The 72,089-nt window shown below is 37.0% G+C and overlaps 1 protein-coding gene across 3 annotated transcripts; it reads left to right on the top strand.

The window, feature by feature from the left end:
* Positions 1-1,040: 1,040 nt before the first annotated feature.
* IL33 (interleukin 33) lies at positions 1,041-60,215 on the top strand. 3 transcript variants are annotated; one of them, XM_070480459.1, is made up of 9 exons: positions 1,045-1,247; positions 41,826-41,981; positions 44,723-44,830; positions 51,550-51,672; positions 52,225-52,365; positions 53,518-53,625; positions 54,209-54,259; positions 55,119-55,216; positions 58,276-60,215. In XM_070480459.1, the coding sequence occupies exons 3-9, from the start codon at positions 44,734-44,736 to the stop codon at positions 58,480-58,482; spliced, it is 825 nt and encodes a 274-aa protein (XP_070336560.1). In that variant the 5' UTR covers positions 1,045-1,247; positions 41,826-41,981; positions 44,723-44,733; the 3' UTR covers positions 58,483-60,215. The 3 variants fall into 3 exon arrangements, with proteins under 3 accessions (XP_070336561.1, XP_070336560.1, XP_020760236.1); XM_020904577.2 differs by lacking the exon at positions 41,826-41,981 and having other exon boundaries at positions 1,046-1,247; XM_070480460.1 differs by lacking the exons at positions 41,826-41,981; positions 53,518-53,625 and having other exon boundaries at positions 1,041-1,247.
* Positions 60,216-72,089: the final 11,874 nt, after the last annotated feature.

Genomic DNA, 72,089 nt, shown 5'->3' on the forward strand with positions numbered 1-72,089 from the left:
AGCAAAATTTCAGAAATAAATGCAGATATGCCAGCAATTGGGAGAAGGCAATGGCAACCCACTCCAGTACTCTTGCCTGGAAAAATCCCATGGATGGAGGAACCTGGTAGGCTGCAGTCCATGGGGTCGTGAAGAGTTGGATATGACTGAGTGACTTCCCTTTCACTTTTTACTTTCATGCATTGGAAAAGGAATTGGCAACCCACTTCATTGTTCTTGTTTGGAGAATCCCAGGGATGGAGGAGCCTGGTGGGCTGCCGTCTATGGTGTCGCACAGAGTCGGACACGACTGAAGCAACTTTGCAGCAGCAGCAGCATACCAGCAATTACAGTCTAGTACAAAGACAAACTGGTTAAAACCAGAACAAAACAAAAATCAACTACACCCTGCTTATGAGACACTTCTTAAATAAACATCAATAGATAATAGATAAAGAGAGACTTCCCTTGTGGCTCAGCTGGTAAAGAGTCAACCTGCAATGCAGGAGACCTGGGTTTGATCCCTGAGTTGGGAAGATCTAGAGAAGGGAATGGCTACCCACTCCAGTATTCTGGCCTGGAGAATTCCATAAACTGTATAGTCGCTGGGGTCGCAAAGAGTTGGACATGACTGAGCGAGTTTCACTTTCAATAGATAAAGAGGGGCATTTTGTAGTAACAAAGTCTAAGAATCGCACTGTTCATTCTTTGTATTCTTAGTATTTGCAAGAATTTCCAAGGTAGAACATAATGACAGTCCCTTGGTTGCTATTAATACCTGTCATCTCTCCCTCCCATTTACTGTACACAGCTCAATTCCTAATCAGCACAGATTGTCCAGCTTCCTGCCTGTTTGTGTTCTTCCTTCACTGCTTTATCTCGAGTGGATACAGCCGTCTTCTTTCATTCCTCACAAATGCAATAACTTGGCTTGCTCAAGATCATTGCTCAAGTTTGGTGATGATGCAAGGGTTGCATATGAGTTGATTTTGATGGGAATTGGAAGCATAAAAACACAGAACATCAAATCCATAATTGCAGGATTAATTTAAGATGGAAATGGGGAGAAGACAGTGAATTTTAGTTGACAGGATTGTAACTACTGGTTGTTTATATGCTATTAAAAACCTGCTAAAATGTCACCCAATCAGCTCTTCCTTCCACATCAATTTGGTTCTCTGCCAAACTTTCGGTAACAAATAGAGCCTGCAAGCGTTTTAACACAGAGCTGCAGCTTTTCAGGGGAGAAATCAAAACAAGATCACAAGGTAAGAATGAAACCAATATTCTGGTACATTTTAATAAGGTCTCACAAAGTAAAATCTTGAAAACCACAGAGAAAAGCTTTTTATTTCTATAAAATAATTAGGTTGATTTATTATTATTGCCACTAGAATTAAAAGTTGATGATAACAGTTGTTGCTAATTTAGAATTCCACTTTGTTCTCTTTTGAGTGATTTATAAAGTTATTAATAAATTGCTAAAATAAGTTGTCTTTATAGTGCATGTTCCCCTTTTGCACCACAAAACTTCATAAAGCAAGTTAATATTCTACTTCTTACTCCTGAAATGTTTATCCAAGGCAAATCTACTCACAATTGTTTACAACTGGTTTTTAAGAAAGAAGGACAAATATAAGAACTAAAGATGTCATCCTCTCAAAAACAATTTGTGGAAAAAATAAGGAATTGACGTTCTAAATAAGTAAATTCAAAAGCTTATTAGTTTTGCTACTATACTTCATTTAGAGTGAAAATTGCTTTTTTTTTCTCTTTAATTCTTGCTGTCTTGCACTCTTCTCTGCCTTATATTTCCTTGCATAAATATTTGCCTCCAGGCTATTTTAATTAAAATAAAAAATGGCACAGAGTCCTGAAAGGTTGTTTCTGAATCACTCAAAGATGCCGGGATTCTTGGCCTCCGGAGGAGAAGAATTCCATCTGGGGCCAGAGATGACGCTGGATCGCTCAGAGCTTTTGTGTAATGAAGTTTTATTAAAGTATAAAGGAGACAGAGAAAGCTTCTGACATAGACATCAGAAGGGGGTAGAAATAGTACCACCTTGCTAGTCTTAGCACTGGAATTATATACTCTCAAATTAGTTATTACAGTGAATCAAAAGAATGTCTAGAGGTTGTAAAGACCTCACCAGACCTACTCCCATGATTTACATTTTGAGATAACAGAATTAGCCAGAAGGTTTTTTCAGAGACTGTCCTCAAGCAGGATACATTATTGTTATGTAATCCTAAGGAATGTAGAGGGGGGGAAAAAGCTTGTCCTTTCTTCCTCCTTGAAAATTCCAAACCCCTCTCTCCATGGGGACCCCTAGACTTCTTATCAACCTGCCTAGGAATTGACTCTCTCAGTCCTAAGTACCGTGGCTGCACACAAGTTGGTTCTAGAGGGTTTTTGGAGACTTGAGAGTGAAGTAACCAGGACTAAGGGTGGTTGGACTTGACTGCCACTCCCTCCTCAGCACTGTGCTTATTCTGAGTCATCCCTGTATGTCATCCTATGCTGTTCTCTGTATTCCTACCTACTGCTTCTCATATTTGTCTTTTGAATACTTAATGCTCTTCTTTTAATTTTGACCCTGAAAAGGCATAGCTCTGTGTTCAGAAAACCTCAGAATTCTCTATTTCTTAGAGTCGGGTGATTGAGCTGAATCACACAACTGGGTAGTATCCATAAATTGTAAAGAACTCTCTCAGGCATCTGCAACTCAAATTTCACATTTTCTTCCACATGCTTCTCTGGAAGGATCCTAGATTTCCTACTAATCTTTAACTGGTGGTTGCCTAATTCATTTTCTCAGCAATGTATTGACCTAGATGTTTTACTCTTTCCCATCACTGTTTAACTTACAATATCTAAAGCCAAAAGATTCCTCTTTTCCTTTCCCATTTATAGAGAGGGAAGAATTCTGAGGGGAATTTTCACTGAAACATTGAAACAGTGCCAAAAAGTAAAGGAAGAGATTGAGAAATGGGAGCCACCTCTCTTGGACACAGTCTGTAAAGGATTAAAGAAACAGCTTTCAACCAACTTCAGGGAATGTACTGAGTCACTGTAAAAAGTTCTGCTCCATGAAGGAATTAAATCATTTCAGCAAATACTGTGGGAAGTGAGAAGTGGGATAGCAGTGCAGCAATGAGGGAAGAAAAAGAAAAAGCACCAAGAGTTGTTCATGCCAATAAACCTGATAGCATGAGGTCTTTTCGGAGAATATGAGTGCAAAGTTAAATCATTACATGGAAGAACTGCAGGGTGGGTAGCACTTGGGGAAGAAAAATATTACAGCAGAGAAATTTATGCCAGTAAATCTGACAGCAGGAAGTCTGTTTTTTGAGTTGAGTGTGACTGTGCCAAAATCATCATTCAACAAGTTAAAATTGTGGAAAACACGGTGGGAATCAAGTGATAGAATTCTTCTTTTATATCTCAATTTGCAGCAGGGACATTTAGAAACATTAAGACCAAAAATAATCTTGAACAGTAGAAAGAAATTTTAATTCCATTAAAAACAAACAAAAAACCCAGTATTTGGTTCAAGGACTTTGGGACATAGTAGAACCTCTAATCTCTTTTCATTTTCTGTCTGGTTTCCCTGGTGTTGATATCTGTACACACAAGGAATCTTTAAGGGTACACAGTCTTACAGGACAGGCAAAGTTCATTGTTGGGGGTGTTAAAGGTGGTATAAGGAGTTTGGGGCACTTCCTCACTGTAGCAGACTCCTGGCATGACATGCTCACATGCTGTACTTTCTATTAGTGGTAAATCATCCTATAACTGTGAAGATTTTTGTTTCTGTTCGATTTTTGCTTTAAGTGTAGACTGCAGTGTAGCATAATAGTAAAGAACCACAAAATTTTAGAGGAAGATAGGCCTCAACTCCATCATCTGTCATTGACTAGCTGTGTGATTTTGTATCTTAACATTCCTAAGCCTGAATTATTTTCTCTTGTGTAAAATGTAAAACAAAAACAAAAGAATAATAACCTTAGAGAGGTGTTGAGATGCTTTTGAAGGTAAAGCAAGTAAGAAGCAGTCATGAAAGGTAACTGCTAATAATCACTTAAATTTCATTAAAAGTGAGACATTAATTCCACATTCTCTCATTTAATCTTCACAGAATCTCTATGAAATAAACATTATCTTCTCCATTTATAAAATTAAACAGGTGAGATTTAGAAAGACTGTAATAACCTAAAATGACACAACCAGCAAATTTCAAACCAGCAATTAAAACCCAGAGTCAAGTTCCAGGAAGGAGAAAGAACTAACAGGGAAGGTGGATTCCAAATGACTTTATTTAATGCATCTCTAATCATCTTTGTGAAGCCATTTTCTATTTAAGGTTTCAGTCATTTTCAAACAAAAATTTTAATGAAATGACATTAAAATCTTTCAGCTATTTTCTTTAGGACTACATTTATTGCCACCTGAAGGAAAGGGTTCCTGTCAGCCACTATTCTCTTAAGTAATTTTCTATTGCCACTGCCACTGGTAATGCCAGAACAGCATCTACCCATAAACTTGGCTTCACTTTTAACCAGCACACCAGTCTACATCTAGTTCCCCCTCACTTTGCACAGATCATGAATTGGGTCATCATTAGAATTTTCCCCAGCAGTGCTAATAATACACCTGAGACCTTTTGCAAGTGTAAGAATGTTTTGCTCATTACTTCTCTTGGATTTCCTAGCAAAGATTAGATATTTTCTTAAAGAACTTCATAGTTTTGCATATCTGCTCTGTTCAAATCTCAGCCACTCTAACTCCTTAGCCTGCTGGCTCTATCATTGGCTGCTGTTTAAGAAATTCTATTAAGTAGTTTATGTGTGTGTGTGTTGTGTGTTTGGTCACTCAGTTGTGTCTGACTCTTTGCGGCCCCATGGACTGTAGCCCACCAGGCTCCTCTGTCCATGTAATTCTCCAGGCAAGAATACTGGAATGGGTTGCCATGTCCTCCTCTAGGAGATCTTCCTGACCCAGGAATTGATCCTGCGTCTCTTGAGTCTCTTGCATTATCGGACAGATTCTTTACCACTGGAACCACCTGGGAAGACTTTAAGTAGTTTATATTTTCTTTTTAAAAGGGAAATTATATGCCTTTCTCTCATGTTCTTTCATTTAGGAGCTTATTAAACCCAATCACGAACTTACCTCTAATCTGAATTTACTAGTTCCAAAATTTTTCCTTCCTGAAGTTTTATTTATCCATTATCTTTTATACATATATTATATGGCAATTGTCCACATTCCTTAGCAAAGGTGTTTAAACAGTTTATCAGTAGTCAGCATGGCTACTTCATACTAATCAATGAATAGTAGTAGGATTGTTTTCTTGAGTAAATATTTCTTTTCTTCTAGGTTTTTTAAAAAGTTTGAGCCACAGACCTAGGTGCCAACATTCATTCTAATATAATTTTGGTGGTTATTTTTAGCTTCTTTTTTTCTTCAATGTGACTTTTAGAAGATTCATATTACATCAATGTATATGTAGCATTATTTATCAAAGAGCAGGCACAGTTTTTTCTTCACTTACTCAAGTGCCATATGGCTTGTGAAATCATAATCATAATCATAATTGTCACTATGGGGTATAAAACAGTATAAGCTGTTTTAATAAACAAGTTTGGATAGTGCTGTGCCTAGGATGTGACATATAATGCTTATGTCTGGCTGTCTGATTACTATTACCTTTTAAATGTCAAGTGGAAAGATTTCTACTCAGTGCTACAGGTCCATGAGAGTAGACTCAGCATTTAGAAGCATTAAAGTCATTTGCATTGTGGTGTGTCAGTTGGAAAAAAATACTATCTGTAAATTCTTGTATTTTTTTAATTTATAAAGGTATACAAATTGGATAGAAATCCAATTTTTAGAGCATCCATTTTTTTTCTGGTTATTTGTGACAAATGATCCTAAAAGAGCATTTGTTTTTAGACTTACTGGTTCTCCCTACTCTCTAGGTAGAACCATGCAGGGACTAGTAGCCTCAAGGATTGTGGTTCACTGTTAGATCTGGATAACTTCTTTACCTATCCCATGCAACACCCCTTCTTGGCAAAGTAAGAGACCCCCGTTACATTCTTCGGCCCTGCATCATTAGATGTACTCAGAAAGAGGTCATCTCTGTCCAAAGAAGGAAAATGATTAGGTCTGTCTTGGAGAATAAGAGAAGTGTCTAGCACAATCTTTTCACTTTAAGCCCAGCTACCAGGTAAGCCTACTTAGATTCCCATGTAAGGATGATAAAGTCAGCAATTTGGGAAATGGTTGCAACACACTAATTAGGCAGGGTGGTGGGAGACAAGGTTTATCATCCCATGGTGGACATGTTTCCAGACCTCTGAATTGTATTTTCTGATCATTGAACAAGGTAACTCTATTGAAACTCTTATGGGAATTAAATATACAGGATGTGGATTGCAACTTAGCCTGTTCAGGTCACTGTGCAGGAACTCTGAACATCTGTGAGTAGAAAGAGTTTATACTCTTGATTTTTAAATGTCTTCTAACAATAAAATTTAATATCTAATACACAATGCAGTATATCACTGGGTGGCCACTGGCTTGAGAAAGAAAATCTCAGTCTGTACAGGGTGAGGTGCAAAACATTTAACAGCTGGCACGGCATGATTAGACATAATAGTGGGAAAGGAACTAGCCATTTGGAGTGTGCCAGCTGAACGCCAGCACTGGGAGGGACCTTCACTGCGGCTTTGACCTGTATCAGCCAATCCAGGATAACACGGGAGTGACAGAGCGGTGGAAAAGCTAAAGGTGTACAGAACTCTTACCAAGCTGGCCAGTGTTTCTGTTACCGTTTGATATGCAAATCCCAAACAGAAGAGAAAAATCCTATAAAAGTTATGCTAGCAATAATTTTAGTCTTTGTACAAGGAAACACTTTCACATACTATGAGACTATATTTATAATTAACTTCTGAATGGAGGTAATTTGAGATAATATTTGATTTAAAAACAGCTTTGTAGTCCATCATTATGGACTCATGATTTTGGTGATATTAAAATTAACTCCTTTTCAGACTTGTTTTGATTAGCTACAATTTTTTTGTTGTTCTGAGCCACATGGTCATAATTTATCACACAGAAGCCCCTTCATGGTGGCTCATTTTAAAATTTTCTCAGAACTTTAAAATAGGCATCATTGCTTTCAGGCAAAAGTTATTCAGGCTTATCTTGCATTTCTTTTACCTGAAATATTAAATCAGCCATTCTCCAAAGAACCCCAATTTCTTTAGTGGGGAACATTATTAGGCTACCGAAAATCTGGGCCCTGGGATACACATTGGATTATTTCATCTTAATACTAAAATTAAAGCAGTTCAGTTACCAGATAGAGGGAAGAAAACTATATATTACATAAAATCATTAGTTGATATTTGTATTATCACTGGAGCTCTATGGTATATGTCAAAATACTTCTTACAATTATTTTTCATATTTTATTTTGTTATGAGTATACAATCATTTGTTTGATTTACACTTCGGTCCAATTGTTTAAATTCTTTTAACTTTGAAAATGTTGATATCTTATTAATTGACAGCTTTTGTTTGGTTCCTACATTAGTTTGGAGTAGTACCCACCCCAGTATTATTGCCTGGGAAATTCAAGGCAGGCTGAATGGCAGGCTACAGTTCATGGGGTTGCAAAGAATCGGCCACGTTACTGGAGGATATGGTGCAACTGGTGTCCATTACTTTGCCAAGTAGAGGTATTGCATATGATAGGTACAAAAGTTATCTGGATCTACCAGTGAACCACAGTCCTTGAGGTTACTAGTCTCTGCATGGATCTACCTGCTTAACAGTTCACTTTATAAGTAGGACGTTAACTGAAGTTTGATCTTCAATGTCTTTATAAGTCATTTCATTTTGTCACTATTTGTCCACTCATAATGAGATAATGCATCATTATAAGATATGATTTTCATATTCAATTTTATACACAAATTAATATATATAAAAATTATGGCAAACAAACTCAACCGGTGTTTTATAAGAGTAAAATATCAATAAAAGTACTATATTGGCAATCTGTAAAATTAGTAGTAAAAATAGTAATAACAGTACCATTATTGGCAATCTGAATTTAAAAAAAGAAAAACAGAACTGAAATAGTTACTTATAAATTTCAAAATTTTTTCCTGATACACAAAAAAACCTCAGTTTACTCATTCTGTTTCTGGTGTTTCATGCTGTTTTCTGATAAATAATATTTTTATTGATTTTAAAATATCAATTTATATATTCATATTATTACACTAAAATTTTGCTTAAAATATAACATTACCTAAATATTAAAATTTTAAACTAGCTGCCATAGGACACAGTATGAAGATTCCTCAAAAAAAATAAAAACAGAACCACCATATATGATCTAGCATTCCTACTTTTGGCTATATATCCAAAAGAATAAAAAACAGGATGTTGAAGAGATAGCTGCACACCTATGTTCATTATAATATTATTCAAAATAATCAAGAGGTGGAACCAACCCAAATGTTCACTAATGAATGGATAAAGAAAATACAGTATAAACATACAATGAAATATCACTCAGCCTTAAAAAAGAAAAGAAATCCTGTCACATGCTCAACAGGGATGAACCTTGAGGACATTATGTTAAGTGAAATAAACCAAACACAAATACTGTGTACTATATGATCCCACTTATATGAGGTACTAAAGTAGTCAAACACAAGAAACAGGGTAAAACGATGTTGCCATAGGCTTTGGGAAGGTAAAAGGAGGAGTTGTTTATAGTTTAAAACTAAACTATAGTTTTAGTTTTGCAAGATGAAAAAGTTCTAGAGGTCTGTTGCACAACAATGTGAATGCAGATAACACTACTGAAATATACTTAAAATGGGTAAGATGGTAAGTTTTATATTATCCATTTTTTCAATTAAAAATTTTTTTAAGAAGAGCTTTGAGCAGGGGATAAGGAAGAATGTTTAAACAACCCAACTGTATTTAAAGATATTATTAATTCATGTCCAGAATACATTAGTTGTTAGCCACTTCTTTTTAGGATTTAGAAAAAGCCAATGCAGATCACATTTAGACAAAAAATATATAAAAATAATTTGTATCACTTGATAAGCTTTGACTAGAATCAAAGATAAATTGACTATATAAGGACACTTAGTGCTCACTTAACAAGAGGTTCTGAAGTTGGCAGCCCCAGAGTTAATACAAAGAATTAAGGACATCCCCAAAAGACCCAAGCTCATCTTATCCTTCTGTTGTGCCATTCTTAGACTATCCATGATCTCTCCATTCAGGGGAGAGGATGGCTGGCCTAGCTCTGAGCATAACATCCTCACAGAAGCCAAGTGAGTGGAAGTTAAACAGCACTTACTTCTAAGGAGAAAAATTTTCTCAGAAGTCTCAGACATGCCTCACCTTTGTCTCATTAGCAAGATCTGTGTCACATGCCCATACTTAGACCTGTTATTGGCAGATGGAAACAGTATTGCCACAAATGGCTTAGGTTTCTGCATATCTAAATTTCTTCTCTGGTGGAAGAAAAGATATTTGTTGGATAAGAAACAACATCTATACTAGGTAAGTCTCAGCATCATTTCATTCTTTCAGAGTTCCAACCATTTTTGGTTTTTAAGAACTTCTTGCTCATTGTTGAGAAGGGCAGCCAAATTTTTTCAAAGTCATCCCAAGGATTCTGCCTCAGTCTGAAAAATACCTCAAAAATTATCTTTAATGTGATTTTTCAATTCTTTCAGAACAAAAAACTAAGTCTTTAATCAGGTATATGAGAAGCACTTCTACCATATTAAGGAAAGAGAGGAATGTGTTCATTTCCCATCTAACCATTTTCTAATCAGCTCAATTCATTCTTAAATACAGACAATGGTGTTCATTTAATTTTTTTAAACCACAAAACAGATTGCTTACTTAGTTCTGTCAATGAGTCTCTTTGACCACCACACTTGAGAATGTAGAATCCATATATTTTAGAATTCACGGACAGTCTGTTTCCTTTAACTTAAAAAATTCCTTAACATATAACATAAACACAGAAAATTGTACACGTCATGACTATACAGCTTAATGAGTTATCACAAAGTGAACAAACTTCAGCCCAGTTCAGTTGCTTGGTCGTGTCTCTTTGCGACCTCATGGACGGCAGCATGCCAGGCTTCCCTGTCCATCACCAACTCCTTGAACTTGCTCAAACTTATGTCCATCAAATCAGTGATGTCATCCAACCATCACACCCTCTGTCGTCCCCTTATCCTCCTGCTTTCAATATTTCCCAACATCTGGGTCTTTTCCAATGACTCAGTTCTTTGCATCAGGTGGCCAAGGTATTGGAGTTTCAGCTTCAGCATCAGTCCTTTCAGTGAATATTCAGGACTGATTTCCTTTAGGATTGATTAGTTTGATCTCCTTGCAATGCAAGGGACTCTCAAGAGTCTTCTCCAACACCACAGTTCAGAAGCATCAATTCTTTGAAGCTCAGCTTTCTTTACAGTCAAACTCTCATGTCCATACATGACTACTGGAAAAACGATAGCTTTGACTACACAGACCTTTGCTGGCAAGGTAATGTCTCTGCTTTTTATTGTTTTAAAAATTTTTTTTTTCCATTTATTTTTATTAGTTGGAGGCTAATTACTTTACAACATTGTAGTGGTTTTTGCCATACATTATGCTGTCTAGATCAATCATAGATTTGTTTCCAAGGAGCAAGCGTCTTTTGATTTCATGGCTGCAGTCACCATCTACAGTGATTTTGGAGCCCAAGAAAATAAAGTCTGTTACTGTTTCCCCATCTATTTGCCATGAAGTGATGGAACCAGATGCCACGATCTTAGTTTTTTGAATGTTGAATTTTAAGCCAGCTTTTTCACTCTCCTCTTTCACTTTCATCAAGAGGCTCTTCAGTTCTTCATTTTCTGCCATAAGAGTGGTGTCATCTGCATATCTGAGATTATTGATATTTCCCCTGGCAATCTTGATTCCAGCTGGCACAAATTTATGCAACCATAAAAAGGAACAGAAAAGTAAAGGATTCCAGAAGCCTCCTCTTTCCCTCTTCTAGTCATTTCTCTCTACCTCAAGAAAAGCCATTATTAGGTTTTCTAATATACATTCAATTTGCCTGTGGGGGGTTTGACCTATTTATAAATAAATTCACACATTATTTATCTTTTTGTGTCTGGCCTCATTCACTCAAGATTATGGTTGTGATATACCTTTGTGTTGCATATAGAATTAGCTTGTTTACTCTTATTACTAGTTAGAATTCCTTGAAATGAACATGCCATAATTTATGTCATAATTTATGATGTAGATGGACATTTGCATTGTTTCCAGCTTGGAGTTACATGACTAGGACTGCTAGGAACATTCCCTTACATATATTTTGGCAAATATATTTTTTGTCTTTTTGTTAGATATATTACCTTTAAGTAGACCTGTCGGGTCAAAAGTATATATATGTTTTATAATATATATATACATTTTCGAAAGTAGTTCTAGCAATTCACACTTTCAGCACCCATGTATAAGAATTACAGTTGTCCCAAACCCTTACAATAACTGGTATTTTCTGTCTTCTTCACTGTATTCATTCTAATAGGCATTGTGGTTCTCCTTTAATGCATGCATTTTTTTTTTACTTTTCCTAGAAATAAGTAACTTTTATTTATATATTACACTTAAGTTAATATGTACACTTAACTACACATTAAATTAGTTGCCTTAATATTATTTGTAATTAATGTAACTACACTTAAGTTAATTGAAAAACACACTTTAGAAAAAGATATCTTCCCTATGACTATATTTTGGAGTTGAAGTATTCCTCTGTTGTATACCAACAGCAAGAAAACATTAGTTAGAGAGGAAAACATTAAAACAAACCATTATACTATATTTGGATTTCAGAAAAATATAGCCAGGAAGGCACATGTGCCCAAATGTTCACTGAAGCACTATTTTAAATAGCTAGGACATGGAAGCAACCTAGATGTCCATGGACAGACGAAAGATAAATAAGTTGTGGTACATATACACAATGAAATAAAAAAGAATGCTCAGCCATAAAATGGAGTGCATTTGACTCAGTTCTAATGAGGTGAATGAACCTAGAGCCTATTATACAGAGGGCAGTAAGTAGAAAGAGAAAGACACATAATATATTATTAGCACATATATATGGAATCTAGAATGATGGTACTGATGAACCTATCTCCAGGGCAGCAGTGGAGATGCAGACATAGAGAACAGACTTGTGGACCCAGGAGGGAAGGAAAGGGTGGGACAAATTGAGAGAGTAGCATTGAAACATATACATTACCATATGTAAAATTAGATAGCTGTATGATGCAGGGAGCTAAAATCCAGGGCTCTGTGGCAACCTAGAGGGGTCAGATGGGGTGGGAGGCAAGAAGGAGATTAAAGAGGTTAAGAGAGGACATACGTATACTTATGACTCATTCATGTTGATATATGGCAGCAACCAACACAGTATTGTAAAGCAATTATCGTCCAATTAAAAATAAAATAAAAAGGTTACACTATAGTAGGAAAAAAATGGATAATTTCTCTTATCCCCATGATCACAAATGGAGTTTCTATAGACCTTGAACACAACATATTTTAAGAAAATTTAGTCAAGTATTGTTGAATTATTATGAGCTAATAATCCACCCCAATGTTTTCTTAATTAAAACATAGTTCAAATGACATAGAATTTAATTTATAACAAGCAAACTGATAAACCAGATAAACTAGAGGCTCTACTTGTGACATCAAAGCTTTAAAAGCTGATGAACTGGCTGGTTTGGGTTCTTTATTAAGCACAAGCACAATTCTTATCTTTATTTTTTAATTTTTTGGTTGTCTATTTTACTATTTTTTCTTTTTATTTATTTATTTTTAATTTATTTTTTTATTGAAGGATAATTTCTTTACAGGACTTTGTTGTTTTCTGTCAAACCTCAACATGAATCAGCCATAGGTATACATATATCCCCTCTGTTTTGGACCTCCCTCCCATCTCCCTCCCCACCCCACCCCTCTCTAGGCTGATACAGAGCCCCTGTTTGAGTTTCCTGAGCCATACAGCAAACTCCCGTTGGCTATCTATTTTACATACGGTAATGTCAGTTTCCATGTTCCTCTTTCCATACATCTCACCTTCTCCTCCCCCTCCCCATGTCCATAAGTCTATTCTCTATGTCTGTTTCTCCATTGCTGCCCTGTAAATAAATTTTTCAGTACCATTCTTCTAGACTCCGTATATGTGCATTAGAATATCATATTTATCTTTCTCTTTATGACTCACTCTGTGTAATAGGTTCTAGGCTCATCTATCTCATCAGAACTGACTCAAATGTGTTCCTTTTTATGGCTGAGTAATATTCCATTGTGTATATGTACCACAACTTCTTTATCCATTCATCTGTTGATAGGCATCTAGGTTCCTTCCATGTTCCAGCTATTATAAATAGTGCTGCAATGAACAATGGTATACATGCGTCTTTTTCAACTCTGGTTTCCTCAGGGTATATGCCTAAGAGTGGGATTGCTGGGTCACATGGTGGTTTTATTCTTAGTTCTTTAAGGAATCTCCATACTATCTTCCATAGTGGCTGTATCAATTTACATTCCCACCAACAGTGCAAGAGCATTCCCTTTTCTCCACACCCTCTCCAGCATTTATTGTTTGTAGACTTCTTGATGATGGCCATTCTGACCGGTGTGAGGTGATACCTCACTGTGGTTTTGATTTGTATTTCTCTAATAATGAGCGATGTTGATCATCTTTTCATGTGTTGGTTAGCCATCTGTATGTTCTCTTTGGAGAAATGTCTGTTTAGGTCTTTTTCCCACGTTTTGATTGGGTTGTTTGTTTTTCTGGTACTGAGTTGTATGAGTTGCTTGTATATTTTGGTAATTAATCCTTTGTCAGTGGCTTCATTTGCTAGTATTTTCTCCCATTCTGAGAGTTGTCTTTTCACCTTGCTTATAGTTTCCTTTGCTGTGCAAAAGCTTTTAAGTTTAATCAGGTCCCATTTGTTTACTTTTGTTTTTATTTCTATTACTCTAGGAGGTGGGTCATAGAGGATCTTGCTTTGATTTATGTCATGGAGTGTTCTGCCTATGTTTTCCTCTAAGAGTTTTATAGTTTCTCATCTCACATTTAGGTCTTTAATCCATTTTGAGTTTATCTTTGTGTGTGGTGTTAGGAAGTGTTCTAATTTCATTCTTTTACATGTAGCTGTCCAATTTTTTTGGCCTGTAGTTTTCTTTTTTTGTGTTGTCTTTGTCTGGTTTCGGTTATCAGGGTGATGGTGGCCTCGTAGAATGAGTTTGAAAGTGTTCCTTCCTCTGCAATGTGTTGAAAGAGTTTTACAAGGACAGGCATTAGCTCCTCGCTAAATGTTTGATAGAATTCTCCTGTGAATCCATCTGTTCCTGGGTTTTTGTTTTTTGGGTGATTTTTGAGCATAGCTTCAATTTCAGCGCTTGTAATTGGGTTGTTCATTATTTCTATTTCTCCCTGGTTCAGTCTTCAATGATTGAACGTTTCTAAGAATCTGTCCATTTCTTCCAGGTTATCCATTTTATTGCCATATATTTGTTCATAATAATCTCTTATAATCCTTTGTATTTCTGCATTGTCTGTTGTAACCTCTCCTTTTATTCCTGCTCAGATATTTATGATTTCTTTCCTTCTACTAATATTGGGGCTTTTTTGTTCTTTTTCTAGTTGTTTTAGGTGTAAAGTTAGGTTGTCTGTTCGATGTTTTTCTTATTTCTTGAGGTAGGATTGTAGTGCTATTAACTTCCCTCTTAGAACTGCTTTTGCTGCATCCCATAGATTTTGGGTCGTCATGTTTTCATTGTCATTTGTTTCTAGAAATTGTTTGATTTCTGTTTTGATTTCTTCAATAACCTGTTGGTTATTCAGAAGCATATTGTTTAATCTCCATGTGTTTGTGTTTCTTGCATTTTTTTTCTAGTCTCATAGCATTGTGGTTGGAGAAGATGCTTGATATGATTTTAATTTTCTTAAATTTACTGAGGTTTGATTTGTGACCAAGATGTGGTCTATCCTGTAGAACATTCCATGTGCACTTGAGAAGAAGGTGTATTCTTCTGAATTTGGTTGCAATGTCCTGAAGATCAATGAGATTCATCTCATCTAATGAATCATAATGTATCATTAGACTTGTGTTTCCTTATTAATTTTCTGTTTTGATGATCACTCATTGGTGTGAGTGGGGTGTTAAAGTCTGCTACTATTATGGTGTCATTGTCAATTTCTCCTTTTATGTCTGTTAGTGTTTGTCTTATGTATTGCGGTGTTGCTATGTTGGGTGCATAGATATTTACAATTGTTATGTCTTCCTCTTGGATTGATCTCTTGATCACTGTGTAGTGTCCTTCCTTATCTCTTGTAATCTTCTCTATTTAAAGGTTTATTTTGTCTGATATAAAGATTGCTACTCCGGCTTTCTTTTGCTTCTCATTTGCATGGAATTTACTTTCCCATCCTCTCACTTTCAGTCTATATGTGTCTTGAGGTCTAAAGTGGGTTTCTTGTAGACAGCATATATATGGGTCTTGTTTTGTATCCATTCAGCCAATCTGTGTCTTTTGGTTGGAGCATTTAATCCATTTACATTTAAAGTAATTATTGATATATATGTTCCTATTGCCCTTTTCTTAATTGTTTGGGGTTGATTTTGTAAATCTTTTTTCTTCTCTTGTATTTCTTGACTATATAAGTCCATTTAACATTTGTTGTAAAGCTGGTTTGGTAGTACTGAATTCTCTTAACTTTTGCTTGTCTGAAAAACTTTAGATTTCTCCATCAATTTTGAATGAGATCCTTTCCAGGTACAGTAATCTTGGTTGTAAATTTTTCCATTTCAGTACTTTAAATATAGCCTGCCATTCCCTTCTGGTCTGCAAAGTTTCTGCTGAAAGATCAGCTGTTAAGCATATGGGGTTTCCCTTGTATATTACTTGTTGCTTTTCCCTTGCTTCTTTTAATATTCTTTCTTTGTGTTTAGTCTTTGTTAGTTTGATTAGCATGTGTCTTGGTGTGTTTCCCCTTGGTTTTATCCTGTATAGGACTCTTTGTGCCTCTTGGACTTGATTGACTATTTCTTTTTCCATGTTCGTGAAATTTTCAACTATAATCTCTTCAAAAATTTTCTCATACCCTTTCTTTTTCTCTTCTTCTTCTGGGACCCCTATTATTTGAATGTTGGTGTGTTTGATATTGTCGCAGAGGTCTCTGAGACTATCATCAGTTCTTTTCATTCTTTTTACTTTAGTCTGCTCTTCAGAAGTTATTTCCACCATTTTATCTTCCAGCTCACTGATTCGTTCTGCTTCAGATATTCTGCTGTTGATTCCTTCCAGAGTATTTTTGATTTCAGTAATTGTGTTGCTTGTCTCTGTATGTTTATTCTTAACTCTTCTAGGTCTTGTTAACTGATTCTTGCATTTCCTCCATTTTGCTTTCAATGTTTTTGATCAATTACTATCACTATTCTGAATTCTTTTTCAGGTAGTTTGCCTATTCCCTCTTCCTTTATTTGGACTTCTGTGTTTCTAGTCTGCTGCTTCATTCGTGTAGTATTTCTCTGCTTTTTCATTATTAGTTAGTATTTTAACTTCTTGTGTTTGAGGTCTCCTTTTCCCAGGCTTCAAGTTTGAATTCTTTCTTCCTTTTGGTTTCTGCCTTCTAAATTTGGTCCAGTGGTTTGTGTAAGCTTTTTATAGGGTGAGATTTGTGCTGAGTTTTTGTTTTTTTGGTTTGTTTTTCCTCTGATGGGGAAGGCTGAGTGACGTGGTAATCCTGTCTGCTGATGACTGGGTTTGTATTTTTGTTTTGTTTGCTGTTTAGATGAGGTGTCCTGCACAGGGTGCTGCTATTGGTGGTCGGGTGATGCTGGGTCTTGTATTACAGTGGTTTCCTTTGTGTGAGTTCTCACTATTTGATACCCCTTAGGGTTAGTTCTCTGGTAGTCTAGGGTCTTGGATTCAGTGCTCCCACTCCAAAGGCTCAGGGCTTGATCTCGAGTTTTTCATGGGTCTATATATTCTTTTCTGCTGGTCAGGTACCCCTGTTTGCTCTCAGCAGGTGTTCTGCATGCACTTCTGTGTGTGAATGTGTATTCCTGATGTATCTTGTGCTGTGAACTGGGACAGCAATCACATCTCTTAGGGGTTTAGTTTTCTTCCAGACCTCTTCATAACACTGGGGAAGGCAAATTTTTCTTAGGTAGGACACTGAAAACACCATCTCTCAGAGTCCACTGTCTTCCTGGATGCTCAGCAGCAATTCTTACTTTGCTTGAGTATCAGAAGCTTTAAAATAGAAAGCAAAACATATTTTTAGAACTTACATTTAATCTTCATAATATTGCTAGAAAGTACTACCTAGCAGTTGACTTCCATTCTTAAAGAAGCTTTTTCCTTAAATGTTTTTATTTTTAAAGCAGGTCTGGTACCTTTATCTTCCACCAATGCAAAGATTTGCTATATCAACTACCGCTTTGGGTTGCCTTCTCTTGGCCCTTAATTTTATTTTTTTGCCTACACTGTTGCTGTAGAAGTCCCTTTTGGTCTTAAATTTTAGAGATTAGATTCCTTATTTCCCCACTACTATAAATATCTGGCTCAGCCTTTCAGAAGCTCCTCTTGTTATTCCTCACTTTTCCATATCTCCCTTCAAATGAAGTCTACTACCTCCAGGATCAATTCCAGAAGTATTTAGTGGCATCCCTTTGCACTGGGAATGGAAGTTAGGTACACTTTCACTGGCTTTAAATCTGGAGGAAACTCTTCTTATCAATGTTTTATGTAGTTAAGAAATGCACCACACCCAGATCAGGCTACTACTTTAGGAACTGAAAGATAAATATTGCATTCTTTGAAGATAGACTTCAAAATCTAATGCTTTTCCTGTCTAAAATCTGATGTTTCTCTTAAAAAAAACACACACACATCAAATCATCTGATAGAATTTCGGATGCTGCCCAAAGAACCGTATCCTTGCTAGGATTTGGAATTATAATAATGCACAAATAATAAGTCATGTTAGGCTCTGGAATCTGGCACTATTCCCAGAATGAATGGTGATTTTAATGGGCAAACTCTTATCTTTGATTAAACAATTGTTTTGGTTGAATTGTTGCCAATTCCAGATTGGCGTTCACACTTGTTAGTATGTATTTGCAGAAACTAGGCAAGATCCAGAAATAACACTTCCAAGCATACATACAGATACAATTATTATCATTTTATAAATAAACAGGAATAATAGAGTTTGATATATCTTCATTGTCTACCCTTGCAAGTTGTCTTCCTTTGTGGATCTAGGTACAAACATTTTTTGGCAGTGCAATTTCTGGTAATATTTATTTTCACAAGTTTTCTGATACATAGATTAATTTTATAATCATAAGAAGCTTATCATAGCATATTGCTAAATGAAAACAATTATAAAATAGTAGCAGATAATGGGTATTTAAAAATATATGTGTATAAAAACACTAAGATAGATAACAGAATGTAAAATAATTCCACTCGAGTAATGGAATTATAAATTCTATTCATTATTTCCTAAATTTCTTATAATGAAAACATTACTTTTGTAAAATGAACTTATGTTAAGGGGAGTGGGAGTTCTGGCATGCATTACCAGGAAGGGCGTCATACCTCATGATCTCAACTAGCTTGACCTGTGGCCATGTGGCTACTTCTCATCCTAGTTTTTCTTCTCATTTTTTCACCCCTTCCCACAACATACCTAAATCTGCTCTTTTTTCTTCTTAGCTCTGAAATCCCCCAGAAAGGGTTCAGGCTACCCTCACAGTCAAGGTGAGAGATGTGGAACAACACTAAGGCAGTGGCATGAGAGGTGGAGACAGAGGCTGGACTGGATTGTGGGGATCTTTCTAAGGCGGAAGATTTTTTTAGACTCTGGTGGTGAAGGAGAGGAAAGAGCAGAGATTTCTAATCTGGACAGCTGGCTGGATGGTGGTGGGAATACAGGAAAGGTGCAGGTGTAGACAAGCTGAGTTTGCACAGCCACAGTTCTGGGGGTGATGTCCAATAGGTGGTTAGGTATGTGAATGCTGAAAGTTCGAGGTCTAGATTTGGGCATGATGAATGCAGGGGTGAGCAGTACTGAAGTCATGGAGTGGGTAAGATCAGCCACAAATGACAGAAAAGAGTAAATCAGGTTGATAGAATCTTGGCGATTCTCCCTTTAAGAGGTAAGGAGAACTCTTAAAAAGGGATGGTAGGCAGTAACCAGACTTCAGTGGCTGAAATAAATGAGTTAGAAGAGTGGAAGCAGAAAATATTTACATATCTCTACCACTTGGTGGTAGAAGAGGCCACAAACTGATGGTCTACCAGACTTCTGTAAAATACTGAATTTGTTGTCAGGATTTAAATTAAGTAAATTTCTCATAAATCTGGATTTCTGGCTTTCCTCAAGAAATAAGGAGATTCAACAACACTGGACAGCTATTTCTGGGTGGCAATAACCAGCAGGAATAATATACAAGCTACTTCATAGTTCTTAGGTATAAACTTTTTAGAAAGCAAAGCAAGGCACGTGTAAAATAGTGAACTGAAGCAAAACAGATGGGACTTTATCTTCAGTTTTGAATGCTGATTTTATGACCTAGTGACTCAGGTATATTCACACTCTGCGGTTTGACACCTGCTTTTACCTTGTGTATTTATCAGCAAAGCCTTTGTCCAGGCTGAAATTTTGCTCCCATTCCTTGTTCCCCTGCCACTAATGTAATGCTATGCCAGAAATATTTTCTGTGTTTCAGTTTTAATCACATCTTCTAAAACCTTTCTCACTCTTCCCTCACATTGTCCTACAACCTAGAAGAAAACAAAGCAAGGCTGCATGTCCTTATCCCCATCCAAAAAAGTGAGCAGTTTCCTTGATTCCTAGAGATGGGACATTGTACTGTGGGAGAAGTTATTCAAATATTTATTAAATTCTGTAAGTTAGACAAAATGACAGCATCAAAAAGTTACCTGCTAAAATGGAAGTCTTCCCTGTACTTTCTTCATTTTGTTTTTCTTTGCTGCTGTTGCTTAAATTTTTAAAGAAACAGCATCAGGCTATAGAGGAAAGAGCAGTCATAGCTATGGCTCTGTGAGTTGGGGACCTGAGTTCTGGTCCTCCACCATGTACTCACTCCCTAGCTGTGTGACCTTGAAGAAGACTAGCTTTGAGTGGCACTTCCCTCATCTGTAAGATAAGGAGTTTCAGTCCAGTCTTGCAGCTTTTAATGGTACTCAGCAGACTGAAAAATGTGCTTTAGTGGTCTTACAAATATCTGATGCTAATTTCATGGGTTCTGGACTACATAGTTCTAAGACCAAATACCCATCCATAAATCCAATAAAAAATTCCTTTCTTCTAATCCAATTTGTTTCATTGTTTTTAGTGACTGACATTACAATCTTCTCTCTTTTTAAAAATGTTCTGCAGTTTCATAATTAATATGTCAAGATGTATATTTCTTTCTTTTGTTTTTTAAACCTACATTGGTATTTTTAGATCTCAGGATTGGAGTCTCTCAATAATTCTGGAAAGTTCTCAGCCTTTATTTCTTCAAATATTGCTTCTTTCTTATTCTACTGCTTTCTAAAATCCAACTAGATACACATTAGACTGTTTCATCATGTTCTTTCAGTTTCTTACCTCCTTTTTTATATACATTTTTATCTTTAAGTATTCCTAGACTGTATTCCAGGGAATATTTTCAGGTATATTTTCTAGTTTATTGACTCTTCATTTGTGTCTAATCTGTTTAATCAATACACAGAGCTATAATTTCAACAATATGTTTTTCATTGCTAGATACTCTATTTGGATCTTTTTCATATCCATTTGTTCTTTGTTCATGTCTTCAATCTTTTTAGAACACTACCTAAACATATTAAAATCAGTTGTTTTATATGTAATTTCTGATTGTTCTAATACATAAAGTCTTTGCCAGTTGGTTTCTGCTGTCTGTTCCCTTTTGGGACTCTCAACATGGTGCCTACTATTCTTGTTTGCTTAACAAATCTTAGCTGCAAGTTACTAACTCATCTGGGAAATTTTTTTGTGTAAATGTTTTGCAGCTTGGGATGCAGCTCACAAGATTCATCAAGAAAAGATTTGAGTTTGCCATTCCAATATGACTTGGGATACTAGCAAGCTACAACCATTTTATATTTAAGTCTCTATTTCAGGCTTTTGGAAGCACACAGGTAGTGAGTATGATTTCAGGCTGCAAAGACTTGTGGGGGCTGACTTTCATATTGCAATTGTTGTTCAGTTGGTGGGTTGTGTCCACCTCTTTGCAACTCTAAAGTCTGCAGCATGCCAGGCTTTCCTGTCCTTCACAATTTCCCTGAGTTTGCTCAAAACTTATGTCCACTGAGTCAGTAATGCTACCTAGCCATCTCATCCTCTGTTACCCTCTTCTCTTTCTGCCTTCAACCTTTCCCAGCATCAGGGTCTTTTCCAATGAGTTGTCTCTTTGCATCAGGTGGCCAAGTATTGGAGCTTCAGCCTCGGCATCAGTCCTTCTAATGAATATTCAGGGTTGATTTCCTTTAGGATTGACAGATTTGATCTCCCTGCTGTCCAAGGGACTCTCAAGAGTCTTCTCCAGCACCACAATTTAAAAGCACCAATTCTTCAGTGCTCAGCCTTCTTTATGGTCCAAATCTCACATCTGTTCATGACTACTAGAAAAGCATAGCTCTGACTATAAGAACCAGTAAAGTAATGTCTCTGCTTTTTAATATACTGTCTAGGTTTATCATAGCTTTCCTTCTAAGAAACAAGTGTCTTTTAAACTTCATGCCTGCAGTACCATCCACAGTGAGTTTGGGGCCTGAGGAAATAAAGTCTGTCACCATTTCCATTGTTTCCCCATTTGTCATGAATTGATGGGACCAGATGCCATGACCTTAGTTTCTTGAATGTTGAGCTTTAAGCCAGCTTTTTCACTTTCTTCTTTCACCCTCATCAGGAGGCTCTTTAGTTCCTCTTTGCTTCCTGCCATTAGAGAGGTAACATTTGCAAATCTGAGGTTGCTGATATTTCTCCTGGCAATCTTGATTCCAGCTTGTGAGTCATCCAGCCTAGAATTTCACATGAAGTACTCTGTATATAAGTTAAATATGCAGGGTGACAATATACAGCCTTGATGTACTATTCTTTCCCCAAATTTGAACCAGTCTGTTTTCTATGTACAGTTCTAGTGATTTGAACCAGTCTGTTGTTCTATGTAAAGTTCTAGCTGTGGCTTCTTGACCTGCATACACATTTCTCAGGAGGTAGGCAAGATCTAGCATTCCCATCTCTTTAAGAATTTTCCACAGTTTGTTGTGACTCACACAGACAAAGACATTAGCACAGTCAATGAAGCAGAAGGAGATGTTTTTCTAGAATTCCCTTGTTTTTTCTATGATTCAACAGATTGGCAATTGGCAATTTGATCTCTGGTTCCTCTGCCTTCTCGAAATCCAGCTTGTACATCTGAAAGTTCTCAGTCCAGGTACAGTTGAAACTTAGCTTGAAAGATTTTGAGTATTACCTTGCTAGCATATGAAATGAGTGCAATTGTTTGGTAGTTTGAATATTATTTGGCATTGCTTTTCTTGGGGACTGGAATGAAAACTGACCTTTTCCAGTCCTGTGGCCAAATTGTTTTCCAAATTGTTAGCATATATTGAGTGCAGCACTTTAACAGCACAGCATCATCTTTTAGGATTTTAAACAGCTCAGCTGGAATCCTATCACCTCCACTAGCTTTTTTCACAGTAAAGCTTCCTGCGGCCCACTTGACTTCATACTCCAGGATGTCTGGCTCTAGGTGAGTGATCATCCCATTGTGGTTATCTGGTCATTAAGATTTTTTCTGTATAGTTTTCTGTGTATTCTTGCCACCTCTTCTTAATCTCTTCTGCTTCTGTTAGGTCCTTGCCATTTCTGCCCTTTATTGTGCCCATCTTTGCATGAAATGTTCCCTTAGTATCTCCAATTAAAGAGATCTCTAGTCTTTTTCATTCTATTGTTTTCCTCTATTTATTTGCATTGTTCACTTGAGAAGGCTTTCTTATCTCTTCTTGCTATTCTATGGATCTCTGCATTCAGTTGGGTATAGTATTCCTTTTCTCCTTTGCTTTTTACTTCTCTTCTTTTCTCAGCTATTTGTAAGGCCTCCTCAGACAACCACTTTGCCTTCTTCAATTTCTTTTTCCTTGGGATGGTTTTGGTCACCACCTCCCGTACGATGTTAGGAACCTCTGTCCATAGTTCTTCAGACATTCTGTCTACCAGATCTAATTCCTAGAATCTATTTGTCACATATGTGAGGCATGAGGTGGGGAATGAATAATTCAAAATGTTGATCACACTAAAGCCACAGAGCCAGAGACTAAACATAAAGTCAGCTTCTTTAAATGCTTTAGAATAAGCACTGACCCAAGAACAAGAAGACCTGGGTTCTATCAAGTTGAGTCATATAAAAGTGTTATTTTTATAGGTCAAAATTCAGTAGTGCCAGTTTCATAGCGCTCAACCCACAGTTCCTGCTACACCACTCTGTGGTGATCTTTGGGATTTGGATAGGCTTCGACATCTGTCCAGCTGGTGATGCCTGCTTTGCCTAGTTTGTAGGGCTTTTGAAAGGACCTATACAAATAATACAACATTTTATTGAGTGTCTGCTTATGAGTAGTTGCTTGGAAAACAAAAGATGACTAAGGTATAATGTTCATTCCCAAGGAGCTAACAGCCAATGGAAGAAACAAAGAGAAACACGTTGGATACGATAAGCAAGTAAGGAATGAAGCAATAAATTCTGCTGATTGGTAGACAAAATCATTTTAATTGAGCTGTAAAGGTTAAATAGAAGTTTCCCACGTGAAGGGGAAGAGGCAAGTTTAGCAAGAGGAACAACTTGAACAAGGCATGCAGGTGTGAAAGCACATGGTAACTTGAGGAAGAGTAAATCATCCAGTGGGTCTAAAATGTACAGGGTAATGAGGAAGGGGGTGTGTGAGGCCAGAAAGTTGGAAGGAGCGGGTTGCACCAGGGTATAAAAATGATTGGATAAGATGCATCCAGAGGAACTGTAAGAAAGCATAGAGTGTTTTACAAATGCTGTTGTTTACCTTGAATACATAAAAGAAAGTTTCCCTGAAAACTCACATCATTCCTCCCCTTTACTCACAAAAGGTTTGGTTTGAGTCATAGATTGATTTGCCCGATTTCTTAACAGAGTGTCTCCTCTCCCTAGGAGGCATGTAGAAACTTTCAGAGTGGTGGGGAGTGGAGAACAGGAAGTGATTCAGTTTGAGAGCTATCTCATTGTTGCCTCCTTCTTCCATATCAGTTAGTCTGATCTCCCCTAAGAAAGAATTAAAGCCACCACAACCAATGGAGGAGAAGGTCAGTGTATGCACACTTCCCTCTTATCTTTTCCCTTCTGCTTCCCTGTAAAATCTCTCAGAATTAAGTCATTCAGTGTTGCCAAGCTTAGTCATATTTTCCATTTCCCTTCTCTCCTACCAGCCAGGATCAATTTTGGGGTGTTGATTTCTTTCAATAATTTTCTTGTACCCAGCAATGGGTTAGTATAATTCCACCATACCCTCAGAGTTCCTCTGCACAAACAAGAACATGCAAGCCTGACAACACAATGAATGGAATTGAAGGCCCAGGAATTCAATTTCACCTTATTCTACCAATGGCTCCCATGGAATAAGAGAAAGAACCAAATGGATTTGATTTCAAATTTTGCCTTTGCTACTTACTGACTATGTGGCCTTTTGCAAGACAGTTAATCACTCTGAGTTTCTATTTCCTCACTTCTAAAATGGAGGAAACCAAATCAAATACTGGTGATATGGTGACTATTATAAACAATGTATGTAAAACATCTGATCCACAGAAGATGCCTATGATACTGTAACTGTTATCACCATTAGTGTCATCTCCACCACCATCATTATTAAGAGTCTGAACTAATGCAGACTCCCTGCTGGTGTTATTCCTTCTCTCTTACTGCCCTCCATCTGTTCCTCACATAGCAGCCAGAGCACTCTTTAAAAAACTCATATTCCACATTACTTAAAACACTTCTTTGGCTTCGCATTGCACTTTGAATGAAATCCAACTCCTTCCCCTAGCCTCCAGGGCCCAGCCCTCCTTGGTTTCTTCCTCCTTTCTTCTCCAACCCCATTACATTATACTCTTCCAATTGCCCAATCTGCTCCAGCCACACTGGCGCTCTTAGTTCCCTAAAAACTGCAAGTTCTATCAGGGCCTTTGCCCCTGGAGTTTTCTCTATCCAGAAGGCATCCTCTGTCCCCTCTCGGCCATATGTTCTTCACACCCTTTGGGCACAGCTCAAATGCCACCTTCTCTGACCATACTATCTTAGTACCATTCTAGTCCTTAAACTTCCTCATCAATCTAATTCTTATTTATCATATTCATAAATGATTTATTTGTATGGTTATTTTCTCAAAATATATCTCCCCCCAAAAGAATAAACTCCAGGAGGGCAGGAAGAAGTTTGCTTTACTCACTACTATATCCCTAGCACCTAGCTGAGCACTAGAAAAGTGTTTGATTTATTATTGTTATTCTTAGCACTCTGTACAAATACAAATCCACACCACTTGTGAACTCGGGACCTCAGAGAGGTTGGGATTTCTCTATAATGATTTCTTTTCAAAGCATTTAAGTACTTTCTAGGACATCAAAGATTAAACTTTCTATTTTCTGTATGATCCAAATTTTCCATAATCAACATATGTTTTTAATAAAAATTTCCCATAAACTCTGCATTTTAACAAGACTTCTCACTCCAATCTGATTAAATTCATTTATTTTAAAAGTAAAATCCACAAAGAGGAAAGAAAAACCAGCAGCCAATTAACACTCTTAAGGGTATCAGTATTTTGGAAGAGAGAAATTGCTAATCAAAGAACATCACCTGACATATAAGAGACATTTACCAATTCAATAAACAATTTTCTATTTGATCAAATGTAGATTATATGACAAAGTAAAATGAAAACTGTTGTGTGGTGTCCCATGGATTAATGCTGATGGAATACATAGTCACTGGCAACTAATGGGCACTCAGTATCTGTGGAATGTAGGTTTCTGGAAGCCTTCTCCAGTCAAAGAAGCAATCATTACACATGGCAACTTTGGAAATGATAATATCGCATACAATTTTGTTGTTGTTGTTGCTCAGAAATGAGTTACCAACTAATGAATTTCTATTTAAGATATTATTCCTTGATTAAAATCTCATTTCAGGTTTTTATTTTACTTTTTGTGATTTAGTGTTAGTCGCTCAGTCATATCTGACTCTCAGTGACCCCATGGACTATAGCCAGCCAGGCTCCTCTGTCCATGAAATTCTCCAGAGAAGAATACTGGAATGGGTGGCGATTTCCTTCTCCAGGGTTTAGTGATTTAAATGTATGTAATTTCCTCTGGAATGTTCCTCTCCACTACACGTACACTCTTACCCTCTTCTTCCTCCTTCTTTTTTAAAAAGTTCCTTCTCTTTCCTTGTATTGTCTAAAATATGGCTTTCCCCTGGTGACCCCACTATTCTTAAACCCACTCTCCTTCATTGTGTGCCCATTTCCCAGCACTAATACAGGAAGCAGCACATTTCTCATTTTCCACTGCCCTTGGTAACCTCAACCCTGGGCCCAACTACTTATGTTAATGTCTTTCCATTCTGGTTAACAGGGATGCCAACATCCCTTTCTGTTTGAGTTGCCTCTTCTATCATCACCCTCAGTTGACTTCATTGCCTGTTTTAGTGATTCTTTAGTCCTCTATAGGGCTTTGCTGGGGGCTCAGATGGTAAAGAACGAGCCTGCAATGCACAGCTCACTCACAAAGCCTCATCCTGACCACCATTATCATCAGAACATCTCCACCTCCAAGACAGGAACACTGGAATTCACCTGTTTATAATATAAAACAAGCTTCTGTATTTTTACTTTTCCCACTCCCATTTTTAAAACCTTTAGAAATTGTGCTAAACTGTAACAATAAATATAATATATCTGATCTTCATTTTAATCATTTTAAGTGAATATGAAATACACTGACATTAGTGAGCAACCATCATAATCCAGCTCCAAAACTTTTTTCATCTTCCAAAAATGAAGCTTGATGATCCATGAACAGTATTACCCCATTCCCTAGTTAAGTCTTTTAAGCATATTTGTATTTCCCTTAATCGCTGTAAAGCTTCTCACAACCTACCTTATGAAGAAGAATCAGGCCATTTTCCAAGATCCTCAAGTTCATGTTCCTAGACCTGACATTTCACATCTTCCCCATTCTCTCACATTTCCTCCTCTCCTACACAAAGAAATATGCCTCCTCCTTTTTAAACCTTCCACTAGTTTTCTCTCCCCCTCTCTCTTCTCTGTCTCCTCTGGGACTTTGATATAGAAAACTATTATATAGTTTTGATATAGAAAACTATATCAGTTTTCTCTTTCTCATTCACTACTTTCTCTCTACTTTGAAACACACCTAGGAGTTTCATATTCTAATAAAAAAATTTAAAAAAATACTAACATGTGTTAAGTTTTACTACGTTCTAGATATTATGCTAAGTGCTTAAAATGTACCTCCTTATATAATTCTCATAAGAAACCCATGAGTTCAAAATATTATAAGAAAAAGTGTTATTATGAGGAAACTGAAGCTTTAGAGACATCAAGTAACTTGCCCTAGACTTTTCACCTAACATGCTGCTGTCAAGATACCATTCTCTCTGTGTTTCCCTTTCATTACTATACTTTTAAAAAAGTCTTTCTCCTTTCTTATTCACACTGCAGCACACTGCACTTTCCTACCATGCTTAAAGGACTCTCTCCAAGGCCTCTAATCTGCCAGTTCTCTGCACTGCTCACTACTGCTCATCAAATGTTCCTTTTTGAGAGGATCTGCTTTCTTAGCATTCATAATATGACCTGTTTTTTTCCCCTTCTCTTTCTGATCTTCTTTGCTAACTCCTTTTCTTCTCTTGCCCCTTAAATGTAAGAGTCTCCACAGTTCCATCTAGACACAGCTTTCTCTTCCTGCTCCACACTCAGCTGAGCCAATCTCACTTTGCTCCCACATAGTCAATAGTTGTGCTTTCACAAATGAACAAATCCACATGGCTAAGTCTGGCCTTCTCAACCCAAAACCCAGCTCCAGCTCCCTGCTTAAATTTCCATATAATTGTTCCTTAAGTTTGATATACCATTTGCCCCATATTACTCATTTCTTGTTCCTGTCAATGAACTCCCTACCTGAGTTTCCTACCCAGAACCACTGGCACCAATTTCACCTCCTTTTGCCTTCCCTTCCCCTGTCCAGAGCTGATAGACCCACATCCAAAAAGAGCTATGCAGGCTCTGTGGCAGACACAACACTGAACTGCGAATAAACTTTGGTTCTAATCCTGATTCAGCTGCTAAAGAGCTATGCGACAATAGAGGTAGGACCAGGGATCTCTGGAGCCCTTTCTCACTCTAACATTCAAGGACTCTTATGGAATATGCCTGCAGCACTAATCACCTTCATCCCCTCCTGACTAGTCTCACTGACACTGCCCTAGCTCCATCCTCACTGCTTTTTGCCTGGTTTATTTAATTGGCCTCCTAACTGGCATTGGACTTTCTTCTAGTCCTTCATACAGCCATAAAATTACATTCATAAAACACATCTTTGATACTTCTCACTTGCTTAAAAAACTTATAAAAGATTCCTGTTAGCTACAGAGTAAAAGTCAAACTCCTTGCCATTATATTCACAGCTCCCTGCATTCTACTCCCCACATAACATATGAAGCCTCACTTTATCTAAATTGGATTACAAAGGTGTTTGGGATAAGCATTTGGGGGAAAAAATCCCTAAATTACTCTTTATACTAGATGTAAGAAGGGATTAAAGATTTAAATATTAAATAGTAAAGAATAAAACTTTTAGAAAGTGGCATGATAAGTTAATTTATAATCTTTGAGGAGAAGGAGTCTTCAAAGCAGGACACAACATCCAGAAGTTATAGAAGGAAAAGTTGATTAAAATTTACCTTGTAACATGGGTGTACCTATGCCTGATTCTTGCTGATGTTTGACAGAAAACCACAAAATTCTGTAAAGCAATTATCCTTCAATTAGAAAATAAATAAAGTGGTAACAAAATCAATCAAACATGAGTAGACCTATGGCTGATCATGTTGATGTTTGCTAGAAACCAGTGCAACACTGTAAAGCAATTATCCCTCAATTAAAAATAAATAAATTTTTAAAATATCTTTAAAAAATTTACCACATAATACTTGAAAACTTACATCAAAAAAGTTTTAAATGCAATTAACAAATAATAATCGGTACTGGGGAAATTTTTTCACAGACAACAATTTCACCTCTTAATTTACAAAGAATTCATATAAGTCATTAATTTACAGACACTGACAACAAATTTTTTTTATAAAAGTTAAATCTCACTAAATAATTAAAGAAACAAAATTCAAAACCATGAACTATTTCCCACTCTTTAGAAAGTAAACATTTTAAAGGTGATGACCTCCCCTACCCCCACCAGACCCCTGATGCTAAAGCAATGGAGAAAGGGCATTCACTTGAATTGCTGAAATTATAAATCAGTACAAACTTTTTGAAGTGAGTTGGATAATATCTATCAAAATATAAGATGCTTATACAGTTTGATCCAGAAATCTTGCTACAAGGAATGTATGCTACCAATGAACTTACAAAGGCTTACCAGAATCACAACACACAAACACACACACACACACAGACCTGTCAGTTGCAACACTGGTTATAGCAGAAAAGAAGAAAAGGGGAAAACTGGAAATGGTCAAAGAATTAATCAGTACAAGAGTGTTTATAGTATATTTATATGATTATGTATATTTGTAATGCTTCCTGTAAAAAAAATTATTCTGACATGTAGAAATGTCATGTTTATGCTTATGATGCGTGTTAACTGTATGATGAAAAAAAGCTTACAAAATAACATTAGCAGTATGATTCTACTTTTTATTTAAAAATAGATATATATAGTACTTCTTCACTGAAAAAAAGAATGTTAGGATCTACAGTATATATGCTTTCCTGTCACTTACACATTTTCTAAGTGTACATATATTATTTTTATAACTAGAAAAAGCTTACTTAAAAAGTTTTCAACTTTCTGTAGGAAAGAGAAAGGCAATTAAATAATCTGGGTCCTTATATGCTCTACAGTGAGTAATAAACAGTGTGCAGAGTCCAAATAATAGGGGTTTTATAAAAGTAGGACCTAGAGGGATTGGGTAGAGAGGGAGGTGGGAGGGGGGATCGGGATGGGGAATACATGTAAATCCATGGCTGATTCATGTCAATATATGACAAGACCCACTGCGGTATTGTAAAGTGATTAGCCTCCAACTAATAAAAATAAATGAAAAAAAAAAGTTAATGACTAAATGAGTATAACTCATTGAAAGTGCTCTGGCTAAAATAATCTAAAAGATCTGTTTAGGATTTGGTTGTGGGAATGTGTCACAGTCTTTGTAGACCGGGACCTGGGGACTGGAGTCGATGAGAAGAGGGACGCAGGGGACCCAAGTCTCGAGTGAAACAAGGGTGCTTTATTTGCAGAAACGCATGTTTATATATCTTCATACAAGGCAGCTTTAGGCAGTAAAAAAATTGAGCAAAAACAAAGCCAAGCAAATAACAATCTTTGAAGGGCCAGAAAGCATTCCATATCCTGAGTAAGAGGGGCATAACTGAATAGATTACCTTTAAGTAAAAGGTCCCCAAAGGGAGTCACTGAAAGGAATCCAAGCAGGTGCCCTTTCTCATGATCTCAGTCCTGAGAACTGCGTGCAGCTCTGCTCATTCCTATTTTCCAGGAACTGAAAAGGAATAGAGAGTCCTTGAGAAACGGCACACAAAAGAAGAGAATAACATATTGTGTCCCTTAAAGTTGAACGTCCCCTGACAATTCCCCTTTTTTAATTTTTTCATAATTGGGGGTGACTGTAGATACTTTTGTTTGCTTAGTTTGAACAATTTTAGTTGAAAGGCATCTGTATACTACAAATATAATCACCAGGACAATTATCAGCATTATAGTTTCAGATCCAGTACTATGTGTAATGTTTTGAAACCATCCTCGAGGGTCCAGCCCAGATAATTGATCAATTAGCTGTTCAGCTAAGGTTTCCAAATTGTTGGAAGAGAGTAGACTCTTAGAGAAGGTTTCAAAAATTTTATTTTGCAACAATTGTATGTTTAAGGAAGTGTTATTATGTATATTTTGCACATGAAATTTGATTTGTTCCCAATTGTAAGCATTATGGTTGAACCGAAATGGAGTGATACAAAATTGAGTAGAATTCCAATCACAATTTAATAATATTTGTTTTTGTAAATCTATTAATTGATCTCCAACCCATTGGATGGCTGTTTTTAATCTCTGAATTTTATCTTGAACTTTTTCATCTATTTGAATTTGAGTGACCCATATAGTATGAGCATTTTTAGTCCAATTCTGAATAAAGTTTTGTGTTTGAATTGAAGTTTGTAAAGCAATGTCTGTGACAGCAGCAATGGTGAAAATGGCTATTAATCTCAAAATATCAAGATTTAGCCATCCGATGAATCACTTAGATCGTCGGAGTAATTTAGTGAGTAACCAGGAGGCAAGTCCTATCATGGAACCCTCTTCCCAGGGTCGTTGGAGATCTACTGGCAACCATAGACTACGTTGAGAGCAAAGAATCAAAAGGGAATTGTTTTTTAGAGAAATAGAGGAATTAAGACAAGTATACAATTTGTAATCTATACAAGTCACAGAACATAAAGTCTTATTAAATTGTAAGTTTCCTATGGCTATAACAAAAGGAAGGGGAACACAAGCTTGTATAAAATATGAGTGATTATAACGGAAGGAATAGTTACTATGATTACAATTTGTCTCTGAAATATCTAGTCCAAGTTTCAAGTTTTTCAGTACTTGCAGCAAGTCTCCAGATGTCCCATTGTTTAGGCCCAGTCTGTTTACTGAGGACAATTCAAGGGCGAGGAGGTGCCATTCCACCATCAAGCCAGCCAAGGAGTCCTTTGTCATGGAAGTGTTTCATCGAACTGTTGGTAACCCTCTATGTTACTTGAGTAACATGGTCATACATAGTGCTGTTAATATCATATGAGCAGTTAGATAACCACATACAATAGGGTCTCCAATCAACAATGGGGTAACTGGCCACAAACATTAATTTCCCTGATTTAGCTTGACATCTATCCCAATAAACAGGAGTATATTTAAAGTCCTTATAGGTAAACCCCTTACATTCCAACTTTTGTCCTTTTCCTAGAGTTTTGGTAGTATTGACCTGGTTCTCATAAAAGGACAGGGCAGTAAAGAGTCCAAGCAATGTGCGGAAATTCTTTTTTGGAGGCAGGACGAAAGTCCACGTTTGTTGACAAACACTAATACATATTTCTGCTGGGTCCATGCATAAAGGAAGAATTTAATAGCCTAGAGAAATGTTAATTAGTCTTCTTTTTCAGGATGAGAGGGCCCCTCCAAGTTCCAAGGAGGAGGCATATGTACTGAGTCATTAGTGGATATGATTGGTCCTATGTCTGTCCATTTTATAGCCTGCAATAAAGGGGGGTTAAGTATATAAGCCCAATAAGGGTGATTAATCAAGTCAGCCTGAGCAGGAGAAGCAAAAGCAAGCAAAGCAAGCATAGCAACTAAAATATTTTCAGGATTTCAAGGCATTCCCTGTTGAGAAACCAGATTTTCAGCTTGATTAGTAAGGGTTTTTATCTGACCCCAAGTAGTGAGATCATAAAGTCGATGACGTCAAATGCGGCATTTCTTGGAAATTTTTAAAGCTGCCATGGCTTGTACTGGAAACGTGTACAAACAAACATGGCTTGTACTGGGGATTTTGCCATTTCTTCTCTATCTTTAATGCTGGTGGCTCCCCTGGGGTGGATATTCCGAAGAGGGAGTCAACTGATTTCATTGGATCCGTCTGGAGAAATACAAGCATACCCCTTTTCCCTGTAATATTAATTTTCCAGATTTCCATTGTTTAGTCAACCCATCTTGATACCAAATGAACAGAGGAAGGGAGGTGTCCTTCAATGCCTCAAAATGTTTTTCTGCTTTTGTCAAAATATCTCCTTGTGGTACGTTTAAAAAATTTAAAACAAATAAAGCTCTATTAACAATAGTTATAGGATTAAAGAATATATTGCATTGGAATCTAGTAAAATCTGTTCTGGATAAGGAAGATAGAAGTGATCCTGTGTATTCCCCCTTTTTAAATTTTTTTATTTGTAGTTCCAGTGTGTGATGGGCTCATTCAAATGTGCTCATTCAATTCCACAGCACAATCCTGTGCTTGTGGATTATAAGGAATATCTGTAATATGTTTAATAGAAAATGATTGTAAAAATTGTTTGAATTGTTTAGAAATATAGGCAGGGCCATTGTCTGTTTTTATGGAACTGCTGCTGCTGCTGCTAAGTCGCTTCAGTTGTGTCCGAGTCTGTGCAACCCCATAGACGGCAGCCCACCAGGCTCCCCCATCCCTGGGACTCTCCAGGCAAGAAGACTGGAGTGGGTTGCCATTTCCTTCTCCAATACTTGAAAGTGAAAAGTGAAAGTGAAGTCAGTCATGTCAGACTCTTAGCGACCCCATGGACTGTAGCCTACCAGGTTCCTCCGTCCATGGGATTATCCAGGCCAGAGTACTGGAGTGGGTTGCCATTTCCTTTTCCATTTATAGAACTAGGTTTTCTCATTATTGCAAAGGAAGCTAACAGGTGGGTTATAACATGTCGTGTAGTTTCACCTCAGAGAGGTGTGGCCCATATAAAAGAAGAATTTTTATGATTGAGACATATAAGAAGGAAGAGGAGAAAGTTCAGGTCAACGAGTTATATCTATTTGCCATAGTTCATTGGGTTGTAATCTTTGAGGTTTGATACCTTGTGTAATGGGTCAAAGATGTAGGGGCCTATAAGTAGAGCAGTTATTAATAATTTCTTTAGCATGTCGGTATGGGATTTTCCAAATTTGATGTAATGAGCCAGGATTATTGTGTAATAGAGCATGTTGTTCTTCAGGAGTAGCAAAAGACACAAGTTTATCAGCTTGTTCATTGCCATGAGCCATAGGGCCAGGAACACAAGAATGTGTTCGAATATGGGTAATATAAATGAGGGAAGTGCGGTTCTTAACAATAGATTGTAGTTCAAAAAAAGTTGTTGAATAATAGACTGATTAGAATTTATGGTAGAAGTTTTTATATATCATAATACAAAAACTGAATATAAAGAATTAGAAACTATATTAATAGGGTAAGGATATAGGTGAATAACCTGAATGAGAGCATATAATTTATTTTGCTAAGCAGAGTGAAATTTAGTATAAAAAATTTTATATTCTTTGAGAGACCAGAATGAGGCTTTAACATTTTTCAGTTCAGTTCAGTTCAGTCGCTCAGTCATGTCCGACTCTTTGCGACCCCATGAATCACAGCACGCCAGGCCTCCTGTCCACCACCAACTCCCAGAGCTTACTTAAACTCATGCCCATCGAGTCAGCAATGCCATCCAGCCATCTCATCCTCTGTCACCCCCTTCTCCTCCTGCCCCCAATTCCCTCCCAGCATCAGGGACTTTTCCAGTGAGTCAACTCTTCGCATGAGATAGCCAAAGTACTGGCGTTTCAGCTTCAGCATCAGTCCTTCCAATGAACACCCAGGACTGATCTCCTTGCAGTCCAAGGGACTCTCAACAGTCTTCTCCAACACCACACTTCAAAAGCATCAATTTTTCAGTGCTCAGCTTTCTTCACAGTCCAACTCTCACATCCATACATGACCACTGGAAAAACCATAGCTTTGACCAGACGGACCTTTGTTGGCAAAGTAATGTCTCTGCCTTTTAATATGCTATCTAGGTTGGTCATAACTTTCCTTCCAAGTAGTAAGCATCTTTTAATTTCATGGCTGCATTCACCATCCGCAGTGATTTTGGAGCCCCCAAAAATGAAGTCTGATACTGTTTCCACTGTTTCCCCATCTATTTCCCATGAGGTGATGGGACCAGATGCCATGATCTTAGTTTTCTGAATGTTAAGCTTTAAGCCAACTTTTTCACTCTCCTCTTTCACTTTCATCAAGAGGCTTTTTAGTTCTTCTTCACTCTCTGCCATAAGGGTGCTGTCATCTGCATATCTGAGGTTATTGATATTTCTCCCGGCAATCTTGATTCCAGCTTGTATTTCTTCTACCCCAGCATTTCTCATGATTAGCACTTTTAGTCTTATATAAAACACATCAGTTGGAGGTATAGGTTGTGATATGACAATGTGAGAGATAATAAATTTAGTATTTTTGAAGAAATTTCAGAGTTTGTTAGAAGGATAATGAAATGAAATTTCTCTAAAATATTCTAGAAAACCTATCTGGAAATTGGTAGAAGTTTGTAATGCGTTCTCAAATTGAGATTTATTAATAGGTATTACAATTTTATGAGGATCAAAGCCAATTAAGAGTCTTAGCTCTATTTCTTTCATTGATGAGGATTAGAGTGATCAAATCAAGATACAGTGTAAGTGACCTTGTCCCTCTAAAATGGGTATAGATCTATTCTATTGGGTGTTCTTGTTGGGCAATAAGTCCTGTGGGAAAATGGAGAGAGGGGAGTATAAATAACTCTAGAGGTAAATCAAGTCTAATATGAGTAAGAAACTGCTTTTCCAATTTATTTTGTATTAAATAGAGTTTTTCTTGTGCCTTTTGTGAAAGTGAACGAGGGTTATTTAAATTTGGGTCTCCATTTAAAGTGTTAAATAAATTAGTCAGTTGATAATTTGTAAAGTCTAAAGAGGGTCTAAAAAAAAGAATTCATTTGAATCAGTTCTAATGAGATAGATGAAACTGGAGCCCATTATACAGAGTGAAGTAAGCGAGAAAGATAAAGATCAATACAGTACACTAACGCATATATATGGAATTTAAAAAGATGATAACGATAACCCAATATGAAAAACAGAAAAAGAGACACAGATGTACAGAACAGACTTTGGGACTCTGTGGGAGAAGGCGAGGGTGGGATGTTCTGAGAGAACAGCATTGAAACAAGTATACTATCAAGGGTGAAACAGATCACCAGCCCAGGTTGGATGCATGAGATGGGTGCTCAGGGCTGGTGCACTGGGAAGACCCAGAGGGATGGGATGGGGAGGGAGGCGGGAGGGGGGATCAGGATGGGAACACATGTAAATCCATGGCTGATTCATGTCAGTGTATGGCAAAAACCACTACAATATTGTAAAGTAATTAGCCTCCAACTAATAAAAATAAATGAAAAAAATAAAGTTTTAAATAAATTAGTCAGTTGATAATTTGTAAAGTCTAAAGAGGGTCTAAAAATAAATAAATGAATAAATAAATAAAGAGGGTCTAATCCAATTTATATCACCTAAAAGTTTTTAAAAATCATTTAAGGTTGATAATTTATGAACATGAATCTGTGTTAGTTGAGGAGTAACATGTTGTCTACTAACAATAAATTTTAAGTAATGGTAAGGTGTAGAGGTTTGAATCTTTTCAGGGGCAATGATTAATCTAGAATCTTTTAAGTATTGTTGAGCTATGTTAAACATCTGTTGAGTTTATATGTATATAGTGAATAACAAGAAAGTTATAAAACTGTTTTTTCACAGGTTTAAGAGCTTCGGCTATATAATATTGATATATGGTGGGAGAATTCATCATTTTTTGAGGCAATACAGTCAATTGATATCTTTTGTGAGGCCTGATATGATAGCATAAGGGAGAGAGAAAGCAAATCTCTCTCGGTCCAGAGGGTGTAAAGGTATAGTATTCTAGAATGGACTGCTTGAGGAAAAAGAAGAAAATCATTTAGGGCTGGTATATTGATGGCAGCATTGCCCGATGTTGAGGGTTTGAGGGAAAAGATGGAGTTTGCCTCTGGTTTTTGTTGATGGGGACCCGGGGAGTCCCCATCTTTGAGTTTCCTGAGATAGGATTTCTCTCAACATCATATTTAGATTGACATTTTCAGGCCCAGTGTATCCCCTTATGACAGTGAGGGCAGACTTTTGGAGGCTTTTTAATAGTTTTAATTTGTGTGTGTGTGTATGTGTGTGTTTTAGGGCAATCTTTTAAAAAATAACTCTAATCTCCATAAACAAAACATCTTTCATTTTCCTTTTTAAAGGTAGCAGCCATTGTTTTAGCTAACATTTGCATTTTCTGAGTTTTTAATCTTAAGTTGTGACAAGCCTTCAAATAATAACATTCTTGGTCTCATGAATTGGAGCAATGGCTCTTTGATATTTCTGATTCGCATTCTCATATGTAAGCAGTTTTTCTAACTGCGTTTTGGCTTCTTCTCCAACAACATTATGGGAGATAGCAACTCCCAGTCTACCTAAAAAATTAGCACAGGCTTCATTAGGCCCTTATGATATCTTTGTGTAGCTACCTTTAGGTTCCCCTTGAGGAGTAATTCGATCCCAAGCTTCAAGGGCAACTTCTTTTAATTGCTCATGCAACAAAGGAGGGCACTGTATCTGAACTTCCACCAAATCAAATTGCCCTGTACCGGTTACCATTTCAAAAGTAATTTGGTTTTGGGGAGTGCCAGTTCGAGCATTAGAGTTGGCATGATCTTGGGCCACATTGTGAAACTGTATTACCTATTGAAGATATTTTCTTGGTTTAAGAAGAGCTTTTATCAAAATTCACCAATCATAGGAAATAAAATTTCCAATAGAAGATGCCATAGTGTTTAGAAGCTCTTTAGTAAAAGTGAATAAGGGCCATACATAGTTACAGCCTTTTTCATTTGTTGCATGTGAGAAAAATCAATGTCTTCATATTGAGGTATTAGTTGCCCTTGAGCATTATTTCTTAACACAGGAAAGGCAAAAAGATCATCAGCCTCAGACTCGAGATTGCAAAGCCAGTAAATCAGAAAGCCTTTGTGGTGAAGGAGAACGAGTGGATCATCTGTATTCTTAAATATGAGTGTGTGTTAGGGGCTTATTATTGTCATCAAATGTATTTTTGGCTTTAGTGTCAAAGAGAGCAGCAGAAGAATCATCATCAGATTCATTTTGTCTTTTAATTGAGGGAACCTTAGTTTTCGTGCCTGTTACTAGAGCAGGAGGAGTGCATGGGGCAGTCGGAGCAGGGATGGTGGAAAAGTTTTGAAACATTTTATGTTGCTCTAACTGGGCCTTTTGTAAAGTCTTATCATCTAATTTATATTTGTATAATAAGCGTTACGCTTGTTGATGAATATCAGGGGTGCTAGAATTGCCTTGAAATGGCAAGATTATGGCTTTGATGAAGGCCCACAAGGGCCAGAAATCTATTGGAATATTTTCTCTCTGTCTTGTGGTTTGTTTAATTTTTTTTAACCCAGTTCCAACTTTTTAAATTGGAACTGCTTTCATCAAGGAACCAGGGATTATATTCAACCACTGTTTGTAGACAAGCCTCTATCTGCTGATGTGAAACTGAAAGTCCTGAACCTTAAATAAATGATGAAGTAAAGTAGAAAAGTGGTGGGGGCATTCCAGCCATTTGTCACATAACCCCACACTTACCGACCTCCGTAGGTCCTAACAGTCACTCCGTCTGCTTGTCAAGGGCTTCACCAGGTCCCTGTTCAGGTGCCACTTGTCACGCTCTTTGTAGATTGGGACCTGGAGACTGCAGTCAACGAGAAGAGGGACGCAGGGGACCCAAGTCTCGAGTGAAACAAGGGTGCTTTATTTGCAGAAACGCATGTTTATATATCTTCATACAAGGCAGCTTTAGGCAGTAAAAAAATTGAGCAAAAACAAAGCCAATTAAATAACAATCTTTAAAGGGCCAGTAAGCATATCCATATCCTGAATAGATTACCTTGAACAGTTCTATGAAGATCTACAAGACCTTTAGAACTAACACCCAAAAAAGATGTCATTTGCATTATAGGGGACTGGAATGCAAAAGTAGGAAGTCAAGAAACACCTGGAGTAACAGGCAAACTTGGCCTTGGAATATGGAATGAAGCAGGGCAAAGGCTAATCGAGTTTTGCCAAGAGAACACACTGGTCATAGCAAATACCCTCTTCCAACAGCACAAGAGAAAACTACACATGGACATCACCAGATGGTCAACACTGAAATCAGATTGATTATATTCTTTGCAGCCAAAGATGGAGAAGCTCTGTATAGTCTGCAAAAACAAGACTGAGAGCTGACTGTGGCTCAGATCATGAACTACTTATTGCCAAATTCAGACTTAAATTGAAGAAAGTAGGGAAAACCACTCTACCATTCAGGTATGACCTAAATCAAATCCCTTATGACTATACAGTGGAAGTGAGAAATAGATTTAAGGGACTAGATCTGATAGTCAGAGTGCCTGATGAACTATGGACAGAGGTTTGTGACATTGTACAGCAGACAGGGATCAAGACCATCCCCAAGGAAAAGAAATGCAAAAAGGCAAAATTGTTGTCTGAGGAGGCCTTACAAATAGCTGTGAAACAAAGAGAAGAAAAAAGCAAAGGAGAAAAGGAAAGATATTCCCATTTGAATGAAGAGTTCCAAAGAATAGCCAGGAGAGATAAGAAAGTCTTCCTCAGTGATCAATGCAAAGAAATAGAGGAAAACAACAGAATGGGAAAGACTAGAGATCTCTTCAAGAAAATTAGAGATACCAAGGGAACATTTCATGCAAAGATGGGCTTGAAAAAGGATAGAAATGGTATGGACCTAACAGAAGCAGAAGACATTAAGAAGAGGTGGCAAGAATACACAGAAGAACTGTACAAAAAAGATCTTCATGACCCAGATAATCACGATGATGTGATCACTCACCTAGAGCCAGACATCCTGGAATGTGAAGTCAAGTGGGCCTTAGGGAAGTATCACTACAAACAAAGTTAGTGGATGTGATGGAATTCCAGTTGAGCTATTTCAAATCCTGAAAGACGATGCTGTGAAGGTGTTGCACTCAATGTGCCAGTAAATTTGGAAAACTCAGCAGTGGCCACAGGACTGGAAAAGGTCAGTTTTCATTCCAATTCCAAAGAAAGGCAATCCCAAAGAATTCTCAAACTACTGCACAATTGCATTCATCTCATACGCTAGTAAAGTAATGCTTAAAATTCTCCAAGCCAGGCTTCAGCAATGCATGAACCATGAACTTCCAGATGTTCAAGCTGGTTTTAGAAAAGGCAGAGGAACCAGAGATCAAATTGCCAACATCCAATGGATCATCAAAAAAGCAAGAGAGTTCCAGAAAAACATCTACTTCTGCTTTATTAACTATGCCAAAGCCTTCGACTGTGTGGATCACAATAAACTGTGGAAAATTCATAAAGAGATGGGAATACCAGACCACCTGACCTGCCTCTTGAGAAACCAGTATGCAGGTCAGGAAGCAACAGTTAGAACTGGACATGGAACAACACACTGGTTCCAAATAGGAAAAGGAGTATGTCAAGGCTATATATTGTCACTGTGCTTATTTAACTTATATGCAGAGTACATCATGAGAAATGCTGGGCTGGATGAAGCACAAGCTGGAATCAAGATTACCGGGAGAAATATCAATAACCTCGGATATGCAGATGACACCACCCTTATGGCAGAAAGTGAAGAAGAGCTAAAAAGCCTCTTGATGAAAGTGAAAAAGGAAAGTGAAAAAGTTGGCTTAAAGCTCAACATTGAGAAAACTAAGATCATGGCATCTGGTTCCATCACCTCATGGGAAATAGATGGGGAAACAGTGGAAACAGTGGCTGACTTTATTTTGGGGGACTCCAAAATCACTGCGGATGGTGATTGCAGCCATGAAATTAAAAGACACTTACTCCTTGGGAGGAAAGTTATGACCAACCTAGATAGCATATTAAAAGGCAGAGACATTACATTGCCAACAAAGGTCCGTCTAGTCAAGGCTATGGTTTTTCCAGTGGTCATGTATGGATGTGAGAGTTGGACTGTGAAGAAAGCTGAGCACTGAAAAATTGATGCTTTTGAAGTGTGGTGTTGGAGAAGACTGTTGAGAGTCCCTTGGACTGCAAGGAGATCCAACCAGTCCATCCTAAAGGAGATCAGTCCTGGGTGTTCATTGGAAGGACTGATGCTGAAGCTGAAACTGTAATACTTTGGCCAGCTCATGGGAAGAGTTGACTCATTGGAAAAGTCCCTGATGCTGGGAGGGAATTGGGGGCAGGAGGAGAAGGGGGTGACAGAGGATGAGATGGCTGGATGGCATCACTGACTCGATCGGCATGAGTTTGAGTAAGCTCCGGGTGTTGGTGGTGGACAGGAGGCCTGGGGTGCTGTGATTCATGGGGTTGTAAAGAGTTGGACACGACTGAGCGACTGAACTGAACTGAACTGAACTGAAGTAAAACGTCACTGAAGGGAGTCACTGAGAACAATCCAAGAAGGTGCTCTTTCTCATGATCTCAGTCCTGAGAACTGCATGCAGCTCTGCTCATTCCTGTTTCCCAGGAACTGAAAAGGAATAGAGAGTCCTTGAGAAACAGCACACAAAAGAATAAAATAACATATTGGATCCCTTAAAGTTGAATGTCCCCTGACAGGAATGAGAATGCATTCCCACCCATTCTAACCCATTCAACTGACTCTACTAGGATTGCCTCATTCATCTAATGCTGTCACCCAACGTTTCTTAATCCAAGAGTGTGTATATATAAGTAGAGTTGGAATATAACTGCATCAACTACTACCAAGTGTGGACAACAGGAAGCCTCATCATTTGAGACCAGCCCTTTACATTTATAACTTAGGTGGGTATCATAACCAGTATGTGAGAATATTTGCCATATATTATTGGAAAGAGCAGCTCAAAAGAACCAGTAATGTTTATAATGCCATACTCTAATATTTCTGATTTTAAAATAAGAGAATAAACAGTAAATTTTAAGCCTAAAGAAAAAATTTAAAAGAGTGATTGTATTTTTTAAGGTAAAAGATTTGTAGGTTGTTTAAAGAAAATGTTTTGTTTTTCAGACAAAGATTAGAAAATATTTCCTGCTTTGACTTATCACATGCTCCTTAAAAAGCAGTTGACCTTTTCTGTGTCAATGACTCCATTTTAAATGTTATATTTCAGTTTTTTATCTATCTTACATGAATCCACAGGCCAATATTGGTTTAGAACAGAGTTCCTCCAAGTGTGTTCTCTCAAACTAACCATGGGAATGTTAACAGAGTGAGTTGAGATTATTTGAGATCAAATAATCACTGAAAATAATTTGTTAAACAAAGGTACCCACAATTCTACACTGAGGGAATGTCAGCACCTTTACTATGCTAATATGAATTCTGACTTTCCAAGAAGTGGAATATAGATTGAAATATTTCCTAGATTTATTTGAAAATACAACTATTAAAAATGGCTATCCAAGAGATTTTTTTTTATAGGACATAGGATTCTTGGATAAAAGGGAAAAACAAATTCAGCAATGTAATCTTCATGTTATCAGTAAAATATTACCTGAACACCTACTGTGTGCAGAGTACTATTTGAACTATTTTCTGTACAATTTAAAATTTAACACAATAAAGCTACTGAAATGCACTATCCCACATTATGGTTACAAATTAAATATCATATTCTGAAATTTATTATTTAAAAGAATTTGGACAATTGCTTGAGCATTTGAAGCTGAATTCTCATTTCTGCTTACCTTCTTTCTACATTCGTAGGGAGAAGAGAATAGCCAGGGTCAGGAAGCTCTGGCATAAAGATGGAAATCAGGAGACTAGATTCTATTCCTGGTTCTGCGTCTGTGAACCTGGGCGAGGCACTTAACCTTTCAGTCCTAGCCTACTCATCTACAGAGGTGGGGGGGTGGGGTGCTCAGTAAATGATGTCTAAGTTTCTCTGCTTCTTATGTTCAACTGTTCTTGATCAATAAAGGTAGTAGAATCAGAGGAAGAAGATAAGGATTGATGTGAGCCCCTCATGCTCTGCGAGGACAATATTTACTCCCTGGAAGATACATTCATTTCTAGGGGCAGAATAGGGTATCTCAATTACGCTATCATTGAAGGATTTTGCTCATGAGATGGTGTGTAAACAGAATGGCTTTGTATAAGATTCTCATTCCATTTATAAAAGAAAATTTGGAATTTCGGCCTACTGGGGACTTGGCAAGGGACAAAAATAAAGGTGCAGGAAGTTTATTTTCCAATGAGTCTTCTAACCAGGAATTCAATGTTCCTCCTTTACTCTGCTAGAAGAGCTGGTCCTAATGAAGTTTATAAGAGATTTAAATAGTAACCACTCTTGGGATAATTTGGATTCAATTTTTAAAAAATCTAGCATAAAGAGAGCAATGCTTACTAAAAGAAGTATCAACTATTATAGAATTTCAGGCAATAATAGAGAAAATTTAAGACTGGAGGATCAATCTTGCTCCCTCCACAAACCACAGCAATAGTGCCTTACCTTGACCATGAAGGCTGGTTGCAATACCCTACTGAAAGAATACATGAAAGTGAAAGTGAAAACGTTAGTCACACAGTCATGTCTGACTCTTTGCGATCCCACGGACTGTAGCCCACTAGGCTCCTTTGTCCATGGAATTCTCTGTGGAAGAATACTGGAGTGAGTAGCCATTCCCTTCTCCAAGGAATCTTCCTGACCTAGGCAATTTATAAGACAATTCCATATTCCTTCAAAGTGGTACAATGACCCAGCTTGATAATTAAGGAAGAGCATCATTGATGATCCTTGCCTGAATCAAATATGAAATTGGGGACTGAAAAATGATGATTTATCTAATTCTATCATTCTTTCCATAATGAATAAAACTTATTCATTCTTAAGAAATGCTACAGACTTGCAACGTTGTTTTTTTTTTTTTTAATAAAATGCTTTAGAGTCAATTACCATCATTTTTTCTGATGCTCAAACTATGCCAAATTTGTGCAGTAGGAGACCCTTCAAGGGGACTCTTATGTCCTTTCGGCACAATCTCACTAGTTTTTGAATGATTCACTGCTTTCTGGCACAACGAGATACTCAGTGTTCACTTCTATTATTTCCCAACCCAGATCTAGAATCCTGGTTCCCTTCAGTGGAAAAAGCAGTTAGAAACTAAGATACAGGCACATTGATACTGATAATTCAAATTTAACACTACAGGGATTTGTTTTCTACTTTTATTTTATATTTATATCTCCTTTTCCCTGCAGTGAAAATCCTTTAACACCAATACATTTGTTCTATTCCATAGTATAGCAAAAAACAGTCTCAGAATTTCCAAACCAATATTTCCACTAACAAAAAGCCCACAAAGTGAAGATTGGAATTCTTTTCACCCTCTGACAATAGTCCTAGTGTGTGTGTGTGTGTGTGTGTGTGTGTATACATATATATATTCAGAATACTATATTCAAATTTTACTGAATTCTTTTTCTATGTAGCTTTGTTATCAATTTTATATTGAGTTAGCCACAGTTGTTTCTGTTTGTTTTCAAGTTGAGACAATTGACCTAACATTATATTTTAATTCAACAGAAGCCTGAAAAATGAAGCCTAAAATGAAGTATTCAACCACCAAAATTTCTCCAGCAAGGATGAAAAGCTCAGCAGGCAAAGCCTTGGTAAAATCTCCCAAGTTGAGAAGTAAGGACTTAAGTCTTTCTGATTGTTTTACACACTATTGTTTATCTGTTACCAAATCTTTATTATTCCAATGTTTATACATGCTACCTTATTAAAAACTACTAAGATGGTTCATAAGTGTATAATAGAGAAGGCTTTGGTTGTAAAATCAGACTATAAAGGGCCAACTTTTGTTTATTTGGTATATCACAGAACAGGAGTGGCTTAGGTGATGTAAACCTGCTAATAGTGATAAATATAATTACAGCCTGTCATATCAATTCCTTCTCTACCCAAACCTACTGCCACCGAATCCCAAAATCTTTTTCCCAGATCACCTAACAAGAATTTAAACTGACCAACTTTTATTCAGCAAACATTTATTAAGACCTTTGCTATATCAAATTTTTGGTCTTGACTTTAGATAAAGGAGAGAATAACAAGAGAAGATATTTGAATAATCTGGGCACCAATAAAGCAGAACTGACCAAATGATGCTCAAGTTTATCCAGCTGCAAACTCAAAGTGTCTGAAATAAGTTGAAGGGCAGATAAAGTCAGAGAGTAGCCATACCTTCAAGATGAAAGAATTATTAACATCTTTGATTCTTAAAATTACCTATCCTAGGAAAGAATTATGCAAATTTACACTCATGTTTTTCATTTGAGAGCAGTAACACAAGAGAATTAACAGAGCTCTGGTGTACTGAGACAAAAAAGAGAATGAAAAAATGGTAGTGGGGACTGGCATATCTTTGTCTTTTGTGCTCCTCTTCATTTCCCTGAACATGTAAGGCTAGAAGAGAAAACAATGTCAGACAGAATATCATTTCTGTCTTCCCTGAGGCTCTGGCCCACTAATGCTCCTCTCTTAGAAGTAGGAAGACCAATCTGCTGTGGCTTCTGAATCAGCAGGAAATTACAGCTAAGTTAGTTGTTTTATTTATGTCTGAGTCAAAATGCTCCTTTCAAGAACAGTGACTCATTAGAAGTGACTCTGTGTCCCCAAATTCCCTCTTAATAAAGAATGCATTTTCTTTGTACCCTAGGAGATGTGGGCTCTCTATAGATACTGATATGATGCAGCAGGCTGGGAATATATACCAGAGTCGCTGGCATTAATGGAAAATGAAAATGTAATCCATCCTTTAAGGGTGCAATGGACCCAACAGCTTATTTATGCCATTTAGAGAAACAATGATAAAGAGTATCCCCAAATCTCTTTACATTATTTTTATTGTTCCTTAGCAGATTTTTCCCTTCCAATAATAACTGGTTCAGTTTAATACTAAAATTGTCATTATTTAAACACTTCTGGCTAAAATTTCAACAGATACCTATGTGGTATCTGACAGATATGAACTGCTTCTCAAAACTGAAGGTGCAAGAAATGTCACACCTTATTTTTGTAAATAAACTGTTCTGAGTACCCAAGCAACAAAGTCCATCTTAATACTTTCTCCTCCTCTGGGCTAGCAGGATCTTACACAGTGGAAAAGCCACAAAATTCAGTACTTAACCTCTACCGGTATCCATACAGTCAGATCCTACATGAGTTGTGGTCAGCACCAGAGCATTTCACCTCTAGTTTTCACCTCTAGTGCCAACATAGTACAGAACTTCAGGAGTTAGAGGAAAGCCTCTCCCCAAATTTATCTCCTTTCCAGGAAGCCACTGCTCAGAGTTAGCCCATTCTCCCCTACTATTTCCTCTCCCTCATACCCATTAATCCTTTCCCTGCCCTGACAATCCAGTGTCCTTATGGATCTATTAAGAGGTCACAATAAGCAAGCCTTGGCCCATATCCATTCAACAGAAGTATTTTAGTTGGCCTGAACAGTGTTACTGTTGTTTTTCAATTGAGGTAACATTTAAAAATTGGGAGATTTTGCATAAAAATCTGAATTATGGTTTCTCAGGAGAAATTTGAAGATCTAGCAACAACTGGGTCCATATATCCCTACATGGCAATAGCTGGAGGCAGAACAGAGTAGGGATCGCCCCCTTTTTAGTTTGGAGCTGTCTATAAGATAATCTTCTGTTACAGTGAAGGAGCTTTAACTTTATCCTGTGGATAGCAGAGAACCACTGAAAATGTTTAATTGGGAAATAAGAAGACTTTTTACTTCAGACAGATCATGTTGGTGGTAGTGAAGATACAGTAAAGAGGCAAGAGTAGAAACAGACTGGTCAGAGGTCTACTGCATTCATCTTAGGGGGATGATGACCAGGGCCTGACCCAAGATGACAGAATGGAAAGGAAAACTACAACTCAGACACATTCAGAAAATGAACTCAGTAAGGCTTAATAACAAACTGAATAAATTGAAGAATGGAGACAGGTGGGGAAATGGATAATTCTCAGCTCTCTGATTTTAAAGTTGGGCAGATAATGGCAGACAGTGGTACTATTTTTAAAGATGGGGAATTCTTCAGGAATATATTGGGCATAGATAAAGTTTAGTTTAGTTTTTTTTTTTTAAGTGTATTTGCATTTGGAGTAGGTATAGGTCATCTGGGTCAAGATATCCAGAATTCAGGAGGCTCTACATAGATAGAAATAGGGATGCTTTAAGGGAACTTAAGTCAAAATGCCCCATGGCATCAAAATTTCTGTGGAGAAAAAATAAAAGATACAAAGCTTGGGAGAGAGACCAAAGGTCTACTTACAGTTTGGGGAATCATCAACATATAAAAAGATGATTGAAGTCATTGGAGCAAGCAAGATTGCCCAGAAAGTCTAAACTGAGAAGAAAGACAAAGGACAAAACCTTTAGGAACATCAACATTTTAGGAGCAAGCAGAGAAGGAAGAACAACAAAGAGACAGAGATGGAGTGGTCAGAGGGAAACAAAAAGAATCCGAGAAGAGTGCTGATACAACAGGAAGGGAAGAAGGATTCAGAAAGGATCTGGTCCCCAGATCAATTGCCACAGACAGGTCAAAGATAGTAAACAGTGAGCGGAGACCTTTGGTAAAATTAGTGCTTGGGGAAAGAAGAAAGATGAAGTCATTCACTTCTGTAGTTTCTGTCAGCCATGGTCTGGCTCTCTCAGTAGCAGAATTAAAAAAAAACATTTCTAAGTAATTAGCCTCCAACTAATAAAAATAAATGGAAAAATAAATAAATAAATGTATACTATAATTATGAAAAAAAAAAAAGATTTCTGGGCCCATTCCCATGACATACTTGAGGGATTTCATCATGCTATTGCTATGATGAAATTATAGGCTATGAGGATTTCCTTAAAAGCCATATAAAGACAGTGCCCTCAGATATCAAGCAGGATGGAGACATAGGAAATGGCAACAGTAAGTCTGAAAGGCTTTGACCCTAGTGGAACACTCTCTTCAACAGAGTTCTCATAGCCATGCCAGCTTTATGCTTTCCTCTCAAGAACACAACCCTCATACCAGTTACAGCTACCCCAAACATCAAAGTATACCTTCTTCCAAATTCTCCCAATGTAAAGTATTTTAAATACTTCAAACACAGTCAGCTCCCAAGGAATTATATCCAGATTTTGTCTCACTAGATGCTACTTGCTACATTACTATCTTCAGCCCCTAATCCTCTTCTACATCCACAATATTTCCTCGGTACTATGACCTTCACTTCTAACTGCCCAAGACCCATATCCTACTCCCCACAGAGTCCACTTCCAATATTGGACATACCTGGCATGGCCCCATGGGACGCTATACATTAAGATAAGCTTATAAAGAATGAACATGTTTAGAGTATTATCTTATGCCTTTTAACTCTGAAAAGACAATGTGATACAATATAGTGTAAGCCATGACAGTTGGATTTTGCTTTTCTATTTTTAATGCAAGTGCCTGACTTAAGCGTTGATTGCTGAGGCATCTACTTCAAAAATGATCTCAAATAAACACACATATAGTCCATGGAATTCTCCAGGCCAGAATACTGGAGTGGGTAGCCTTTCCCTTCTCCATCAGATCTTCCCAACCCAGGGATCGAACCCAGCCTTCCACATTGCAGGCAGATTCTTTATCAGCTGAGCCACAAGAGAAGCCCAAGAATACAGGGGTGGATAGCTTATCCCTTCCCCAGTGGATCTTTCTGACCCAGGAATCAAACCAGGGTCTCCTGCATTGCAGGCAGATTCTTTACCAACTGAGCTACCAGAGAAGCCCAAATACACACAGCCAGTCACAAAACTAGATAAAGATCAGAAGATCTTGGTTGATTTCCATAACTGACTATTTTGACTACTTGCTTTTTACTTTTTTCCTCCTCTTCCAATGCTTTAAATTCCTGCTCTTATGTTTTGGATTCACCAGTAAACAGTTAGCTCTCACTATCCTAGGATCATACACTCAATCCCAATAAAAAGCAGAACCTTAGGCCCATGCACTCTCTCTACCTGTGACCTCTCTGTGTGGTCCCAGATATGCAGTGTAATTTCCAAATCCTATAATTATAGTCAAAGCTATGGTTTTTCCAGTAGTCATGTATGGATGTGAGAGTTAGACCATAAAGAAGGCTGAGCACCAAAGAATTGATGCTTTTAAACTGTGATGTTGGAGGAGACTCTTGAAAGTCCTTTGGACTGCAAGGAAATCAAACCAATCAATCCTAAAGGAAATCAACCCTGAATATTCATTGGAAGGACTGATGCTGAAGCTGAAACTCCAATATTTTGGCCACCTGCTGTGAAGAACTGACCCATTGAAAAAGGCCCTGATGCTGGGGAAGATTGTAGGCAGGAGGAGAAGGGGACAACAGAGGACGAGATAGTTGAATGGCATCACCGACTCAATGGACTTGAGTTTGAGAAAACTCTGGGAGATGGTGAAGGACAGGGAAGCCTGGTGTGCTGCAGTCCATGGGATTGCAAAGAGTCAGACACAACTGAGTGACTAAACAACAACAAAAAATAATTAATTAACCTTTATTTCTTCAATTTCCTGATGGTTATTGCTGAAGGGCATTTTGCAATCATAATAAGAACATTAAGGGCCAGTCCAAATACAACATTGGTTATTATTAACAGGCCAAGATCAGCACAAAACATACAATTAATAACATATTGTATTAAATTATTGTCAGGAGGCCAAGTTCAGGGTTGACTCTGGCACAGCTTTGTAAATTACCTTTGCATCAAATACATGTAAGATACCACAGTTGACATATCTAAAGTTATAAAGGAATATTAGGAATTTCCAGGGCAAATGAGTATGATTAAATGGCCTTACCCTGTTCAAACAGTTGAAGACACCTAAAGGTAGATGCTCATCTGAATTGGAGGCAAGATATAGAAAAGTCAAACCAGTAACTAACAAAACCTTATTCCACTTAACTTTGATAATCATATTAGGAGGGCAAATCTTCTAGGGAATTTTAGAAAAGATCATAGAATGTCTCTCAAAACCACAAGTAATTATTTTCATTTTCTGAATTACTGTGAATTATTGAATTTGGCTATATTGTATAAATTTCTTGATAATTCATTTACTATAATGTTGAAAATCGAGACCTTATCACCTAAGTATTATAACTTTCTTTTCTATTTGACTTTTAAAGGCTTTTTTTTCATGATTTTCAAGTGGCAAATTTAATTTTTATTAGAAATTTTAATTTTTATTTGGATAAATAAGAATTATGAATAACTGATTTTTTTTACTTCAACTGATTTAATTTCAGTTTGTGTTTTGTTAGTCTCTAAAATTGAAATATAGCATTTTCTTAGATGGAGTAGATGGAAATATAGCTTTGATATTAGAAACACTTGAGTCACACTTCTCATCAGATCTTTGGCAAGTGTCATGACTGCCAAGAACTTCAAATCATCATTTGTAAAATGAAATGAATAATACCTACCTTGTAATATTATTTGTGAAGGTTTAAATGAAAATTACACACAGCGCTTGACCCACTGTAGACACACTAATATTTGACAAGGAAACCAAGAATACTCAATGGAATAAAAAACAGTCTCTTCAATAAATGGTGCTGGGAAAACTGGATTATAACTTGCAAAAGAATGAAACAACCCCTATCTACACCACTCACAAAAATTAACTCACAATGAATTAAAGACTTAAACGTAAGACCTGAAACCATGAAACTCCTAGAAGAAAACATAGTAAAAAAGCTCCCTGACCTGGGTCAGCTATTCTTAATAACCTTTACAGACTATAGCCATCTCTCTAAATTATTAAAAGTAGATTCTAGATAAGTAGAAAGGATTATAGATTTCATATAACCAAAGAGCTCCCTGCCAGCCAGGCAAAGATTGATATATGTTGGATGTAGAGCCACACTCTCTTATGCCAATTCTTAAACCAAAATTTTTTCTAAAGACCTAAAGCTTTTCATTAACTCATTTGACAGCAAATTATGGCCTGAACTCATTCAACAGTTAAATCCCGACCTAAACTAACATGAAGTCTTTATTTATTTCACTAGATGTAAATTTTCCTGTGCTTCACTATAAAATAAAGTTATTAATTTTTTATTATGGGGTGCTCACCTAGTCCCTGTTGGGTGTGTTTCCCTAGCCCCTGCTGGATATGTTAGTTATAGACAATATGTGCTCTACATGACAATCTTAAAATCTAAAAAAACTCTGAATTTTGAACAACAACTGGCCCCAAGGTTTGTGATAAGATACTGGGGACTGTGGTTGCTTTCTTGATCTGCTACACTCAGGGTTTGTAAAAGGATAAAGAAGGACAGAATGAAATGGTATCACGATTTTTTCAATTACTTAGAATCCCAACAGAAGGCCGAAGAAGTCTGTCAGATGTACTATATGCAGCTACGCTCTGGCCTTAAAATAGAAAAAAAGGCCTGTTACTTTAGGAAAGAAATCACCAGAAGGCATTCATCAACAGGTAAGGAGAAACTATGCATTTCCTGATAATTTTTCAACATAATGATAGGCATTGATTTGCCTTCACTTATCACATCAAGATAACATAATTTCTTTCCTCATCCAAATTCCTTCTGGAAAAGAGTAAGGATGAGGAACTATTTTTTAGTCATTTTCAGAAGGGCATATAAAGTTTTTCATGTGGAAGAAATGGTTATATCATGTTAAGTAAAAACAGAGGATACAAAATTATAAATATATTTTATAATATTTTTAAATGTTTTTTCTTTCATTTAATTAAAGTAATTTAAAATGTTAATAGTGGTTGCCTTTTGGGTGTTGAGACCATGAGTGACTAGTTTTCTTCTTCCTGGACTCCAGTGAGTGTGCCCTATTGGAATATAAGTATGTAGAAAGTATTGATTCTTTCAGACCATAGCATGACCAAAACCCTGGGGTCAGTCATGACTGTGAGCAAGTAGCCTTGCCTGGAAGTCCTCAAAGGGGTGATGGGAAGGGATCTGCACTGAGTGCAGACTGACAGTCCACTCCTATCCCCACCCATGTCCTGCAGCTGAGAAGCGCGAAGAGCATCTGGCATTAGCTACCTATGAGCAGCTGGAACACTTTGGACCGTCTGTGAACCAGGACTTCACCTTGGGCAAAATAGGGGTCCAGAAATACACTACACCAACTGGCCATCCAAGTATCAAAGGTAAGATTGGTCACAGGAGTGTGTGAGGTGAGAAGGGAGGTAGGACATGGGACCCTCGCAAGTGCTGGTCCAAGAAGCAGCCCCAACTCTACAATTTCATGTATATCAGAAACTTCTGTCCTTTTTAAGTGGTATCCAAAGTTGTACAGGGTATCTGCTCTAACAGTACTTGTGCATTCTATAGTCAGAACTATATTATTATTTTGAAATGCTTGCTATGGATTGGAATTTCATCTACATAATTCCTGAGAAAAATATATTATCCTTTTGGGGAAAAAAAAAAAACACATTATCTCTCCAAATTTCAACATTTTGACAATGAAAGAAAAGGAAGAGCTATTATATTTTCAAATACAATTTCAACTCAAAAATTTTAAATAATTGTTGATTGTTTTGAATTATATCACACACATGCAAATAAATTCAATATTTAAAGTTACTAATGTTTTATATATTATTTTCTTTAGCATAATTCTACACTATAAATAAAATATAATGATTTTTTTTTTCCTCTAAGGCCTATATATGTAGTCTCTAAATCTGATCCAGTTTACCCCAGCATGCTGCAGAAATATCATTTTCTGTGTGTGCTGATATATTAAAAAAATTAAGAGTACAGATTTAAGTGTTGCAGTTTTTTAGCCAGAAGACAAAACGAGGCTCACACTTGCATCCTCCAGGACTGCTGAAAGTCTCCAAGTAACTCCATCTTTACAGATGGGTATTCACTTATCCATGTCTATCAAAATACAGTCCCCTGTTGCCCACAGTTCCCTAAATCATGTGAAATTGAGACGCAGAGTTTTCTTCAGGCAATGTTTATCACTTTTCCAGTTTCTTTCTCCCCATCAAACCTTCCCCTAAGCACACTAATATGGCCTCCCATGGCCTTCACACAGTAGGCTAGCATCTTTGACTTCCTTCATACAGGAGGTTAGCATCTTATCATCCCATAACGTAGTTCAACTTTGAGCTATGTTAAGTTTGTGCCTGAGACTTTCATCTATGCAATGGTGATAGACAAAGTACAGCTCAAATTGCAAAGACAAACCAAAAAAACACAACACATTTAGAAGGTTTCTTAATTTCAAAAAAATTTTTCATGGAAACAAGTTTTTACATTCTTAATGACAAGATTTTTACTTGTTACAGAACATTCTGCTTCCCTGAGTACATACAACGATCAGTTCATTACTTTTGTTTTTGAGGATGGAAGCTATGAGATCTATGTTGATGACTTGATGAAAGACCAAGAGAAAGGTAGACTATTTCCTTTTGTCTATCATGATATAATGATGACTAGCAAAATAAAAATTAATAAATTTAACAAACTGTAAACAATAGATTAACTCAGATATGGCTAATAGATTTCATGCTATGTGCTAACTCCAAAACACTGGCAATAGATGCTTGAATATCACTGTATTGGGGAAGATTCAGAAGCTTATTCAGGGTTCATCAAGGAAGAATGATGATACTGAGAAGTCGTATCTGTTGTGAAATATGGAAGGAAGTACCACACATATTTCCTGCCATTAAATTATTAATATCTACTAGGTGTTTCCAGTTTTATCAATACCACTAGAGTATAATTCTAGCAAAAGAGTATACCAATGCTATGAACAGCATTTTAAATATTTTAATACCAACATTGCTGGAGAAATCCTCAGAGCACATTTATACATTTTTAAGACCGTTCTCAAAGCCACAAAAGTTTTGCTTTTATTGATACATAATAAGAGGATGTTTTCTGATGTTTTATATATATATATATATATGTTGAAACTGAAATCATTTGATAAAATTTTATCTCACTAAAGGGATTTTATGCATTCTCTTTCAGACAAGGTGTTACTCCGTTACTATGATTCCCAATTCCCCTCAAGTGAAACAGGTAATTTGGGAGGCTGGGTAGCTCTGGGCTTGGCTTGAATACTTAAATTTAAGGTAAAGACAAATCCAAACAGGTTCCATAGGAAAAGAAGGTGTCTCAGAAGGTTCTCTCTTACCCAATTCATGGTAAAAATATTGGATTTTAGATTTTAAAAGGACTTATTCCATCTCATCCATTTTGCAGTTTAATAATTAGGATTAATTGGCTGCATTTAACAGAGATTCAGAATAACAGTGTCTTAAGTTACACAAAATTTTATTTCTGTTTTAGCTAGGCCATAATGGCAGTTCATCAGGTTGCCCGGGGACTGAGCTCCTTTCATCTTTGTGGCTCTGTAGCATCTACATGATTCAAGATTCCTTGCCACCATGAAATATCTTATCAGAAGGACAAAGGAAGACAAACTATGAGTTTCATTTCCTTTAAGAACACAACCTGGAAGTTGTACCTGACACTTACATTCACCTTATGTTGGTCAGAACTAAGACATATTGCTACATAAGACAGGCTTGGAAACATTCTATCATTACACAAAAGAGGAGTTAGATATTGGGAGACAACTATCAGTGGCTTTCCATGCAGACAGGGAAGCTGACACTGAGAGCAATACCCACTAGAGTCTCAATTCTACTATTATAAAACGTATAAGAAAACTAACCTCTCTCCTAAGGGGACTTAGAATTACACGTTACTGTCCAATGACTCTTTAGTTTTATCTGGGTACAAATATTTCTAATAGATGTGTTGGTGAATGAAGTAGTCATTTTACATCTTGGACTCTTTTCCTGGGTGTTAAATTCATTTAAATTAAAATGAGTTACAATTCTTAACTTTATAATTTGTGTTTTTTAATTGCAAGATGGTGGTGGTAATCATCGGAAGTTAATGGTAAACCTGAGCCCCACAAAAGACAAAGACTTCTTGCTGCATGCAAACAGTAAGGAGCACTCTGTGGAGGTAACAGAAACATACACCTAACTGTCATGACTGACTCTACTCATCTGTGCAGATTTGGGGGTTTTGGGTACTTTGAAGAAGTTTTGTTTGTAATATTGTAAATAAAACAAAATCAGTTACAATTAATACCTTGTTTCTGAAATAGGGAAGGGAGTAAAATTGGCAGTAAAATTGGGAGTAAAATTCCTACTGAAAGTCTGGTCTCTGCCAGCAGTGCAGCATTACCTGGGAGCTTGTTAGAAATGTAGACTTTCAGACTCCCTCACTTCTGAATCAAAATGAGCATTTTAACAAATCTCCAGGAGACTCATAGGTATTCCTGGGTATACGTACTCATAAGTACATAGACTCATTAAAGTTTGAGAAGCACTGCCAAATAGAATGATAAAAAATCCTTTCTATTTGGTTGTAGGAAATACTGTTTTCTTCCAGGCAGTATTTCCTTGTAAAATATCATTATCTTGGGCAACTGAAAAGTAATTTTATAGTCTGAAACTGCTAAAGGGGTGGGCTCATAAACATTTCCATATGCCAAGATATAGAGATAGCATAACAACCTACATTCTAATCATAGGATTCACTGCACTGTCTTCCTCAGTTAGTAAATAGAACTGTTATATTGGTCATGATAAGTGAACAATCAAAAGAAACAGAGGAAAGCAATAGAATGGAAAAGACTAGAAATCTCTTCAAGAAAATTAGAGATACCAAGGGAACATTTCATGCAAAGATGGACACAATAAAGGACAGAAAAGCTATGGGCCTAACAGAAGCAGAAGATACTAAGAATAGGCGCAAGAATACATAGAAGAATTGTACCAAAAAAGGGCTTAATGACCTAGATAACCACAATGGCATGATCACTCACCTAGAGCCAGACATCCTGGAGTATGAAGTCAAGCAGGCCTTAGGAAGCATCACTACAAACAAAGCCAGTGGAGGTGATGGAATTCCAGCAGAGCTATTTAAAATCCTAAAAGATGATGCCATTAAAGTGCTGCACTCAATATGCCAGCAAATTCGGAAAACTCAGCAGTGGCCACAGGACTGGAAAAGGTCAGTTTTCATTCCAATCCCAAGGAAGGGCCCTGCCAAAGAATGTTCAAACTATTGCACAATTGTGCTTGTTTCACATGCTAGCAAGGTAATGCTCAAAATCCTTCAAGCTAGGCTTCAACAATATGTGAACTGAGAGCTTGAAGATGTACAAGCTGAATTTAGAAAAGGCAGAGGAATCAGAGATCAAATGGCCAAGATCTGTTAGATCACAGAAAAAGCAAGGGGATGCCAGGAGAATATAATCTTTTGCCTTCATTGACTAGGCTAAAGCCTTTGACTCTGTGGGTCACAACAAACTGTGGAGTATTCTTAAAGAGATGGGAATACCAGATCACCTTACCTGCCTCCTGAGAAACCTGTATGCAGATCAAGAAGCAACAGTTAGAACCAGCCATGGAACAACGGACTGGTTCAAACTAAGGAAGAGAGTCCATCAAGGCTGTATATTGTCACCCTGCTTATTTAACTTATATGCAGAGTACATCATGTGAAATTCTGGGCTGGATGAAGCACAAGATGGAATCAAGATTGCCAGGAGGAATATCAATAACCTCAGATATGAAGATGATACCACCCTAATGGCAGAAAGCAAAGAGGAACTAAAGAGCCTCTTGAGGAAGGTTAAAGAGAAGAGAGAAAAAGCTGGCTTAAAACTTAACATTCAAAAAAAACTAAGATCATGGTATTGGTCCCATGACTTTATGGCAAATAGATGGGGATAAAATGAAAACAGTGACAGACTTATCTTCTTGGGCTCCAAAATCACTGTAGATGGTGACTGCAGCCATGAAATTAAAAGACATTATTGCCTTGGAAGAAAAGCTATGACAAATCCAGATAGTCTGTTAAAAAAAACAGAGCCATCACTTTGCCTACAAGGGTCCATATAGCCAAAGCTAAGGCCTTTCCATTAGTCATGTACAGCTGGGAGAGTTGGACCATAAAGAAGACTGAGCACCAAAGAATTGATACTTTCAAAACGTGGTGTTGGAGAAGACTCTTGAGACTTCCCTGAACAGCAAGGAGATCAAATCAGTCAATCCTAAAGGATATCAACTCTGAATATTCATTGGAAGGATTGATGCTGAAGCTTAAGTTCTAATACTTTGGTCATCTGACTTGAAGAGCCAATACCCTGGGAAAGACCCTGATGCTGGAAAAGATTGAGAGCAAGAGAAGAAGGGGACAACAGAGAATAAAATGGATGGTATCACTGACTCAATGGATGTGAGTCTGAGCAAACTCAGGGAGATAGTGAAGGACAGGGAAGCCTGGCGTGCTGCAGTTCATGAAATCACAGAAAGTTGGACACAACTTGACTGAACAATAACAGCAGTATAGCCATGCAAGGTACTAATGTAAAGTCTGGATGCATCTCCCTTAACAAAACATTTCTAAGTTTACATAACAGTGTTTGGCATATATATAACTACTCAACAATATAAGCTGACTCCTACCTAATGAGCTTTAATATATATACCAAGTTGTGTGCTAAAGGTTAAATATTGTCTTATTTAATTCTCACAGTAACTCTCTTATGAAGTCATTGTATTGGTCAGGTACACTGTGTAACGAACCACTTAATAACTTAAAATAATACTCATTTATATCACTCACATATCTATGGGTAAGTTAGGGGTTGAACTAGAAAACTGGCTGCAATAAAAACTTGAGACTTGAAATGTAAAGCAAAGTGTCTAGTTCTCAGAGATACCATATGGCAAAAAAAGAAGTATGAATCTAGAACTACTGCATCAAGATCCACTCATTCTAAGCCATTATGTCTCTCAAAATATACTACCAGTGAATCAAATCAAATTCCCCTACTTGGGCCCCCTGCACACTTCCTCCCCACTTTCTATCCCCTATCCAGTAAGCAGGCTTGCTAGAAATATCAAGTTATGAATAATTATTCTCTTTTAGTTTCCAACACAGGGATGTAAAGTTGACTCTGAACTTCCCACTCACATATTGGTTACTTTCTCTCTTGTTTTCCTCAGCTACAAAAATGTGAAAACCAGTTACCAGAACAAGCCTTCTTTGTCCTTCATGAGATGTCCTCCCAGTGTGTTTCATTTGAATGTAAGAGCAATCCTGGAGTGTTTCTAGGAGTAAAGGATAACCACCTAGCTCTAATTAAAAGAGGGGAACACCCCGAAGATTCAAATAAACAGAATATCACATTTAAGCTCTCAAACTTAATGTGATGGAAAGCTGCAGATCTTGGGTTGAGTAGCCCAAATAGCTACCACTGGAGAAAATATGAGATATAAAGAGACAGATAACACGAAGGCAAATGAAATGTTTAGTATGGTGTGGAATGTTTTCCTTATTATGTACAAAAAATTTTTTGTAACCCTTCAGTTCTGTTTTTCATTTCCCTCTGTATATCTCTCTGTATATTCTACTGCATATTCAATACAAATATTGGAATATTTAATAGCATACTGGTAAAGAGACTTGCCAACATTCTGAAGTATACACCTGACCTTTACTTTTTTCCTACTTTCAATCCAGAAAGAACTTAGTATTTAGAGTAAGACCTCTGGGGAGAAGCAAAGGGCCTTATCCCTAGTCTTGCTTTAGACAGAGACCAATTTTAAAGAGCTACATAGGGACATCATTTTCCGTGGTTCTAAATAATAGCCTCAAACACTTAGAGGCACTAATAAAAAGACAACTGGAAGCTACACAGATTGACCGTTTCACAACCAGAATAAAACATCAAGATTATTTATAAATACTCAAAACTTCAGATGTCTAAATGGCTAAGCAGGTAATATGAATATGTGAAAAGGCAAGAATAATTTTAAAATTAAGAAAATTAAACCTAGTATTTAAAGGTGAATAATTTCATCTCTCATTTTTAAAATTTTGATTTTTATAGATTGTGTTAACTTTAAACAAGGCATTCTTACATTAGAAAGTAAAATAAATTTTATTTCAGACATAAAACTGAAATTATTAGGAATATCTAACAAACTAGAATTACTTTTTGATGCATTGAGCCACAACATATGTTCAGGCATCCAAGTACCATGGACTGCAAGTACTATGGAGGGGCCAGAAGTCCTCTAACCTACTAGAGCTTATATGGGACATAGGATTAATATTACAATTTCAATAACTGGCTACCCCTCATATGTTCTTCTGACCCTGACTTTCATGAACCTATGACTTTTGATATATTCATCACCTTAAACAAAATTTTTTCTAATCCTTTCTTCTCACATGCGCAAGTCCTTTTATTGTCTGGTTTCCCAATGACCCTGCTTACTATGGAATATTCATGTGACTTGTTCCTTCCTCATTTCTTTTGACCAACGGTGTCCTTTTGTACTCCCTGACTTCACTTCTATATCATCTGATCTCTCATGCCAATATGTTTATTCTGCTTTTTCTACCTGATGCTGTAGAATTTTACATAAACCTATCGGTGGCAATATTTTTCATTAAACATCTTTGTGTTTTATTGTTACTAAGGTACTAAAGCTTATAGTCAATCATATAACAACATTTCTCAACTACTAAATAAGTTTTGCTTATTTTAAAACCTTAGCAATTCCTACTGTAATTTTTCATAGGTGTAACACTGACAATAAATGATAAACATAATGACAAAATACTTACAAAATAAGACTTTTTCTGAAAGTGTAGGCTTTTTAAGTTGTTGAGATATATTGACTATAACTGCTGGTGTAATGTAAAAGAGACTGAGAATTACTATATGAGGGCAAAATCTTATAGAACAATATATCTTTGTTTCATTACTTTGTCAATAATTTAACTATAGAAACAACAATAAAAACAGAATCTAAATCATTCCCTCTGAAAAACACTAAATGTTGATGATGTGTATCTGTATAATATACTTATTAAGTAACCAAATATATCCATTACATTGTTCATATTCTTGAATAAACTGTGTTTTTCAAAAGTATGTGAGACCATAGTGATTTTATCATAAAATGATTATACAGAGTGAAGTAAGCCAGAAAGATAAACACCAATACAGTATACTAATGCATATATATGGAATATTGTGAAATTCTTAAATGAAAGTACACATACCTTAATCCATCAATGTTAGTAAGTGGAGGAAGTTATTTGTCTCATATTTTTGGTGATTCAAAATTAAGTAAAATTTTCCAGAGAAAAGATTGTGTCTTTTTCATCTATGTGCTCCCAGTGCCCATCATGGTGGCCAGCACAAACTGACTTAAACCCAAGATCAAACAGCCAACACGTACTTGCACTATAATTTTAACCTAAGACTTCCAACCTGGTTTTCTTATTTTACATGTTTAATTTTCCTTTAAAAAACACTTTCTGCCATCACTATAGTCAGTGTTATTTGATTAAAATATTCAAATGTATGGTGGTTTTTGTCACTTAGATGCCTGTGTTTTGATAGTGGATAAAGACAATGCCAAAGAATGCTCAGACTACCACACAATTGCTCTCATATCACACGGTAGTAAAGTAATGCTCAAAATTCTCCAAGCCAGACTTCAACAGTATGTGAACCGTGAACTTCCAGATGTTCAAGCTGGTTTTAGAAAAGGCAGACATCAATTGCTAACATCCACTGGATCATCGAAAATGCAAGAGAGTTCCAGAAAAGCACCTATTTTTGCTTTATTGACTATGCCAAAGCCTTTGACTGTGTGGATCACCAGAAACTAAGAAAAATTCTTAAAGAGATGGGAATACCAGACCACCTAACCTGCCTCTTGAGAAACCTGTATGCAGGTCAGGAAACAACAGTTAGAACTGGACATGGAACAACAGACTGGTTCCAAATCGGGAAAGGAGTCCATCAAGGCTGTATATTGTCACCCTGCTTATTTAACTTATATGCAGAGTACATCATGAGAAATGCTGGGCTGGATGAAACACAAGCTAGAATCAAGATTGCTGTGAGAAATATAAATAACCTCAGATATACAGATGACACCACCCTTACGGCAGAAAGTGAAGAAGAACTAACGAGCCTCTTGGTGAAAGTGAAAGAGGAGAGTGAAAAGTTGGCTTAAAACTAACATTCAAAAAACTAAGATCGTGGCATCCGGTCCCATCACTTCATGGCAAATAGATGGGGATACAGTGGAAACAGTGACAGACTTTATTTTGGGGGGCTCCAAAATCACTGCAGATGGTGACTGCAGCCATAAAATTGAAAGACACTTACTTTTTCTCCTTAGAAGAAGAGTTATGCCCAACCTAGACAGCTTATTATAAAAGCAGAGACATTGCTTTGCCAATAAAGATCCGTCTAGTCAAGGCTATGGTTTTTCCAGTAGTCATGTATGGATGTGAGAGTTGGACTATAAAGAAAGCTGAGCACTGAAGAATTGATGCTTTTGAACTGTGGTGTTGGAGAAGACTGTTGAGAGTCCCTTGGACTGCAAGGACATCCAACTAGTCCATCCTAAAGGAAATCAGTCCTGAATGTTCATTGGAAGGACTGATGCTGAAGCTGAAATTCGAATACTTTGGCCACCTGATGTGAAGAGCTGACTCATTTGAAAAGACCCTGATGCTGGGAAAGATTGAAGGTGGGAGGCGAAGGGGACGACAGGATGAGATGGTTAGATGGCATCACCGACTCAATGGACATGAGTTTGAGTAGGCTCCGGGAGTTGGTGATGGACAGGGAGGCCTGGCGTGCTGCAGTCCACTGGATCGCAAAGAGTTGGACATGACTGAGCAACTGAACTGTACTGAACTGAAGAAGGCAAAAGAACTGTGCTCCAAAAACTATAAGATGCTGATGAAATAAAGAAGACACAAACAGATGGAAAGATATATCAATTTCTTGTATTGGAAGAATATTTTATAATTATATTTGTTATGTTTTACAATATAAACAAATATCAAATCATTATATAGCATACTTAGAACTAATATAATGTTATGTCAATTGTATCTTATTTTAAAAAGACTACAGTAGATTAAACTCTGCAACAGTAACCATCTGTCATATAAGTGCCTTTTTTCCTAGAAAGAATTAAGTTACATGATATTGATGATTTAACACAACTCCATCACCAGTTCAGAACCACTTCACTGATGCTCAGTATTTTATCTTTTCGGCTTAAAGTTTGAAACTCACACACATTTAACATTTAGCATTAGTCACCTTTGTTTTTTCATACTAAACTTTAACAGGTGTTGGCTCACTTTAGCCAAAACTGCTATTTTTCTAAAGAATGCCAAGATACATCTTAATACATGATTCCAAACATCAATGAAGCCGATCAGTATCCAAGAAAAATTTTTACAGAAGCGTATTTTTTTTCTGCTATAGTTTGACCCTACAGACTAAAGATCCATATGGCATAAGAAGGACCTATATCTCATAACATTTACAAGGGCAAAAACTATCCCTTTAAGGATGCTGATATCCAGAGGTACACTGCTTTATCCATGGATGAGATCCTTTGAGCCACTACCTAAGAGATATTAAATAAGACCCTTAAAGATAAGCATTTTGAAAATAAATTTTGAATAGACATTGGACTTTCAATATAAAGTTGACAATCAAACTATGCCCCAAACTCCCTCTAAGTGATGTTTCATAGGTCTTTTCATACAGGCGATACAAACCTTCTAAGGCAGATGAGAGCCAATTCTATCTTCTAAAAATGGCTATCACAATATTTCTCAACCTGCATGCTCTTCTTATAAAGTATCATTGGCATTTGTTTCATGAAGAGGTAAGATCTTTCTCCTCTCCCCTTGAGCCTGGGCAGACCTCCATGACTGCCTGGACAAAGAGAACATAGCAGAATGCTATGTGATTTCCAAGGGTAGATTGTTAAAACATCAGGCAAGTCTGCCTTGCTCTCTTGGCATGCTTGCACTTGGAGCCCAGCTACTATACTGTGAGGAAGTTAAGTAGCCATATGGAGAAGACAGGTATGGGTGTTTTAGCCTACAACCCTAGCTGAAGTCCTAGTCAGCAGCCAGCATCAATGCCACACATGAGTAAATGAGCCCTCAGATAATGCCAGCTCCCAACAATCAAGTCAACCCTAGCCTTCAAGTCACCTCTATATAGATTATAGGATTCCTCACCAATTCCACAGATTTTTTAGCAGATTTTTGGGAAAAAAGAAATGATTGCTGCATAAGCCATTACATTTGAATGGTTTTTAGACAGCAATAGATAACTAAAACATTCCCCTATTTTAAATTTAAGAAACAAAAACAAAAAAATGAGGCACAGAGAGTTGCATGATTTGTCTAAGATCATACTCATAGTAAGGGTTAAACTGGAATTTGAAGCCAGCCTGTGAGTTCTGAACCACTGCGTAGTACTGCCTCTCACACTTCCAGCACCATCACTGGAAAACCAATCTAAAGTTTATGTATGACTCTTTGAGGCTGGGAAGTATACTCAGTTTTCTGATCTAATCTCTTTTCCTGAAACTGACTTTCATCTTGTTCTCTTTTTCTTAATATGAGTTTTCAAAGAAGTTGACTTTCTGCCCAAATTTGTCATCCTACTAATGGTGGTCCCCAACTGGAAACAAATTTGTCACCTCTTAAACTTTTCAAATAGGTATTTATTATGTATGTTCCACATACAAAACATAAGTTACACAAATTTCACAACTATTTTAAATTTTCTATCACTCATCATAAAAAAATAGGCTAAATAAATCATCTTATTTGTATATATTACAAATGTTATGTACTAGTTTTTGTATATTACAAAGCAGTTTACTTAAAAACTGTGCCCTTTAAAAATTCCAGTGCTATCAGTGATATCTAAGGAGCATTGTTTATGCTTTAGGGAGATGTGAGTCACAAAAGTACTTGAGAAGGAAGAAAGTGCACTTGAGAAGGAAGAAAATGAGACAGCAAGAGAAAAGGGGAGAGCAGAAGGAAGAGGAAATCCCCAATCACTTTATTTCTCACAGCTGGCATTTCTGCAGCTGTTCTGTGTTTCTCTTGAGGTACAGTAGCCATAACAACTCCTGATGTTTGGCTTTTGGAGTAGTACATTGATTTCTAGGACTCAGCCAAGGCCATTCTTGACTGCAGCAGACTGAGCGTGGACTAACCAGGGAAAATTCCAGTCTCTGAGTGTCAGTTGACATCTCTGAGTCTATCATCTCAGAAGCAGACTCTGAAATCTTTTTTTCCCAAAAGGATCCTTCTAGGATCATATTTATAATGTTAACCCTAATACCAGCCACCACTCCTCACACTCAAATTATATTCTATAATAAAATCCAATCTATCAGTAAGCATAAAGTGAGCATCAATGTAAGAAAAGCCCACTTCCAGCCCCTGAAAAGTACAGAAGAGCAGGAGGAAGATAGAAAAGTCACCCTCCAAAGGATTATAACAATAATGGCCATGGATACAGAACATAATAACAAATGGCATCAGCGGGCAAGCCCTGCACTGTTATGAAGACAGACTCATAATTCTTTTAAACTATGATTTTATGATGTCACTCACATGATTCTATCCTACTCAGAGTTTTGGTAATCTGAAACTCTGTGACTATAAGTCTTAGGAAAAGGTATAGGGTCCTGAGGACAGGCTAGATTGAGAATGGCCAAAATTTATATGACCACCTTAGGGCTTATGATGAGCTGTTATGGAGGAGGGCAACCAGAAGTCAGATACAAGGAAATAACACCATACATCATGCTGTTGATGAAAGATTGTAGACAAGGAAACAAATCTCAGGGACTGCAGGAGAAAGGTCAGTCACAGAGTGTGTGATGACTGAGGCAGATGATTCAGGATCAAGGGGATAGATGGCAGGATCTATTTTTATATGGTACCAGATTCATGGTACTAGGAAGGAATGACAGATCAAAAAGGCCACACAGACAGATCTGGATATCCTCTGTTCAAAATCTCTGCTGCTTTGCTGGCACAGCAGACGCAGAGACAGAGAGTCACAGGACCTCAGACTATACTTCAAAGCCATAGTAACCAAAATACCAGGGTATGGCCACAAAACCAGACACATAGATCAATGGAACAGAATAGAGAATCCAGGAATAAATCCATGCACCTATGGTCAATCTATGACAAAGGAGGCAAGAAAATACAATGAAGAAAAGACAGTTTATTCAACAAGTGGTTCTGGGAAAACCAGAAAGCCACATGTAAAACAATAAGATCAGAATAGCCCCTCACAATGGATACAAAAAGAAACTCAAAATGGTTTAAAGACCTGAACGTAAGATCCGAAACCATAAAACTCCTAGAAGAGAACAGAGGTAGAAAAACTCTTTGACAAAAATCACTGCAGTATTTTCTTGGATCAGTCTCATAAGGCAAAAGAAACAAAAGCAAAAATAAACAAACGGGACACAATTAAACTTAAAAGTTTTTGCGCAGCAAAGGAAACCATCAACAAAACAGAAAGACAACCTACCGAATGGGAGAAGATATTTGCAACATGACCAATAAGAGGTTAATATCCAAAATATATAAACAGCTCATACAATTCAGTATCAAAAAAATAAACAGCCTAATTAAAAATAGAAGACTTGAATAGACATTTTTCCAAAGAAGACATATAAATGGCCAACAGGCACATGAAAAAATGCTCAATATCACTAATCATCAGAGAAATATAAATCAAAAATGCAATGAGGTATCACTTCACACCTGTCAAAAAGGCTGTCATCAGAAACTCTATGAATAGGACCTTCCCTGGTGGTATATGGACCAGTAGTTGTGATGCACAGGCCTACCTATGCAGGGGATATAGGTTCAGTCTCTGGTCTGGGAAGATTCCACATTCTGTGGAGCAACTAAGCCCGTACATCATAACTATTGAGCCCACGCTCTAGGACCTGCAAGCCATAACTACTGAGTCTGCATGCCCTAGAGCACACACGCCGCCACTATTGAGCCCATATGCTGCAACTACTGAAGTCCATGCCCCTGCTCTGCAACGAGAGAAGCCGCTGCAATGAGAGACCTGTGCACTGCAAGTAAGAGTGGCCCCTGCTCCAGGCAACCAGAGAAAGTCTGCACAAAGCAATGAAGACCCAGTGCTGCCAAAAATAAGTGAATACATAAATTAATTTTTTTAAAAAGACCTTTAAAAGGAGAAGGGCTACAAATAACAAAGGTTGGCAAGGATGTGGAAAAAAGAGAACCCTTGGACACTATTGGAGGGAATGTAAATTGGTGCAATCACTATGAAAAAACAGTATGGACACGCCTTAAAAACTAATAGAACTATAATCCAGGAATTCCTCCCCTGGGTATATATATATATATATATGGAAAAAATTAAAAACTGATTAAAAAATATCAGTTCAGTTCAGTCGCTCAGTCATGTCCGACTCTTTGCGACCCCATGAACTGTAGCACGCTAGGCCTCCCTGTCCATTACCAACTCCTGGAGTCCACCCAAACCCATGTCCATTTAGTCAGTGATGCCATCCAACCATCTCATCCTCTGTTGTCCCCTTCTCCTCCTGCCCTCAATCTTTCCAAGCATCAGGGTCTTTTCAAATGAGTCAGCTCTTCACATCAGGTGTACCCTAATGTTCATAGCAACACTGCTTACAATGGTCAAGACATGGAAGTAACACAAGTGCCCATTGGCAGATGATTGGATTAAGAATATGTGATAGATATAGACAGATAATGGATTATATAATTATATATAATAGAATATTACTCAGCCAAAAAAAGAGAATGAAATATTGCCATTTGCAGCAACATAGATAGACCAGAGAATATATGCTTAGTGGAATAAGTCAGTGAAAGACAAATACTATGACCTCATTTATTCAAGGAATCTAAAAACTAATATGAATAAATGAATGAATGTATGTGCAAAACAGACTCACAGATACAGAAAACAAAAGTGTAGTTTCCAAAGGGCAGAGGGAAGTGGGGAGGAATAAATTAAAGATATGGGAGTAACAGATACAAACTACTACATATCATTTAGGTAAGCAACAGAATATACTGTATATTGATAGTACAGGGAATTATACCAATTATCTTATAATAGCCTATAATGGAATATAATCTGCAAAAATACTAGATCATTTTCTGTACGCCTGAAACTAACACAATTTTATAAATCAATTACACTTCAATTTTAAAAAAGGAAACTTCTATTTGATTCTTCTCTATTTATACCATGATGCCTCTCTCCTGCAGTCTCCTTATTGCTCCTCTACCTGAAACATTAATTCCTACCAGTCTATTTTTTCGCACCTGATATATCTTCTTGATTCTTTGCTATTAATGTCTTTCCCAGGCTTCCTTCAAAATCCAGTTGTCTCCATCATCTTATTATCTTTTCAAGACTTATGGATGACTCTGACTGTGGTGACAAAGTTGATTGTACTCTGCCTATCACTGTATGTATGCATGATTTGTCTTCCATAAAGGAGTGTAATACCATGAGGACATGTGTGTTTTTTTTCTTTTAATCTTCTTGCTAGGACACACAGTGATCTATAACTAGGACAAGTTAACTTTATTCTGTTCTCATTTGTATCTTCATTCCAGGATTATAGCAAACTTTTGTCAGAACATATCTTTCAGAGAATATGCCAAACTTTGTCCTATGTAATTCTCTTCTCAAACATCTATTAATCACTTTGGCAACAAAGATCCATATAGTCAAACCTACGGTTTTTCCAGTAGACATGTACGAAAGTGAGAGTTGGACCATCAAGAAGGCTGAGCGCCGAAGAATTGATGCTTTCAAACTGTGGTGCTGGAGAACACTCTTGAGAGTCCCTTGGGCTGCAAGGAGATCAAACCAGTCAATCCTAGAGGAAATCAACCGTGAGTAATCATTGGAAGGACTGATGCTGAAGCTGAAGCTCCAATACTTTGGCCACCTGATTTGAAGAGCCAACTCAGTGGAAAAGACCCTGATGCTAGGAAAGATTGAGGGCAAAAAGAGAAGTGGGTGACAGAGGATGAGATGGTTGGATGGCATCATTAATTCAATGGATATGAGTCTGAGCTAACTCTGGGAGATAGTGAAGGACAGGGAAGCCTGGTGTGCTGCAGTCCATGGGGTCGCAAAGAGTTGGACAGGACTGAATGACGGAACAACAACAAATTAATTCTTTAGATCTTGGTAAAGTCTTCTCAAGTGTACCATATTACTGATGCAAAATACTCACACTGGGAAAATTGAGTTCCCACATTAACGGGGTAAGGGAGTGAATATTGACAGAAAAAGGCTAAAAAGTTAGGCATGGAACATATCACTCAGGGCTTTATAAGTCAAGTTAAGATTTTTGTTTTTACCCTATGTGCAAAGGGAATCCATCAAACTTTGGAGCAAGATGACAAGATTCAATGGATTGGGAGGAAGGAAGAAAAGAAGTGGAGAGATTATCTGGAGAGCTATTACAATAATCCAAGTTTTTAAAATGATGTTTGGTTTAGGGTGATGGCAGTAGACAATGGAATTAGTACACAGATTGAAGATATATTTGAAAGAGTTTAAACAGCACTTGGAGATGAACTGGATTGAGAACTGAAGGATGAAGTGATTTGGAAATGATTCAGTTTTCTGACCTGAGCAGAGATGCACAAAGGCACTGAGATGGTAAAACCTGAAGAGAAACAGATTCATGGATGGATGAGCAAGTGCCTCATTTTCAATAGTTTGAGATGTTTGACATATCCACATGTAGATACCAAACAAGTTTCAATTCTGGACCTCAGAGGCACTATTCACAGAGATAATCTGCACCATAGTTGTTTTACTGTTACCTAATTCTATTTTCAGTAAGAGAACAATTTCATCACTGTATCTTCTAGATTTAGTCACCACGAAATTGCAGCTTAAATCCTAGCATAAACTTGGTAGTATGGAGACTCTTTTTAAAGACTTGTTATAAAAACACTTGCAAAGCAAACTTTAACAAATGAAATGGATCACTGAGCTCATGAACCCAAGGGCCTTCAAATTAAGGTTGATTATGCATCCACCATGTGCTAGGTTACATGCTTTACATGTATTATCATATTCTGCACAGTGGTTCTATTACTCTGCCTAGTTTACAAATGAAGAAACCAAGGCTTAGAAAGATTAAAGCATTTTCTCAATGATATTTGGCATCATAGCTTAGTGACTAATAAAGCTAGGATTAGAAATCAAGTTTATCTGACCTCTTCGATCTTTCATCATTTTCTTGGAGGTCATTTTACATAACATGACCACCCAAAATGTCAGCAGCAGCATTTTCTTTTCCTAGAATATGAAATATTACTTCCCTCCCCAGTCCCAAGTCTCCTTTTTCTCTACTAGATTTCTCCCCGCCTCCAACCCTTTTCCTTCTCTCTCCTCTTTCTTTATTTCATTTGGGGGAAAAAAAAAAAAACACAAAAAACAGTTCCTATCTGAGTGATAGCTGAGGAAAGATGGGTAAGAATCAAACATTCCAATGATACTGGTTAATTTTGGCTTTCTCAAGGTACTGTTAAATATGCTACTAACAGAGCTACAGAGAGAAAATAGTCACTCTGGTCTGGTACTGGAATAAAACTTATTGCCTTCATTATAAAACCATTATGATTTGATGGATGGGGAATGAACTATTGTTACAACAGATGTTATATTCATTAACTACTCAAGTAGATTATGAGGAAAGGGCATTCTGCTTTTGCAAAACAACTTACCATGCCCTTCATATGGTCTCATTTTACTGTGTGTAAGTCAATCTCAAAATTAATACAAAGTAAGTATGCAAATTAGAGACTGCCAAAATTGATTTCAATGTTGGTCTTGAAATTGTCTTTTAAAGTATTTTCTTGTATATTCTCCCTCTAGACTTTCCAGAATACCAATGTTCAATTTGGCAAATTATTCCTCTCATATAGCCAACTGTTGACACCATACTGTTTATCCCTAAAGACCTATGAATATTTTTTAAATGAAAGAAAAAGAGAAAGAACATAGTGGACTATGTTAACACTTCCTGAGTTTAAGAAGTAATTTGAGCTATTTTGAATCTTCCTGTTGGATGGTATAGCAGACACTGCTCATGATCTACATAACATGTGGGATAGTCAGACTATCCCTCCTCCTACTTCATGAATAATGAGGCTTATCATTTTCAAAAGACTTCTGAAATGTTTTCTGTTTTTCATTGTTACAAGCTGCACTGCTGTTAATATTTCTATACTTTCTTTACATGTCTTCCAGGGCAAGCGTGCAAAAATTTCTCTTTAAGCGTGAGATGGATGAATCATAGGGTATTATATTACTTTTCTTTAATTTCAAAGTGGTTATACCAATTTACATCCCCATCCACAGTCTAAGTATTCCTGTTATTTCACATTCTCATCAAAACTACTTAGTGTTCTTTTTATTTTTGCCAGCTTCATGGGTAAGGTAACATGGTACTATGTTATGATTTTAATTTGTATTTCCTCAACTACTGAGGTAGAACATTCTTTAACAGGTTAATTTGCTATGCAGCTTTCTGTTTCTATGAAATGCTTTTTGAGCTTTTCCCCATTTCTCTGTGAACTTTTTTCTAACTTAAATGTAGAATTTATGTATATACCTGGATACTGACTTTTTGTGTTTTATCAGTTGCCAACGTCTTCTTCCAATTTGTGCCCTATATTAGTAGTTTCTCTTTGTGCTGTCTTTGGTAAATGGAAATTTTTAATTTTAACATAGCTAAGTTTATGCACCTTTTATGATTTATGCTTTCTGTATTTTTTAAAGAAATCTTTCCCTACTCCATGTCATCCACATCATTAAGACATTTTTCTATACTGTTTCTAACAATTTCATAATTTTGCTTTTCACATTGAAATCTGAATGCATCTATAGCCTATTTTTGCCACATGGATAATCGATTTTCCCAGTATCATTTCTTTAAACATTCATTCTTCCCTTCACTTATTTGCTGTAAGTTTTCATATACACTGTAAGTTTTCACATATATATGGACCAGTTTCTTATGCCTATATTCTGTCCCATTACTCTATTTGTCTGTCTTGATATCTAATAGCATTTTGGTAAAGCAGGTCCCCCAATCTAATACTTCTTCAAAATGACATGTATTCTTATAGTTCTTTGCATTTCCACATGAATTTTAGAATTGATTCATCAGGTTTAAATATACAATTGGGGGACATCCCTGATGGTTCAGCAGTTAAGAATCTGCCTTTGAATGCAGGAGACACAGGTTCGATCCCGGGTTGGGAACTAAGAGCCCACATGCCACAGGGCAACTAAGCCCACGTGCTGCAACTACTGAGTCTGTGCACTCTAGAGCCCGTGCTCCACAATAGGAGAAGCCTGGGCACTGCAACTACAGAAAGATTGTGTACCAAAACGAAGACCCATTTAGCCAAAATAAAAAGTAAAATAAAGTCTTTTTTAATTATAAATGAATAAGCAGTTGAGGCTTTTGATTGAAATTGCACTGAATCTGCTGGTCACTTGGAACAAGTTAAATAGCTACAATAACATATCTTCTAATCCATGAATGTGATTTATTTCTCCATTTAGGTATTTTCTAATGTCTTTTGATAATGTTTTATAATTTATGCCAAAACTTATTTGGACACACCTTGTTAGGTTTGCTCCAGAACTTAACATTTCTTAACGTTATTGTAAATTTTATTAAAGCATACTTTTTGTTGCTATTGTATAGAAATGCAATGTTTTTTTGCATATTTATATTGTGCCTAATAGGCTTGCTAAACTTTCTTATTAATTCTAGTAATTTATCTATTGATTTTCCAATCTTTATACATGTTATTCTTTTTTCTTGCTATATCACACTGGCTAGAACCTTCAGTACCATATTAAAAGAAAGCA

This window comes from Odocoileus virginianus, chromosome 18, assembly GCF_023699985.2.
Source record: "Odocoileus virginianus isolate 20LAN1187 ecotype Illinois chromosome 18, Ovbor_1.2, whole genome shotgun sequence".
Classification (NCBI taxonomy): domain Eukaryota; kingdom Metazoa; phylum Chordata; class Mammalia; order Artiodactyla; family Cervidae; genus Odocoileus; species Odocoileus virginianus.

Coding starts and splice junctions, on each gene's coding strand:
- IL33 (XM_070480459.1), top strand. CDS start 44,734: ATGAAGCCTAAAATGAAGTATTCAACCACCAAAATTTCTCCAGCAAGG. Junction 52,366..53,517: donor TGGCCATCCAAGTATCAAAG/GTAAGATTGGTC, acceptor TACTTGTTACAG/AACATTCTGCTTCCCTGAGT. Junction 53,626..54,208: donor GATGAAAGACCAAGAGAAAG/GTAGACTATTTC, acceptor ATTCTCTTTCAG/ACAAGGTGTTACTCCGTTAC.